This window comes from Panicum hallii, chromosome 2 (assembly GCF_002211085.1).
Source record: "Panicum hallii strain FIL2 chromosome 2, PHallii_v3.1, whole genome shotgun sequence".
NCBI lineage: Eukaryota > Viridiplantae > Streptophyta > Magnoliopsida > Poales > Poaceae > Panicum > Panicum hallii.
In genome coordinates, this window is record NC_038043.1 from 2,065,731 (window position 1) to 2,136,096 (window position 70,366).

General features: G+C 46.0%; 5 protein-coding genes and 1 pseudogene across 8 annotated transcripts; 3 read left to right on the forward strand and 3 right to left on the reverse strand.

Annotated features, from left to right (window-relative positions):
- Window positions 1–3,063: 3,063 nt before the first annotated feature.
- Window positions 3,064–14,867, reverse strand: LOC112882961 (Fanconi anemia group D2 protein homolog). 4 transcript variants are annotated; one of them, XR_003226734.1, is made up of 34 exons: window positions 14,044–14,867; window positions 13,666–13,920; window positions 13,356–13,568; window positions 13,122–13,253; window positions 12,256–12,385; window positions 12,140–12,186; window positions 11,962–12,063; window positions 11,740–11,853; window positions 11,058–11,200; window positions 10,866–10,960; window positions 10,668–10,749; window positions 10,516–10,567; window positions 10,366–10,446; window positions 9,605–9,700; window positions 9,414–9,517; window positions 8,523–8,985; window positions 8,355–8,390; window positions 8,065–8,272; window positions 7,808–7,941; window positions 7,525–7,711; window positions 7,206–7,438; window positions 6,765–6,857; window positions 6,533–6,625; window positions 6,421–6,453; window positions 6,187–6,312; window positions 6,039–6,099; window positions 5,843–5,898; window positions 5,690–5,746; window positions 5,482–5,602; window positions 5,144–5,333; window positions 3,952–4,111; window positions 3,741–3,879; window positions 3,530–3,650; window positions 3,064–3,325 (listed from the first exon to the last, which is right to left on the reverse strand). XR_003226734.1 is itself a non-coding variant. In XM_025948162.1 (30 exons), exons 1-30 carry the CDS (start codon window positions 14,776–14,778, stop codon window positions 5,155–5,157), a joined length of 4,461 nt encoding a protein of 1,486 aa, XP_025803947.1. In that variant the 5' UTR covers window positions 14,779–14,867; the 3' UTR covers window positions 4,943–5,154. The 4 variants fall into 4 exon arrangements, 1 of the variants encoding a protein (XP_025803947.1); XR_003226733.1 differs by lacking the exon at window positions 3,741–3,879 and having other exon boundaries at window positions 3,530–3,704; XR_003226735.1 differs by lacking the exons at window positions 3,741–3,879; window positions 3,952–4,111 and having other exon boundaries at window positions 3,530–3,704.
- On the forward strand, window positions 4,396–4,959 carry LOC112882962. The gene has a single exon (XM_025948163.1). The coding sequence runs from the start codon at window positions 4,509–4,511 to the stop codon at window positions 4,755–4,757; it is 249 nt and encodes an 82-aa protein (XP_025803948.1). The 5' UTR covers window positions 4,396–4,508; the 3' UTR covers window positions 4,758–4,959.
- A 241-nt stretch (window positions 14,868–15,108) lies between the features above and the next one.
- On the reverse strand, window positions 15,109–18,185 carry LOC112882531 (annotated as a pseudogene).
- Window positions 18,186–18,881: 696 nt separating this feature from the next.
- LOC112882800 (putative oxidoreductase TDA3) lies at window positions 18,882–20,394 on the forward strand. Its single transcript, XM_025947951.1, has 2 exons — window positions 18,882–19,766; window positions 19,873–20,394. The coding sequence occupies exons 1-2, from the start codon at window positions 18,989–18,991 to the stop codon at window positions 20,256–20,258; spliced, it is 1,164 nt and encodes a 387-aa protein (XP_025803736.1). The 5' UTR covers window positions 18,882–18,988; the 3' UTR covers window positions 20,259–20,394.
- A 416-nt stretch (window positions 20,395–20,810) lies between these two features.
- On the reverse strand, window positions 20,811–22,823 carry LOC112882802. The gene is made up of 4 exons (XM_025947952.1): window positions 22,466–22,823; window positions 22,185–22,363; window positions 21,488–21,596; window positions 20,811–21,398 (listed from the first exon to the last, which is right to left on the reverse strand). Exons 1-4 carry the CDS (start codon window positions 22,787–22,789, stop codon window positions 21,078–21,080), a joined length of 933 nt encoding a protein of 310 aa, XP_025803737.1. The 5' UTR covers window positions 22,790–22,823; the 3' UTR covers window positions 20,811–21,077.
- Window positions 22,824–43,131: 20,308 nt separating this feature from the next.
- Window positions 43,132–50,367, forward strand: LOC112883258 (protein ETHYLENE-INSENSITIVE 2). Its single transcript, XM_025948532.1, has 8 exons — window positions 43,132–43,319; window positions 44,101–44,758; window positions 45,231–45,317; window positions 45,484–45,597; window positions 45,695–45,907; window positions 46,508–46,687; window positions 46,797–49,445; window positions 49,577–50,367. The coding sequence occupies exons 2-8, from the start codon at window positions 44,498–44,500 to the stop codon at window positions 49,892–49,894; spliced, it is 3,822 nt and encodes a 1,273-aa protein (XP_025804317.1). The 5' UTR covers window positions 43,132–43,319; window positions 44,101–44,497; the 3' UTR covers window positions 49,895–50,367.
- The last annotated feature ends 19,999 nt before the right edge of the window (window positions 50,368–70,366 follow it).

A 70,366-nucleotide genomic window follows, 5' to 3' on the forward strand; every position in this document is an offset into this window, starting at 1 on the left:
TAAGTGGCTATAAAGGATCCGTGCAAAACCTGTAATAGTGGCATAAAACCGTTCCAATTTAGAAGGGTAGGTGTCAGTGCATGCACAACAATGTCACCGAGACAAAGGTGCAGTGTTCATCATCCTGTACATGCTTAGATCTGGAAAGAACGATACAAGCAGCAATGCCAGAGACGGTTGGGAGAAGACAAAGGTCAAAGGATGAACAGTAGCAAAAGAGCAAAGCCCTTTCTCCCGTAGGTGCGTTATAGTATTGTGTGCCTGTCGCCAAGCCATGCCAGTGGCCCGAGATTACCGGGGGAGAGGAGGGCCAGCACGGGTTCCGAGGCAGGGCGCCCATGCGACCTGCGCATGGCCCCCACGCTTGGGTTCCATGTGGAGGAGCAAGGCCAGGCTTCTAATTCTCTGAGGAGGTTTCTAGATCCAATTGCAATGATCCGCCGGCTAATATATATGACAATGGCCCTACCAATCCATGCTGGCCACAGAAAAGATACGCACATACTGTACTTTAAGCACACCGAATGATAGCAACGATGAAGTATATACAATATTAGTACTGTCGGCAATAATTGCTACTTCTGTACATGTAACGGCCATCAAAAAAATCTATATACGTCCAAATTTCATTATTCCACCCGTTCCGTTCCAAACTGCAGGTCGCTTCTAGAAAATATAGATATATAATTTTTAGCTTTAGCACACGTACTAATAAATCGCCTAATAATCCACTCACTGTACAGTCGATCGCCACTGGGATGGCTCCACTGAGATAGGAGAACCACGGAGACGTATCTGCGCATGCATCAGAATCCTGTATAACCTATCTATCTAGTAGCCAATCTGCACTGCACCTTTCCTGTTCAATTAGAAAAAAGGACATGCAGATGATGACACGTGCACGTCCACGTGTCCTCTCGAGCTCGATCGTGACCACCTCTCTTTTATCTGCAGCATTGTTGTTGCCTACTCATTTTGACCCATTTTGTAATTTCGTCCATCCATTTGCATGCATGGTTTTTATTATATATGTAATGTAGTAGTGGTGGCTTTAATTTGAGCACAACACATGCATGTGGATGCACGAGAATGCCAAAGCACAGCAGTGTTGGATTCTGTTCGGCAGGATGTATTGGAATCTGATTGCATGCATGGGATGCCATGCACCTGCACAAAACTCCGCCCACTGCACCACGGGCCCAGCATTTGCATAGCTAGGGGCGTTGACAATTTTGTTCCTGCCTAATTCCGGTAAAAGATGCCCCAGGATAATGGTAACAACAATTTTGTGCATTAGCTGGACGTACTTACTCTCAACCCAGCCCTTTTTATTTGTTTATTTTAATTATTTATCGGTAGACCATACTCATTAGCTTAGGCCTTAGAGGGTGTTTGGATGCAAGTGCTAATATCTAAAAGTGCTTAGTTTATTAGCATCAGTCTATCCAAACAGAAGTGCTAGTAATGGAGTGGGTTAAGCTTTAACTGTACCAAGACAAATAAAAGACTTTAGCAAACATACGAGTGCTAATTGATGCTAATAAAGTTTAGCACTCAACTTTACCTCATCACCCAACAGACCTTACCATGTGTGAAAAATTCTATACATAGAATTTCGTGATTGACGTGGTGTAGTTGCTTAGGTAAAAAAAAACTTTTTGCTACCTTTTTATCACCATCAGTTCATAGCTCAAATCGGCAGTGATAATTATTTTTACTCTTGTTGAAATCCAACGACCCTTTTAAACTGGTGGTTCATTTTTTTTTTCCTCCCTCGGTGGAGCCTAGACGTAATCACCTTCATTCGGCAATTTGACCCAAAGATAACACCACATATGGTCCTGAAACATTTGCAATATGTGCATTGCTTTCGAGACAACCAAGGTATATGTATGTGAATATACGAGTACGTGCGTACGTGTGGATCGTGTACAAATACACACAACGACACGCTGCTGTGTCACTGCTTACGTGGGAGAGGTAGGCCAAGCAAGAAACCGTGTGCGGCCTCCTCCCAAACCCGTGGGCTCCAGCTAGCATTCTTTTTTCTTCTCTGTATAGAATGCATGTAACGTTCCCTCCGACTTATTCAGCCACACGAAATTCACGACCGACCGGCCAGATGAAATTAAGAATATTCATCATCTCGATCGATCTCTCTGTACCTATATATGCACTGTCACCGGGAACGTGGTACGTGCCACGTTCCCATACCGGGAACATTGTTCCCGTATCGGAAACGCGGGTACATTTTTTCCAATAGTGTTAAAAATATTTTTAAATAACGTACCACGTTCCATGTTTCATGTTCCTCGATCCGCATCCGCAAACTTTTATGACTGCAAATATATGTAGTGTGCATGCATCCATGCATGGATTGTGGATTAATATTATTGCATGATTTCCTGAACGGCGCCTGAGCTGTACAGCCATGGGCAGTGTATCAGGTGCAAAGAATTATATAATTGTCAGGAATTTTTTGAGATGGATGGATGGATCCGTACGTGTTTGTCAACCGGATCGAGCTAGCTGGTCGAGACGCCCTCTCGCTCGCATCTGTAGGTATCTACTTGTAGCCATCTAAAATGTGCATGCATGCACGATGCAACGTACGTTGAGTATGTCCAAGCGCGAATTATTGTATATATTTATATATTACCCGAATATAGGATATTATTGATTTTTTAAAAAATTTCCACGAAAGGGCCTTCTTGTCCACTCTTGGAGCAACAAGAACATCATCTCATGCCACCAGCACGAGCGGAACTAAAGCTCATAATAAGGAAAGTTCTGCCGCCGCCTGACCTAATTTCTCGTTCGAATCAACAGTCTACATGATGCTTCCAGCTGACAGTGAGTGACCAAAATGTCTTTGTGTTTTTCAAATGGCCCGTTTTTATGCAGGTGGGAACGAACTCTGGAGCAAGCTAAGCTCCTGCATCATCAGTAGCACATTTTTTTGATAAGATCAGTGCAGCGCACAAGACATACCAGCACATGCCTCTTGGACCAATGGCAATGGGACATATATATATATAGAGAGAGAGAGAGAGGGGACCGGCCGGTATCAGATGCTGCTGTCTTAGTAGTGTCTACACAAACAAAAAAAAAACCATGTGGATATATGCATGCATGTATCCACGTGTGATCACACACAAAAAAGAATATGGAACACGCGATCAGAACACGAACTCCAACAATGCAAGTTCTGACCTGCTGGGTGTGGATGCTTATCAGCAAAGGTCAGACCGTCAGATCGAGCATGTACACTTGGTCAGAGCTGTAGTGTGCATGGCTGGTTACGTCATCAGCTGCGTCACAGGTACTAGAATGCAATAAGGTCAGCCGGTTACCAGTCGTCAAAGTTAAGCTGGGTACGGGTGCAGCAAATAATTGCACAAGTGGATGAGGTTTGTTGGGTGATTGAGTTTTTATTTGCCACATTGTATGGATCAATGATTCCACTAGGTTGAACAAGTAACTTCAGCAAATGGAAGTCTCAAAGGATGAATATGTAATGACTACTAACCGGAACAAGTTCATCAAGGAAGAAAGCCATTTGTGTTCTTCCACGTACGCTTCCATGTAACCTGGTAAGTCAACGAATCGCGTGTAGGAGTGCGCGTCATCCATCCACTCATCTGATGACCCTTGCAGCAGCACGCGGAAAATGTTTTCACCACAAGCGATCAATCTGCAGAGCTCTACTCAAAGAATAAACAAATGCAAAACTCAGTTACCAGCACTTTGAACTTCTATATGTACGGTACGGCGACCTGATAAGTCAATGCCTGATGTGTAGCTTCACATTGGTTTTGACTCGGACGACATCAAAAAAGTTAGAGACGGTCCATCGGGTGGATCCTTATCCTAATAACCCTGTACTTTTATACGTATCTGATGATGGTCTTTGCAGCAACAAACAAAGAGCAAGAAAAAGAAGTAAATTACCTGGGCCACTGGGCTGCAGCCCAACAGGTCATGTGGGCTGGACGCACGTGAAGACACATGGGCTATAAGAAGGTGACTTGTGGTCACGGCCCCAGAACCAGTCAAGGCCCACGGGCCAAGAATCGACTCATTGAGGACTCATGTGGCTTGGCATAATTTCCTGCATGTAAGAGACACCAAACTGAAGAGTGGTTGTGTTTGTGTATAGAGTGGACAGTGCAAGAACTAAGCGACAATCCTTTTCTTTGAGGAACTTCGATTTGGTTGTCGAGGACCCTGAAAAAGGACAACGGCGGTCCGCATTGGAGCTGCCGAGCCCCGGCCGGGCCGGACGCCCGAGTCCATCCAACCGGTGCTCCACGTTACCGGCTCACTGCCAGCTCGGGCCCACGGCAACGGCCCCTTTGTCCCTCTTCAACTGGCTGGCTGGCTGGCTGGCTCCGCACACACTCCACGCACCCCCAAACTCCACTCCAGATCCGCGTCCACAAGACCCATCAAACCGCCGAGCAAGAGAGAGCGAAAGAGGGGACAAAAATCCCATCGCGGCGCCGCGGATGGGGGCGGTGGTGACGGCGGTGATCGCCATCGCGGCGGTGGTGCTCGGCTGGATCACCATCGAGATGGCCTGCAAGCCCTGCCTCGAGACCGGCCGCCGCGCCATGGACCGTGCGCTCGACCCCAACAACGACCCGGACTCCCCCACCAACGCCACCACCACCGCCGGCGGCGGCGGAGCCTCCGCCACCGAGCCGCTCCTCGGCGACCTCTCCGCCTCCACCGCACCACCCGCCAAGGCCATCTGATCACCTACCTCATCCGGCGGGGCCAGCCCGGACCGGCAGACGCAGCAGTAGGCTTTGCTCCTTCGTGATCTTCTTTGCCCCCATGTATGTGTGTGTGCTTATGAGTTGTTCATGTGATTTTTGTTAAGATATGGTACCAAACTGCTATCTAGCTGTGTAAGCTGCTGTAGAAAAAAAAACCGAGAGAACATGGTTCATCTGAGTGCCTTGACTACTTACGTGATCCTGATTCAGGCTTCATTTCTCTATGCTACAATACAAATGACATTGCAACCTAGAGTCTGAAGGGGACTTCACCTTTCTACACCATATGCACAAGCTCGGTTATTTGGGACAAATTCAGGTTAGGTTAGTGGACAGCAAGAGGTATATGTACAGATTGGTACCTAGTATGCCGCTATTCTTCCTCCATTGGAACATCATTGCTCCCTTCCGCCGCATCCTCGTCCATGGTGTTGTCGTTCTCGTCAGCCGGAGTGTCCGAGTCAGTCTCCATCTGCTCATCTTCATCATCCACGCTTCCATACACCTGAGAGCTCACCACATGACCGTGCATGTCCTTGTGCTTCAGGTTGCCTGTCACAAAATGAAGGCATCAGAGGTTGACGTAGCTTTGTAGGTTGTAGCATACAAAATCACAGATCTGGATTGAGACATCGTTTGTTTCCAGCTTGCATTTTCCTGGATAACTAGGCAATATTTTGAACGAGGCTGCAGGATTTACCCATCCAGAATTTCTTCTCGGTGGAGCAGTTGTGTAGCAGCGCCTTAACTTGGAACAAGAACTTCTCCAAGGATCTCTTTGCAGGAGGTACTTTGCTTGTGATCATTGTCCGCTTGTAACCCTATGCAGGATTGAGGTACTGTTGTAAGCATGGAGCATAAAACTTATGATAGTTAACATGATGCACAAAATTATTTATCAGTTGTACCTTAGCCTCTGAACATATAGTTTGGATTGTTCTTGTCGCTTTCTGAAGTTCTTTTAGCTGTATTGGCATAATTTCATCAGTAACATTAAGCAGTCATTGTAATGCATCAATGATACCAACAAGGACCATAAGTAATAACCTATTGCTCCTTACCATTTTAAGTATAATGGCATTATGTTCCTTGAACTGTGTCTCTAGTAAGTTGAAGGCTGCAAACGGAAATGGTAAGTTGAACATTTTCTGTTGTTTAATGTCATGATGAAGATACACCAAAATTGGTGTTGCCAACACCATGTTTGCAGGTAAAGGCATATATACATAGTGAACTTATCAAGCCACAAATTCTCACCTTTCAGAAATGTGTCGATATACTTTCCCCCATGTTTAACTGCCATTGCGTGGATAGAAACCTGTTGTTTTACGAGTTGCGACTAGTGTAAGTAGTGTCTCTTTCATCTAGCAGCCCAATACATAAGCATTGTTATGGTGCAGCTAACCTTTTCATGGGTCTTGCACATTTGTATTAGATAAACAAATGCCTCCACTGATTTCTGAATTTCTTCCAAAATAGTATCAATTGATCCTCTTTCTGGTAATGCTCTAGTCTTAAGGGCCTGCTTGATCTAGACAATAGAATGGAAATTGCTCCAACATCAGGCAACACAGCAGATTTATATTTATGAACACAAAATAGGGCAAAGAGGAGCCCTTCTAGAGCATATGCTTCTTACTTTCTTGTTTAAAGTCCCAGTATTCTCCTCATGCTACATTAGTGACCAAAATATTAGAAGAAAAGATGAACATGGGATACTTCATAAAATGCATTAAATACCAGATACTTACTAGGACACGGTACCAAGTGGGGATAGTGGAAGAACACAATGTTGGAAAACCATTTGACGCTTCCTGGGTACCTTTTGTTTTGAGCGAAGGTGCCTTAAAATATGGAATAAGATGCCTATGAGGAGTCTTCTAAGGCAAAAGGCAGTGCTACTATTTAATTCATATGTACATCTATCTTCTAAATGAGATGTCTCTGAGAGCATCATTCAAGAAGCAGAGATGGGTTGCTCACCTGAGTCAACGCTTTGCAAAGCTCACAAAGCAGATCTGAAGTGGATTCACTATTTCTTAGGTATATTTGCAATATCTTCTGTATAAGATCACCCTGACAGACAAAACATGGGGCATATTAGGAGCTACAAGCTTGTCAATTCACATACTCCCTCTAATCATAAATATAAGTAGTTTTAGGTTTGTCCTTAGTCAAACTTGTTTAGCTTTCACCATCAATAGCTAAAATATAAATAGTTTGGCAACATAAGGTTGATGTCACAAAAGACTCATCATGAAAATCGATTTCAGACTGTATAATTTTCTCTACTTAAGTTAATACATGTTTACAGAAATTGATGGTCAAAGTTGCACCTTCTAGACCGTGTCAATATCCTGAAGTGCTTGTGTTTGTGATAGGAGGGAGTGGCACATTAAAAGCTAGAAAGAAACTTTAGCTTACTTTACTCTGCCATCCATTTTCAGCATGTTCACTAGGTTGATCCGCGGTTAGCAACTTATGAGCTGACTGGCCAAGACGCTTTCGCAGAAAGGGAATGATCGCCTTGGAGCATCCTATTTGTATCTTCTTCTGATTTGATTCCCCAGATTCGTCCAACAACACGACAACAGAATTTACAATTGATTGCATAGTTATTAACACATCAGAAGACAGAAGATATGAGAACGAGCACACTGTAGGAAGATTAAAGAACAAAAATTAGGCGAAAAGGTTGCATAATCTCCAAACACTGTGGGCACAAATCTAAATAGTTAATTACCTGGATCCATAATATCCTCAAACATTTTACATGCACCACAGTATAGATAATCAACATTGCTAGGAGCAAGGGATGGTTGGAACTCAGAAAGAATATCATCAAAATTTTCTGTTGGCTGCAAAGTCTGTAAAAGTTGCTTCAGACCTGACATGTTTGGTTGATTCAACAGATCAGGAATGGCCACTAACTGCAAAAGGCACCAGACATGTTAGCATTAGCAATTTTTTTAGCTCTAGATCTCTTCTCTTCTTGCCAATGAAAGAAAAGACATTCAAACAACAACCTTCCTGTAGCAGCCAAGAATCTCCTTACATACTGCAGTTGCAATTGATGATTTGGAGACCACCACATACGGAATGTCTGGGTTGCTAGCTGAAGATGAATGTGAACTCCAATTATCTGTGCAGCTCTCTGATTCTACAGAGTAGTGGTAGCTTATTATGTTATTGATCAAAAGCAAGGAGAGGTAGGATTATAAGTACAAAATTTAAACACTATAAAATGAATAAGAGGCAGAAATTAGGAAATAGGGATGTTTACCATCTCTGATCATTGAAACTGCTCCATCTAGATGCTTCCTTAAAACTGAGAATAGTGGCTGAATTTTGTCAAGGAATTCTTGTGTGTTGTCATGGCAATGAACATGTGAACATTTTGGATGAGAAGTACTAAGAAAAGGCTTGGTTGCAGGATTTAGATTATCTAATTTGTTGTGCAGATCCCGGAGAAGATACAGATATATAGGTAGCTGCAAAACAAAAAAAAGGCATATATTAATAATTTAACCATATTTTAGTAGATAAATTATTAGTAGGAATGAAGTACGGTACCTCAGTTTCAAGGGAAGAACAAGATGAATCTTGACACTGCAAAAAAGCGCATCAACTGTTTCAGTGAACATAAGATGGTAATGAAGACAGAAAGAAAGGTTTTCATTTTTTTTCTGACAGGGAGAGACGGCCGATCTACTGGTCAATTTAAACTGAAGAAATACATACCTCTGAATAGTTCAGCAACGACAAGCATCTTGTATGCAGAGTTCTGAATTTGAATCTTTGCATATCCAGCTGAACTGGTGCCGTCATTAAATCTACAAGCCCAAGCTCACCAGGATCATTAGCCTCCTGTTCAATATCCTTTGACATCATTCCACTTGACGAGGGTTGAGAAGAAGCTTTGTTTGTCGTTTGACTGACTGTTACTCCTGCTCTTTTGAAAGCATCCAGTATTGTAGGTTGATTGAGTTTATCATCAGGATTTCTTTTTTCTGAGGCTGCCTTGTCCTTGCAACCCTTTTGCCTTTTGTTGGAAGATGTGCCATCCATGCTCTCTTCTCCCATTTTCTTTGGAAGGTTGAATTTGCTGGTGCTAGTTGATCCAGAACAATCCCCAAGATATCGCAGCTCAGGAAGAGATAGAGGATAATTTTTGAGAAATGCATTCAGCAAGCCCTCAAGTAATCTGCATTGGTAAATTTTGTCATCGCAGTTGACTGTATGTGAATGCATATCAACATATCTCATGCCACGAAACCAGAGGGTACACTTTTTTACAATTATACATTAAACCCTCTAATATTCCGTTCAAGCAGCCAGCAGCCAGGTAAAGAAAAACAGTTGATAAAGAACATGTGGAATATACTAAGTTCTCATGTTTAATATTAAGCAACAGGATAACACTGATGGAAGTTCACGGCCCAGAAACATGAGTCATAAATAAGAAGGAACAGGGCCTATTTTCAGTCAGGGATGGTGATGCCTTAACAAGTAACGTCAATGAACATGGGACTTCAATTCTATCCCATTTATAGATGTTTTCTGGAATGAGTACAACTATGAATGTGTATTCCTTAACATATTCAAGCACAGTAACAGTGGGCGTACACTCACATCAGATTTCTCAGACGCTTCAGAAGTTTTACTGCTGTCTCATCCCTTGCTTTCTGTGAGAAATTATCAACCCTACTTGCAACCTGTGTGCTGAAAGCATTGAGCTGCATTGATGCCACTAGTTTTAGACAATAGCCATGGATATCAATATGTCATGCAATTTGAAAAAAGTAGCACACAAAACCACTCACCAACTCCCTGATCCAGTTAATTGCATAATACAGTGAATGGCATACTGCCTTTTTCTGCAATCCTGACAAGTTTCCCCATTTAGCTCCATCCAAATGCTGTCGATGGTATATATTAGAGGTTATTATTTTATTTAATCATTGAAAAAACTCTCAAAATGAATTTAAAATTTATGTACTGCATGAATGACGCATATTGGAAAGCAGTGAAAAAAGTTTTGTACAAGAGAGAACAGATCTGCAAACAGCCTTTAGATAAACACCTCGAGAAAGTAGCTACTTCTGCCATTCTTAGTGCCTGTTCGGGACTGCTCCAACTCCAAACTCCACCGTGGATTTTGTGGAGCAGTACTAAACACCCAACTCCACCATTTTCTAGAGCAGCGAACCCTCCTAGTTCAATTTTGGAGAGCAGGCAAAAAGGTGTTCCGTGGTTTGTTTTTTATTTTGCAGATCTGCTCCACCGTGGATTTTTTTTTTAAGCAGAGTGCAAAACTTGGAGTGGATCAGCCAGCAGTCGCAAACAGGGCCTTAAATGCTTGGCATTTGATAACGATAGTTACACGAAGATTTGGGACTTCCAGTCTCTTGGAAATATTAGCAAACTACCTTTTGAACTAAATCATTTGCGATTTGCCACTAGAAACCATTTAAGTGCAGAGCAAGTGACAGTTGGAAGGATTCTGCACCCAAGCAACTTAGAACCACAAAAAGAAAGTAGATATCGATATAATTTAAAAATTGTAAAGAGAAGTTTATATAACCTTGGTTGAGGGAAGGTGCAAAGGACAGCCAAGTAATGCATTTATTCCACCAAGCGAGCCTTCATTTACTAAACGTTCAATCTTTGATATAAAGCAAGAATGTAAGGTCAGCAAATAAGACATGTAAAATTACATAATTATTACACTTACTGTAGTTAAAAGTGAAAATTGGGATGGAAGGATCTGCAAGCAGGGTTGAGATCTGCAATATGCAAAAATAATATCAGTAAATTTAGCTAGTACAGGTTCTTCGAGACTAATTGGTTACCAAATAATGACCATTAATAGCTAAGATCTTTTACTTTTGTGGCATAGTGGAGGCTATAGGCATAATATTTACACATATTGGAGAGACATCTCCATCCAAGTTCATCCATAGTTCTCCTGTAAACAAGGAGTCAACAATTACACTTGCCCTTGCTTATTGTAAGTACTGAAATCTTATGATTAAAGGAAATGTAGGAGTCCTACAAAAAAAATTATAAAAACATTTAGCTAACCTTCTATGCCATCATACTGATGTTTCTCTGATAGTTTACCATTGTTTAGATCAGCAAGAAAAGGTGTGTCAAATTCTGCAACATAATCTCCTACCCTGAATGGGCCAGTTGGAAAAATGCTATTGCATGAGCACAACAGGCAGAAAATACATAGGAAGAAGTACCTAGCATACACTAGCATTTTATACCTACCACTCAAGAATTGCAGAGTGAAGAACTTTGCTCTCCAGTAAAGCAGCTAATTCATCATATAGAAAAATCAAGGGCAATGTCACAAATTTGCAGGAGTTAACAGACATCTTCAACAGTTCCAGGGCCTCCTCACAATTTGGTTGCTACCAAACCAAGCAAATAAAACAGCATTAGAATTTCATTTAATGAAAAAAAGAAGGTAGCTATCATGCTAAGAAGTTTTTGATGCAGGAAGTGAGGTTTCTTATCCCAAAAACCAGTTCAGGTGTATAGTCTATGCGTGCCTAATATTTCATCCTTCGTTTCAGCATGTGTATGACATGTAGGGTGCTATTTTGTCAGTTATTTTCATGATGCTCTGGGACCAACCTAATAACCAACTAATAATGGGTGGTTTGATTATTTCATTTATTTGTACAAAATTGTTATTTTCTAAAAATATTTTCCATATTATACGGTTTATCACTTTGATAGCTACCAATACAAGGTATTCAGGGTGCTTAAATAACTTCAGCAATAAATTTATTATGGTATTTGTGATCATATGATTATATGAATGCTGGCATTCACATGCACATTTGAAGACTGCCCATAAGCTCAGACAATAATATATGCACTTGGCTTGTTGTTTTGACACAAAAATTGCCATTTATCCTATAATTACATCATACCAAAAACAAACCTGATATGACGAACAGTTCACAGCAGCATTGACATCAACATGAGCAATAGTTGAAACTATCCTTAAAGCTCCAATTATTCCCATTCTCCTATACTTCATATCTGGATTGCTAACCTAAAAGGTAAGAAGCGGGAACAGGAAACAATTACACATTGTAGTTTTGCAATTGAAAGCCATATTTACTGGAAGAATGTGCCACCAATATAATAAACATGGTCATACCTGCTTTCTCACCACCATTAGAAGTTCATTAGCTACAGAAGAGCCACCTGAACCAGTGTTGAAACCGGCAGCGAGTGCCAGTTGACAGAAGATATCATAAACCTAAATTATGTCATTGATTATTATTCAGGGATTATATTTGGTAGGTTAGGAGAAAGAAATGAACTATATCACAAACCTTCCGAAGATTATCTTCATGAAAACTCTCCAAGTAATCCAATATTCCTATAGCGTAAAAGTTGGTGTGTCTGTTCAGCAAATGAAAAGCACTAAATACAAAGGAAAGTATATTACCGGTTATATGTGAAGATATAGGAATCAACTCTTCGGAGTTGTTGGATGTTAGAGAAATCATGATATCCAGAGAAGACAAAACTTCGTAGCTGACCCCAGAACCTATATGAGCGACCAATGAGCCTACAAGCTGCAAAAAATGGCATACTCATTAGTAAATGAAGAACAGATAAAATGGCACAGAATAGGACAGACAATTAGCAATCAAGTATAATCAATTCCATTCCATGTGCAAGAAAGTTGCATGGACTAAATCTCTTTGGCTTAACAGTTAACACGTAAGAAATCACCTCCAAATTCCATGGTTTTTGCCAACCACTTGAAGCAAAAAAAAAGGTACAACAAACTGAAAGCAGTACCAGGTTGCAACTAAAGAATCCCTCCCAAGGCTATGCTACCTGGACATAAAACATATCAAACAACTTACTTCACTGCTTCTATGGGACCTGAACATGACCCAGGTCATGAACACAAATTTCAGATGAAATTAAGTTCTTCAACTGTAAGTAGTTTTCCAAATTACTTCATCATCATCAATCTTAACACTCTTCTACCTAAAGTATTGTTAAGTACTACATTCCATCGAGCACGAAGACATGCTATGTGCTTAATAACATGTTTTTTTAATGTATTTTTCATACGATGGATCTGAACATAGGCATTCAATGAAAAGTGCTAATTCACAGTAAGTATATATATATCCACCTATTATGCATTTGTACTTGCACCACAACTTGTCTGAATTTTCTACAAAATTGAATGTTTCAGAAATCATAGAGTATATCGTGCCATCATCATATATAAGACATTCTCAATTTTTTAGCCAGTGATCATGACAGACAGAGGTATTGGCAGCCAAGGAGTACCTCTTGCCTGGAATACGTATCAGTGAATTCTTCAAACAGTGCTGTGAACAAATAGGATGCAAACTCTCTAGCTTTCTCTTCCTTGCAAGCCAACAAGTAATCGCTCACTGAGAGGAACGACATGAAATGTTCCTGATTCAAGTTAAACCATGTACCATTTAGACTCTGAACTAGCATGAATAGTCAATCATATGCTGCTATTGTACCATCATTGCAATAAAATGAAGAACTAACCTTGACCAGTTCAGTGTTCCCACGAATGCATTGATCAAACAGTGTCTCTCGTATGCACCCCCGCAAAATCTTGGACTTCAATATTTTTTCTGCACTTTTCTGCCGAGCACCACCATTGGCATAGATGAGCATGATAAGCCAAACATCAATCACTTTATGATCCTTTGGATGGTCAACTGTCTTCAGCTCCTTCAAGAAAGCCTCACAAAGCATCTGCATAGTTTATTCACAAAAATGCACAGCCAAGGTTAAGCTTCAACATACAGTGCAAAATAAATAAACTGAAGAATTGAAGATTCAAATAACTTACATTCTTAAACCGTAGGCCAGATCTCAGCGTATCAAGTATTGCCCCATCAGTGCTATTCGCCGATGCCTTCCCTTTCAGCTTCTTGCTTCGAGCAGCCCATGGATCCACAACACCAACAAACCTCAGCTGCTCGCGGATCTGCAATATTATCCTCCCAGCATTGGCTGGTGTAGCAGACAGCAGCAAGAACCTGAGCAAATGCGGCATCTGGTCTGGAGTAATTGTCCGGATGCACGATATCGCAACAGTCACCGCCTACAAAGTGTTCAACAAGATCATAAGAAAATTGTTCAGGCCACATCATCATATGATATGTACAAAACAAAAGTTCCCTGAAAGACATACAAAACAGAGCAGAAGAAAATGTTCTAGCATCACCTGCTCCTGCAACTCTTCGTTGAGGTTAAGATCCGACAGCACGTCGAGCACGGCGACGACAACCTCGGAGTCCTCCTGCAGGAGCTTTTCCAGCGCGACTACCACGGCGGCATGGCTCTGGTCCCCGACGATCTCCGGGAGCGAGCCGATGATCTCCTTCTTCAGCCTGGGCGGCGCCACGGAGAGCACCTCGACGAGCTTCTCGACGAAGGCGTCGGCATCGGCGAGGAAGTCCAGCCACCGGAACTGCGAGACGATGAGCCTCCCCACGTCGTCCTGCAGCGGCAATCCGTCGAGCGCCCCGCCGCCGCCGTCGTCGAAGTGCTCGGGCAGCTTCTCGAGGAGCAGCGCGAGGAGGCCCGGCTGGAGCGCGGGGACGGAGAGGAGCGCGCGCGCGAGGCTCGGGGCGTGCGGGGCCGCCGGGAGGAGCAGCTGGCGGAGCCGCGCGGGGGAGGCGGCCGCGAAGGCGGCGACGCCCGCGAGGAGGCGCGGGGCCGCGGAGGGGTCCGCGGAGAGCGCGCGCCCAAGGCAGGCCGCGAAGGCGTGCGGCGAGGGGAGCGGCGGGGCCTGGTGCGGCGGTACGAGGAGCGTGCAGCCCGCGTCCGCCAGCAGCGCCGCCGCCGCGTCGACGGCGGCGGAGGAGTCGGCGCCGGCGGCCCCCGGGGGCTCCGCGTCGGGCGGTGGGGGCGGGCGCTTGCGGGGGTTGGCGGGGCGGCTGCGCTGCAGGAACACCATGGCGCCGCCGATCGCCGCCGCGGGCGCGAGGTTGGCTTCCTCGAGAAGACAGCCGGGGAACGGGGAATTTGGGGTGGGTTTTGGGGGGAATGAAATTTTCCCGCCACGGGGGATGTGGGGTGGGTTTCAGCCGAGGATCACACGAACCTCTCTCCAGTCTCCACGTTGATTGCTGGCAGGTGGGGTTGCAAGGTCTAACCATCAAGTGGGCCCGTTATGTCGGTGGGAGACATTCCGACCGACCGACTTCTGAATGAAGCATTCAGAAGTCCGAACGACATCATCAGGTAAAAATTAGAGATGAGGTGGACCAAGCAAAGACCGCACGAGTGAAGAACAAATTAAAATTTACTTGACGCTCAGGTTCAGATGATCCTTCCAAACGTCTGATCCTCCAAAGATTCCGAGACAGATGCACAATTAATCATCCAGAGGCTGTTATCAAGTGCTAGGGATGTTAATATGTTATGCCTAACTTTCTTTTTCTTAAGTCAATTGATTTGGTCCATCCAAAATTCATTCAAGAACTAATCCCTGCTCCCGGGAGCTTGAAGCAAGGGCTTCCCCTTAGTTTCTTCATTTCTTCCTCCTTCAGGCACCCAAGAACAAGCTCGAGCCAAGCTTCACCAATGGAGGTGGCGCCACAGGCCAACCAACGGTCCCTTGCTCATGCTTCCTACATCACCAGTGAGCAGGGCTTCCCTCGCCACCCGGTCCGTTCACCTTCATGACCTGGGGATAACTCCATGGAACTCCAAAAGCTCGCCAGCTGCCTACTAGCTAGATCCGAGTAGAAAGGTTCGGCCTCTAGCTATGGCTGTCTCCCTCTCCCTTCGCCTTGTACGACGGGAAATTGCTCGGGTCGTAGTAGTGTGGAGCGATATCAATCAGCCTGCACATACGGTGCAAAAAGATCACCAGCCTGTCGCGTTCACAAGCGACCCTGCTCTGTTCAGCTAAACAGCTTACCATTCCCCGGGCACGTCAGTGACGGTGCGGATGAAACCCCCCTGGCGGTCAAGACGAACTCGTCGAAGATGACCCACTGCGGCCTATGGTCCATAGAGTTCGAGGGGTGAAGATGGACGATCTGGCGGAAGCAGAAAAGGGTTACAACGACAGGGCCGCGATGCATCACCCTGCACAGACAATCTCATAGCTTGGACAGCAAAACACAAACCTGGTTATTCTTTACGGTCATGTAATGTCCGTTTTGCTCCAGGTACGCGACTTGCATGAAATACCCTGCAACCAGTGCTTTACGGATGTTGGCATAGTACGTGCGACTGTTGAAGTCCTGGCTGCACATCTTGAGGCCCAATCTGGTCATGATGCCAACAAGCTGCTGCCTAACATTGTCGGCGTACTTAAGTGCTCCGGCATTGATGAAATAGTCAGTACACCACTGGGGATCTTCATCTGCATTGTCAACAAGAGGATGATTAGGCAGCGGAAAGACGCTGGTCAAATGCCCACTTAAAGTAGGAACTGAAGTGCGACCACAGTCGGTAAATCAAAACAACTAGGATGCATGGATTAAATGGGTCAGACTAATCCAAACCCCTAGCGTTCCTGCTGAAGAAAAGGGCTACACACTTACTGTTGTTCTTGTAGGCGTGGTAGACGTTCAGATGGGCCAGATGGTCCCCATCAATGTGGCCAAATCGAGCCTTCGCCTCCCCAGCAGCCTTTCGAGCCTCCCTGGGCTGGAGGAAGCAATTTGGTGCTAGAGAAAGAACATGGTGGTAACAAACAAAGTCCAGACTGGTTAGCAAATGCAAAGAGGCGAGATGATATCTATATCATTTGTTTTGACAGGGTAACCAAACAAACAGCAACTAGCTGCATCAGCCTACACTGTATGGTCATGTAGACCAAAAGCCTGGTGAATGGCAGTTGCTCAAGACAGCCCATCGAAAAGATGTAAAGAAGATGTTGTTAAGCGTACATGCAGTACTCTGCAAGCAAGCTCACATGCTAGAAACCTGACACTTTGCTTGCAGATGGTAACAATGCAAGCAAAATAGTACAAGATGATGCAGCTGTGGAAGCAATTTGGTTACGAGGTATTAATTGACACACCTGACAGCATGGCAGCAATTGTTGCAATCTCATTGGAACAGTTGCACTTTGCGCTGATGACAAGCATCTTTGACATCTGTGGGTCCAGTGGAAACTCGCTCATCATTTCACCCAAAGGTGTCAAGTTTCCTTCATCATCAAGTGCCCCCAAGAAGCTTAAAACTTCGAAGGCCCTCATTATTGTTTCCGGTGCTGGAGGATCCATAAAGTCAAAATGCACTAAATCATCAACTCCAAGCTTCTTCAAGGTAAGAACAGTATATGCCAGGTTTGATAGCATGCTTGCTGGGTAGGTCTGTGGTTGTAACTCCTCATTAAAACTCTTTTCTGTGTACAGCCTGAAACATTTCCCAGGTCTCGTTCTTCCCGCACGCCCAGCTCTCTGATGGGCACTTGCCTTGGAAATTGGTGAAAGCAAGAGGGACTCCACACTAATCCTTGGATTGTAAACTTTACGTTTGGTAAACCCTGGGTCTATCACATAAACTATACCATCAATGGTTAGGGATGTCTCAGCAATGTTTGTCGACACAATAATTTTCCTGCAAGGAGGACCTCCTCCTCTCGATGAAGCTGGACAAGGTTCAAAAACCTTCAGCTGCATTGCAAGGCAACAGCAGGGTGACTGCCCAAGTCTTCAGCCTCCAGTACAAATTGGGGGATCTGTTCCACATCATACAAATCAATTCTAGAGCAAATCAAGCATAAGCACGAGATACATAATCAGGCCCAGGAACTAATCCAGAATTACATAATCAGGCCCCGGCGCTGGCACCGGGAGGCCCCTCTACGGCCTTCCCTCTGGAAAAAAAAACTAATCCAGACACAATAGGCATAGCCTCACCGCGCCAGCTACGACTCCCACTCACAAAGAAACCTAATCGATGGACTAAACAACAAGTCGCAGCCTCCACAACATCCCTCTCCCAGTGCTAGCAACCAACCAATAACGATTGTGATTAAGAACGGAAATTTTTCCAAAAAAAAAGGCAAACCACCCAGCTACCTAAGCAACGCGTATGTGTGGAGGCGTAATAGCACAAATGTGTCGTACCTGGGTGGTGTTGCCGCATCCGGTTTCGCCGACGAGGATGAGGGTCTGGTTGTCGCGGAGGGCGCGGAGGAATTCGTCCTTCTGCTGCCACACGGGGAGCGCGCGGCGCTCCTCGAGGAGCTTGAGCTACCGCGCCGAGTAGGGCCGCCGGTTCCACCGGTTGACGGACGGCGGCGGGTTGGCCGCCGCGGCGGCGCCGTTGATGGAGGCGCGGCTGAGCTTGGCGGAGAGGGCGGACACGGAGGCCTCGTAGTCGTTGACCACGTCGAAGAGGCTCACTTTCCGCTTCCATTTCGTCCCCATGTAGCGGCGGAGGCGGCGTCCTATGGCGGTGGGAGTGGTGCGGCCTTCGCGGTTGCCGCCCGCCGCGAAGGAGGCAAAAGAGCGGAAAAGGTGGGGTAATGGGAGTGTCAGCTGAAAGCGTGAAAATGGCCTGTCTCCGGAAAAATTCTTAAAAGTTGAAGGTGATGAAAATTCTTAAAACTACCTGAGTAAAATTTCGAGAACAAATTCAATCACATTTGTGAGACTAATTGAAAGCGTAACTGTGCGAAAAATATTTTCTCTATAATGCGACGAACCACCGTACAGAGGCGGGGTGTTCCCTGCGAGTTCGTTTAGATCATGAGCAGTCAAGATTCAGATTGCCCCGAGTCAGTTCTCTCCTCCTGGGCGAATCAGTAGCGCACTTGCAATTCAGGAAGTGAGGAAGCGTTTCAGTCGCGTTACCAAATCAGAAACTCAGTGTGCTGCAGAAACAATTAAACTGCACAAATTAGAATACGAGTGCATTGTTACTGAAAAAGATGGCATTTTTTGTGCAAACTAGTGGTGGGCAGTCAGCAGCAGCCGCTGTAACCGTAATCCCATTGATCGAAGATGAACCCGGTATGGGCTTTGCGATTCAGTTATCAGTCTGAATTCAGTAGAGGAAGAGTAGAGCCAACGTGTGCCGCCACCCGCCTGAACCAGCTACACGCCTACATCGCGTGCACAGACGCAACTCTTTCCACAATCCACACACTTTCGCCTCCAGCCTTCCACGGCGCCCGCCCCCACCCCGCGCCGCCGCCCATGTCCGCCGCGCCGGCCGCCGCCGCCCCGCCCCGCCGCGTGGTCATCTGCGGCGGGGGCGTGGTGGGCGCGTGCACGGCCTACTTCCTCTCCACCCACGCCGTGTCGCCCACCGTCCCGACCCTCGTCGAGAGGTGCGCCCCGGCGTGCGCCGCCTCAGGGAAGGCCGGCGGCTTCCTGGCCCTCGACTGGTGCGACTCCACCCCGGGGCTCTCCGCGCTCGCGCGGGCCTCCTACGCGCTCCACCGCCGCCTCGCCGCCGACCTCGGCGGCGTCGACGCCTACGGCTACCGCCCCGTCCACACGCTCTCCGTCTGCGTCCCCTCCGTTCCCAAGCCCGCCTCGCCGCACCCGATGCTCCCGGCGTGGGTCGACCCGTCGGCCTCCGCGGCCCCGCCGCGGGAGCTCGGCACCCCGGACACCACCGCGCAGGTCCACCCGGGCCTCTTCACCAAGGCCGTCCTCGCCGCGTCCGGCGCCGAGGTCGTCATCGGCGAGGTGGAGCGCGTCGTGGTCCGGGACGGCCGCGCCGCCGGCGTCGCGGTGAAGGGGCGCGACGGCGTGGTGGACGCCGACGCCGTGGTGCTCGCGCTCGGCCCGTGGTCCGGGCGGCTCGAGGTGGTCAGCGAGGTGTTCGACGTGTCCGGGCTCAAGGCGCACAGCATCTTGCTGGGGCCGCGCGAGCCCGAGAACATCACGCCGCACTGCCTCTTCCTCAGCTACCAGCCGGAGCCCGGTGCCAAGATGCTCGACCCCGAGGTGTACCCACGGCCGACCGGTACACCATTGCCGCCACCTACCCCGCTGAATTCATGAAGAATTGCTGATCTGAATTGCGCGATTTGCTTACCTTGTTCTTGCTGTTCGTGTCTCTCTGAATTCAGGGGAGGTGTACATATGTGGAATGACCAAGGAAGAGAACCCGCCCGACGATCCCGCAACAATCACAGGTGAACCCAACTCAATTGCAATGCTGCACAAGATCGCCGGGAAGGTGTCCAGCCAGCTGAAGAAGGAAGAGGGTGCGGAGGTGGTCGCGGAGCAGGCGTGCTACCTGCCGTGCACCACCGACGGGATGCCGGTCATCGGGGAGATGCCGGGGGTGAAGGGGTGCTATGTGGCCACCGGGCACAGCTGCTGGGGCATCCTCAACGGTCCGGCCACCGGCGCGGCCCTGGCGGAGCTCATCCTCGATGGCAAGGCTAAGATCGTCGACCTTGCGCCGTTCAGTCCGGCAAGGTTTCTCAAGAGGAGCCGGCGTGGAGCCTGACTGTGTAAGGTGTTTAAGGTGAATTGTGATTTGTGAAGGTTGACTTGCAAATGAATAAGAACACTTTGTGATGAGAGTTGCAAAACATGTACGATGAAATAGTGAATAAAGAATGGATACTTGCTGTTCTGTACTTGCTGTTCTGTACTTGTTTTACGTCACAAATTAGTCTAATTTGAGGATGCTCATTTAGCTGATGTTGAGTTCAACGAGTTTTTGCATCTGCAACTATTCTACTCAACGGATGCAATGTTCATCTGTTGCCAAGTGATACTCTAAGCTTCAGCCACTGTTTTACTACCAAACTCATGCAAAGTCCAGTTCAGCCATACGCGTTCATGTCCAGCTGTTTCGTGAATTTCCATGCAATTTGCTATTACGCCTATTACTGTAACTTTCTAAAGGAAACCAGCATTCTGATTCTGGCTTATCTGTATGCTTCAGACACTGGAAAAACATGACTCCAAGCCTTTTTTTTTCCGATAATGCTAATATGTTGGCTAAGTGATGTATAGCAAATGACCTGCCATTCTTGTGGCACAATAAAGCATGAGAGGTGAAACAGTATGCACAAAACATTAGAGCTGCAAGCAGTGCAGACTTCGGATCACCCAAGTTAATCTCTGTATATGAGATTGTGATCACGTACAAGGTAACCAGCCTCTACAAAAAAATATGCCTCACTAATCTGACACAGCCAGTGGGCAACTCTAAGAATAAATAGATAATGCTGCTCTTTCTTAACTCTTGAAGAGTAAGCATGACTCCGAGTATGACAGTTTTTGGAAGCCTTAACCTTTCTAAACTATATAGGCGTTGCTAGTTGGAGTCCAAGTACAGGGTCACCTTCTTCACCGATGGGAATGAAGTTTGCAGCCTCCAGTCTTTCTGCTTCCTGTTCAATGGCCTTCCTTTCCCAGCTTCGGCTCTGTTCTCCTTGACATCTGCCAGCTTCCAGATGCAGTGCTCAGCTCGAGTGTCAACCGACTCGAGCAAGAAGATGCCATCCTTCAGTAGGTTCTGCTTCGAGACAAGGTTGTTATCACCTTCAACAAGGTATTGCACCCTCATAGCCATGTCCTTGAAGCGATCCAAATCCTCAGGCACCTTCAAAAGCCTCTCTGCACCCGGTGATGAGACCTGCAATGACCAAAGCAAACAAGTACTTTTTCTGTAAGTGTGAGCTGCAAATGCATCAATTGGGTTGCAAATTCGGTCAGGTAGCTTGCCTCAACTGCCAGGTCCAGAGGTATTTCGCCTCTTTCAATGATCTCATCCAATTTCTGCTTGTAGAGCCTATTGAAGCTCTCTATTTCCTCAATATCAGGGCACCCATACCTGTTAACATTCTCATAAGAAAAGGTAGAGAATTTGATGATCAGGATTGATGATAAAGACAATCTGGTGCTAGCTACAGATTTAAGAACGGCACAATACAGCAACGCATGACACAACAATCACAAATGAACAGAGATGCAATCACACTACCAGCTAATAACAGATAGACTGAAGCACGCAGAACATGCTATAATGCTAAGTTGCTAACAACTAACATTATCATGGTATCTCACAGCAACACGAAATGGCATCACGTATGAGGGAACAAGAACGCTTAAGGCATCAAATTGGGCACTGAATTCTCGGAGAACAACCCCCAACCTGTGAGTTGCTGACTAAGGATATAACTTCTGTGTTAGCCAACTGCGGTGGGTCACAGTGAACCCTCCATTCACACAAACTCCTCATTGCCTATGCACAAACTCTAAACTGGAGAGAACTAGCCACCAACTGCATTCGGTGACACTGAACCCAATCATGCAATTTATGAACCCCTCATGGGCAAGCACAACAATATCATGAGTATAAGCGAGACCAAGCAATGCATGTGGAACAACAGCTAAAGCCTAGAAGGAATGGGTCACGGACATGTTGGTGAGCTTGTCAAGGCGCACGTAGACGTATCCCTTGGGCGACACCTTGAAGGCGAACATTTCGACGTCATCCCCGAAGTGGCCCGCGAGGACCTCCTGGGCCGCGGCGAGGGCGCGCTCCCCCCACTTGACGTCCCGCAGCACGACCCCGCCGCCGTCCCCGCCGTCGCCGATCTGGAGGACAAGTCGATGCATGGTCAGAGACTCAGAGGCAGCCGCGCTCCGCAACCCGCTACAAACGGGGAGAGGATTTAGAAGGGCCGCGCATGGCCGTACCTCGGGGTCGTACCCGTCGTCCTCGCTGTCCTCCCACTCCACCGCCCACTCCCGCGCCTCCTCCTCCTCCTCCTCCTCGCCCTCGCGCCCGCCGACGCCGCCCCGCGCGGCCTCGCTCGCCAGGGATCGCGTCTGCGTCTGCGAAGCTGGGAAGAGGCGGCGGTAGAGCGGGGAGGGGGCGGAGGGAGAGGGAGCGGTGCCCCGGATGCTGGAGAAGGAGGCGGCGGAGGAGGAAGATGGGGAGGGGGACGAGGAGCGGCGGGGGCATTTCGCCGAGCACCTGGCGAGCAGCGCGCGGATCACCTGGGCGCGGGCGGCCGCCATGCTGGCTCGTTCGGGTCTGGCGGTGGGGCGCGCGTGGCTGGGTCCGTCTGGGTTCGGGCCCGTGTAGTCGTTCGTGTCTGGTTTTGTTTGCCGACGGTGGTGGGGCCCGTCAGCTGGTTGTTCGGGGCGTTTCCGGCTGGTGGTGTTGGGCCATTTTGGGCCCCACATAGATGTAGGCCCATAACTGGTCCTTGATCGTTTCTATTTTTCGCGAGGGGCTGTTTGCCAATTGTTTCACCTCTTGGTATTTGGTAAACCCCGCAAATCTCTTGCAGCTAAAATGAAAGAAGTAAATTAGTTTCCTGACCCTTGCAAAAGTTCAGCTTAGTTTCTTGGTTTTTTCGATTGAACTTTCTTATTTGATCTAAAAACAAATTCTATTTTGGTTCTTAGCCCTTCCGTTAGTTTGTAAGGACGGGTGATATTTTGGTCGTCTCTAAAAAATTCGAGGTATTCCTACAAATCATTTTTTAGTAGTGTGTGAGTTTACAGAGGTGGCTCGGTTGTTACAGTACCCGCGCCCCATTTGTAAGAACGGGTGATATTTTGGTCCGTCTCTAAAAAATTTGAGTTATTCCTACAAATCGTTTTTATAGTAGTGTGTGAGTTTACAGAGGCGGCTGAGGGGGTGAGTCTTCCCTTCAAATATATTTACAGAGGCGGCTTGGTTGTTACAGTACTCGCGTCCTATTTGTTAGAATTGATAATACCTTGATCCGTCTCTAAAAAATTTGAGGTATTTCTACAAATCGTTTTTGCAGTAGTGTGTGTATACGGGTGCAATTTGCAGCTCCGGTCATCGTCAGCCGGCCGATAACGATATGTACCGAATAATAATATCTCCTCTGGCCCAGCTGCCTGCCATATCCTGCAGGTTGGCCATGTAGGACGTCTTGACTCTTGTGTGCTCTTGGCCTTTATTCACTATCGTCACGGCAGCATATATGGCTGGTGTTTAGGATTAAGTTGACAGGGAAAAGTTACCAAAAGTCATTGTCATATGGAATGGAGGTCATGGCTAAAACGCTACACGTTCTAGGTGAAGAAGTGCATTATTCGCGCCCACTGTATACTCGAGATCACGGGTACTTCGACAAAGGCAGTTAGCACCGATTATGTGCAGTAATAAGCCAATCTATCTCGGAGAGTACTTGGCCACTGGCAGCCTCGCCTTGCAGTACTTGGCCACGGGTACTAGTCTAGAGGCACGGATGGATGGATAGATAGACACACTCCATATCACTGCATCCGATCCGTTGCATTATTGCACTGCAGTTGCAGCATGCAGCTTTGCAGGTTGCAGGGCGACGGTGACGACGTACGACCCTTTCGACGGCAGCTCGATGATACATCTCGCCGCGACGACGCAAATCAAGAAGTAAGCATGCACAAGATCGTACGGTGACCTTTGGATTATTAGTACGTATCTCGATGGCATGCGAGGCCAGGCGCATGGGCTCGTTTGCCTCGTTGGCAGGCATGGGATCGTGCGTCGTGCCCCACGCCGGCGCCGCCGTTCCTCTCACGTGGATCCATCCCTCCTCCTCTCCACTGGGCGGCCGCGGCCGGCCGGCCGGGCGGCGCGGCGGGTCGCGTGTGCATGCACCTAGCTAGCCAACGGCATGCATGCCGGCCGGAGTAGCCAATGATACCGATACGCTGCTGGTTAATTCGCTCGTTTCAAATAACATATTGCCATGCATTTTCTATCTATCTATGTTGTTATTTAATAATAATAATGTTCACCTCTGTTTCTCTGTAGCCAGCCGACCATGAACCTACTACTGCCAAGAGCCACGGAGAAATCCCCAATGGCACGTGGGCTCGATCCATACACCCAGCGTCTCAAATTACTGATCGTTTTGGATTTTCTAAGTACGTATATAATATATATTAAAATTATGTATCTTTTGTAAAATGATATACATATAATTTAATTTAATTTCTAAAGTACGGTGTGTTAGATTGATCTCCTAGCCTATCGGACCCTAACGGGCCGATGGGCCACCTCACCTATGCGCCCTGATCGGGGGCGCTCCAGCTCAACCCTAACTGGTGGGTCCCCGTCGCGCCGCGCTATAAAAAGAAGGTGGGGGCCAGCGGCTCGATGATAAGGATCACCGGCCGCCGCCACCCCATCGACAGTAAAACCCTAACCGATCTAGTCGAGCGCGGTCAGCGACGGGAAGCATCACCGCCGGCACCTTCGACGCCCTCTGCCTCGACCCGAACCCGTGCACGCGACCTCGACCTCGGCCACCGCGAGCGCGAACGCCTACTGCCGGACTGCCCCGAGCTCCCGCACTGCATCACCAATGGCGGGCACGTCGGCTTCTGCTTCCGCTCAAGGGCACGAAGGTATTGCCGTGCTTATTCTCTCTCTCTAACCCTCTGTATTATCTGATTAAGCCAATGCAAACAGAACTTTTCCTAATATAATCGCGCAGTAGCAGATCCTATAGCTAACAATGGTATCAGAGGTCCTAGCTATTTGCGTTGATTAGCATTGGAAAATGAAGTAGAAAAGAACCCCAGAAAAGATCCCAGAGAAAACCCAGTGCAAAACCCGCGAAACCCTAACCCTAACCCTAGATCTCACACAGAAAGGGGGCGACAATCCAAGGATCACTTACCTGGTCCACCTTGCGCCGCCCACCGTCGGCGTGCGCGGGACGCCGGTGCGCCGACCAGATCCCGCGAGGCCTTGGGCCTCGCGCGGACAGAAGCCGTGCGAGCACGCCGCAAGGCAGCTCGCCGTGCCACAGATCTGGGCACCACGGTGAAGCTCTGGGCACCACGGTGAAGCCCCTCGACGGCGGCGCACACACCTTGCGGTGGACGCGCGCGCCGGCAAGGGGGCTCGCCGTGGCGCCGCTCGGCCGGCCGTCGCTCTTGCTCTCGCTCGCTCGCTCGGGCTGAGGAAGACGAAGGCGCCGGGGGAAGAGAGGAACTGATCTAGGGTTTCGGGGGAGCGAGCGGCGAGGGGGGTTTTGATCGGCCGAGAACCACGCGCAGCCGTCGATCTTGATCAGACGGTTGCCGTTGAGCCGCGACGCATCGGGCTTCTTTTGGCCCAGGCGGGGAAGGGAAAGCGCGGCCCGGGCCCAGGTTTTCTCGCCCAAACGCGCGAGCGCCCGCGCGGCGGTGCGCGAGGGGAGGCGGGCCGGGCCTTAGCAGGCCGAGCGCGTGCGCGCGCGCAAGTGAGCCCGTTTTCATGCTGGGCCTCGCGGAAGGAGTGGGCCGGCTGGGCTGGTTTTCAAGGAATCCACAGTGTATCAGTTTTTTAATTTACAGAATTGAGTTTCCAATAGAATTTGAATGAATTTGATGCATTTCAAATTCAAATCTTGAATGAACTTTGATGCACTGTTTATAAAAGACAACTTTAGACATTTTTTTGATAGAATTACAGTTTTTCCGCTGCAAAGATTAAATAGATCCACTTTAATGTATATTTACCTTATTATTTAAATTTGAACCAACGGGATAATTTAAACTTTTTAAGGCAAATAGATATTTTTCTGAATTGTAATATTATTATCTTTTGACCAACGTTAACAAGTGATAATATTGCAATTTCTACTGCATTATCCTTAATAGATATTTTCCTGTATTATTTCTATTTATGCCCAACGGTATTCTAGATTTAATACAAAAGAGATTCTGCCTTATATTTTCAATAGATCATTGTCATGTATTAATTCTAATTCTGCCCAACGGTGTTTTAGTTTTAATACACAAGGATATTGCATATTTTAATTTATGACCAACGTCGTATTTATACATATGCAATAATTTATTTGACTTTAATTTAATGTTTTCACCACTCATGAATGTTTTTCAGGAGGAGTATCAATGATGTTTTCCATCAACGATATTCCCATATTAAAGGGAGACAATTACAATGAATGGTACAGAAAGCTGGACCTCTATTTCATCATGGGTGAATTGGATTGGGTCCTAGCTACACCGACTCCTACAGAGCCTGTGCTTCCTGAGAGAGAGGACACAGACACAGATGCTTCTTGGAAGCAAACAGAGCTTGCTTATAAGAAAGCAAGAGCAGATTATGAGAGACTTTATGCAAAATGGTTCCCTGCCAACAAGAAGTGTTTGGCAGTGGTAAAGAACACGATTGAGCCTGCAATTATGGGCTCAATCCCAGATTGTGCCACCGTTATAGAATATCTTGAAAAATTAAAGAACCAATACACTGGTTCTTCAAAGACTTATGCAACCCAGTTGATCAAACAACTGGTTTCAGAAAGATACACTGGCGGTGGCATTAGAGAACACATTCATCGCATGGTCAATCAGAACAACAAGCTAAATCATTGGACCTTGCCTTCAAGGAGGATCATATTGTCCATCTGGTTTTGCTTCGTTGCCAAAAGAATTTGACACTTTTGTTGTCAATTACAACACCCAACCACAAACTTGGGACATAGAAAAGACTATTGCGATGTGTGTTCAGGAGGAGGAAAGGATAAGGTCCACCACCGGCGGATCCTTAAACTATGTGAACAAGAAGAAGCATGCCAACTTTAAAGGCAATTTTTCATCTTCTTCTTCGTCCTCCTCTAAAGGTAAAAGCTCTCAACAACACAAACCTCAAGAAGGACAGATTCTAGTTGATAAGGACCAATGCCTCTATTGCAAGGAAAAGGGACACTATAAGAAGAACTGTCACAAATATCTAAAGATGATCATGGAGAAGAGAGGTGAGAACGTTATTTCATTTGTAAATGAATCCTTGTATATAGAATATTCAAAAACCACTTGGTAGATTGATTCAGGAGCAACTGTTCATGTTGCAAATTCGTTGCAGGGATTCCATTCGACGAGAACCACTCAAAGAAGCGAAAAGCAAGTTAGAGTGGCAAATGGAGCTCAGGCAGACGTTGAAGCAGTAGGAGACGTTCATTTGGAACTCGACACTGGCTTCAATATTGTTCTTAGAGATGTTTTATTTGTTCCTTCTTTACACAGAAATTTGATTAGTGTGTCTCGTCTGGACAAAGATGGTTATTCCTGTCTATTTGGAGATGGCAGGTGTTTGATTGAATGTAATGATACAGTTATTTCCATTGCATTCAGAAAGAATGATCTTTATTTGATATCGTTACGCGACAGTGTGAATTCCGTATGCGATAACAATGCGAATGTATTCTCGTCTACACTCGCGAATAGAAAACAAAAGAGAACTCAAAATGCGTCGTCGAAATTATGGCACTGTCGTTTAGGCCACATTTCGAGGGGGAGAATAGAGAGATTAATTAAAAATGAAATTCTTCCTCCATTAGAGTTCTCTGACTTAGAACAATGCATTGAGTGCATAAAAGGCAAATTCGTTAAGAAAATAAAGAAAAATGCTAAGAGGAGCACAGGTGTATTAGAAATAATTCACACAGATATCTGTGGTCCGTTTAATGTAAAGAGCGTGGATGGTTATGACTCGTTCATAACATTCACAGACGATTATTCCCGTTATGGATACATTTATCCAATTAAAGAAAGATCGGAGGCTTTGGATAAATTTAAAATATTCAAAGCCGAAGTAGAAAATCAACACGATTTAAAGATTAAAATCGTAAGATCCGATCGTGGAGGGGAATACTACGGTCGACATACCCAATATGGCCAAGTCCCAGGACCTTTTGCAAAGTTCCTGATGGAACAAGGCATAGTAGCCCAGTACTCGATGCCGGGCGAACCTCAGCAGAACGGAGTGGCTGAAAGACGCAATCGCACCCTAATGGATATGGTGCGAAGCATGATCAGTTACTCTACGTTGCCAGTGAGTTTATGGATGGAGGCCCTGAAAACCGCCATTCACATTCTCAACAGAGTTCCAAGTAAATCGGTGCCGAAAACGCCGTATGAAATGTGGACAGGAAGAGTACCCTCACTGAATCACCTGCGGGTGTAGGGGAGTTCTGCTGAGGCAAAAGTGTTTAACCCGACCATTGCAAAACTAGATTCCAAAACGGTGTCTTGCCATTTTATTGGCTATCCAGAAAGGTCAAAGGGTTTTCGTTTCTACTGCCCAGACAGATCCACGAAATTTGTAAAAACGAGACATGCAGTTTTCCTTGAGGATCAAATGATCTGGGGGAGCGGCACAGCAAGGAAGATTGATCTTGAGGAGAAGCGGGTGTATACACCCAATCCCTGATTCAGGAATCTTTCTTCCCGCTGCCCGCTGTGTCTGCACCGCCAGTGCAAGTCACTGCGCTGCCAACACGTGTAGTGGCTCCTTCTGTGGTAACGATGAATGAGGAAGCGGAGCCTATTCATCAGGCTCTTGACGAGCCCATTGCCGCACAAGAAGAGGAGCAACAGCAGCCCCAAATAGACGAGGCACCGCAGGCTCAGGCTCACGGGAGACCTCAAAGAACAAGGAAGCGCGCTATTTCTAACGACTATGAAGTCTATAATAGTGAAGAAATTCAAATGGAGGATGATCCCACTTCATTTGAAGAAGCCATGAGAAGTGAACATTCATCGAAATGGCTTGATACCATGGAAGATGAAATAAATCGATGAGTACAAACAAAGTATGGGACTTAGAGGAAATTCTTAAAGAAGCCAAAACAGTAGGCTGCAAACGGGTCTACAAAACCAAATATGACTCCCAAGGGAATATAGATAAATTTAAAGCACGACTCGTGGCAAAAGAATATACACAAAGAGAGAGAATTGATTACAACGAGACTTTTTTCCCAGTCTCTTGTAAAGATTCTTTCAGAATCATAATGGCTCTTGTAGCTCATTATGATCTAGAATTACATTAGATGGATGTGAAGACAGCATTCCTGAACGGGGATCTAGATGAAATCGTCTACATGGCACAGCCGAAAGATTTTGTCGTGGAAGGTAAAGAAAAATTGGGATGCCGTCTGAGGAAATCGATTTATGGGCTAAAGCAAGCTTCAAGACAGTGGTACTTGAAGTTCGATAAGACAATAAAAGAATTTGGGTTTAAAGAAAATATCGAGGACAATTGCGTTTACACAAAGTTCAAGAATGGGAAGTACGTCTTCCTAATCTTGTATGTGGATGATATTCTACTGGCAAGTAGTGATGTCAGTCTGCTACTAGAAACGAAAAAGTTTTTATCCTCGCATTTCGAGATGAAAGATCTTGGTGAAGCAAGATTCGTTCTAGGAATCGAGATTCATCGAGACTGATTGAAAAGGGTATTAGGACTGTCGCAAAAGACATATATAGAAAAGGTTCTGAAGAAATTCAACATGCATAAATGCAGTGCTCACCTGCACCTATAGTTAAGGGCGACAGATATGGGGAATTTCAATGTCCCAAGACTCAGCATGAGATGGATCAAATGAAAACGGTACCATATGTTTCTGCTGTGGGAAGCTTACAGTATGCACAAGTGTGCACACGCCCTGATATAGCTTACGTTACCGGGTTGCTTGGCAGATTCCAGAGTAATCCAGGACAAGAACACTGAAAATTGGTAAAGAAGGTTCTGCGCTATTTGTAAGGAACAAAAGGCCTCATGTTAACGTACAGGAAAACAGAATCTCTGCGTATCGTAGGATACTCAGATTCCGATTACGCAGGAGATGACAAAAAATCCACGTCAGGATATGTGTTCACCCTAGCCGGGGGAGCAATATCGTGGAAAAGTTGCAAACAAACCGTCACTACATCGTCCACAATGTATGCCGAGTTTGTTGCGTGTTATGAGGCTACAGAGCAGGTGAACTGGCTAAAGAAGTTCGTACCCGGTCTGAGAATGGTTGATGATATATCTAAACCATTACAGTTGTACTGCGATAACGAGCCCGCAGTAATGTATGCTCACAACAACAAGACAAGTGGTGCTGCCAAACACATAGATATAAAGTATTATGTTGTGAAAGATAAAGTCCGAGATCAGATTATAAATCTCGAGCATATAAGCACAGTGAAAATGCTTGCGGATCCGCTAACGAAGGCTTACCACCCAGCGTGTTCAAGGAACACGTAGCCGGCGTGGGGCTAAGGGATAGCCTGTGATCTTCGGACTACAAGGGCCCAAAAGGTTAAAGAATCCGTTTCTGAATGGAAGCGTGAATTGTAGCTGATAAATCCATCGACAGATGATCGTGACGATGAGGCATGCTCTATACACAAATCTATGACAAAACGTGAAAAAGGTAAAAAGTAAAAGAAAGGTACAGGGTGAGATCAAGGGGGAGACTGTTAGATTGATCTCCTAGCCTATCGGACCCTAACGGGCCGATGGGCCACCTCACCTATGCGCCCTGATCGGGGGCGCTCCAGCTCAACCCCAGCTGGTGGGCCCCCGTGGCGCCGCGCTATAAAAAGAAGGTGGGGGCCAGCGGCTTGAGGATGAGGATCACCGGCCGCCGCCACCCCACCGACAGTAAAACCCTAACCGATCTAGTCGAGCGCGGTCAGCGACGGGAAGCATCACCGCCGGCACCTTCGACGCCCTCTGCCTCGACCCGAACCCGTGCACGCGACCTCGACCTTGGCCACCGCAAGCGCGAACGCCTACGGCCGGACTGCCCCGAGCTCCCGCACTGCATCACCAATGGCGGGCACGTCGGCTTCTGCTTCCGCTCAAGGGCACGAAGGTATTGCCGTGCTTCTTCTCTCTCTCTAACCCTCTGTATTATCTGATTAAGCCAATGCAAACAGAACTTTTCCTAATCTAATCGCGCACTAGCAGATCCTATAGCTAACACGGTGCAAATCCTTCGTGAGTTCCGCTTTACCTTCGTCCGTCGTCACGTCATCACGTGACACCGTCGATCACTCTGTTGTGCAGAGGAGCGTAGGAAAATTGGGAATTCTGACCGTGTCCGTATCAGTTTACGCCTAAGGCCCTGTTTGGGGGCCGCTTATCAACAGCTTCTACGGCCCGAGAAAGCGCTTCTGCGACAAACGCGTCGCTTCTCCCGCGCGGCCCGAGAAAGCGCGTCTCGCTTTCTTCGTAAAAAACAAAAGGAGCGAAAAGCGGCCCGACCCCCGCTTTTCACCGCTTCTCCCGTCTCCGCCTCGTGCTCTCCGGTCTCCTCGTCCTCTCCGCCCCTTCCCGTCGCCCCTGTGGCCGCCGTCCCCGAGATCCGGCGCCCCAAGCTCCGGCCCCCGTGCTCCGCCACCCGACGGCTCCGCGAAGGGAAGAGCTCCCGGAGCTCACGGTGCCCCGACCCGAGCTCGCGAGTCCCCGCCTTCCCCGACCCGAGCTCGCGCCCGCCGCCGCCGGCCGCCATCCCGGACCCAAGCTCGCGATTCCTCACCGTCCCCGACCCAAGCTCGCGAGTCCCCGACCCGTGCTCGCGCCCGCCGCCGCCGGCCACCGTCTCTGACCTGAGCTCACGAGTCCCCGCCGTCCCTGACCCGAGCTCGCGCCTACAGCCCCGAGCCCAGACGCCGACGCGTGAGCCCCCTGCCAAACACCCCGCTTCTCTGCAGCGCCTCTGGAAGGCCACTGCTCTGGGCAGCTGGTGAGAAGCCGCTGGAGCAACAAGCTCCAGCGGTGCCAAACGGGGCCAAGTCTCCTCCACTCCAGCTATAAATCCTATTGACATGACCACCCAGTCCTCATGCGCCACAGTGATACAACAGCATCCGCGGCAAGATCAGCACATGTCGCTTTCACCCATGCATGATGCTCCTTCCTCCGTGTCTTTTCTCACGCACACGGATGCAAGGTAAACAAAGCGGTGCAAGATTTTGTTCGTCGGAATGGCACACGAATTGCACACGGAATCCTATTGATACGAACACCCATTGCTACCACAGCAAACTCGTCTCGAACATAGATAAGTCTAAATCTTTATCGAAATTGCAAAATTTCAGTGATACAAACGTTACTTTGTGGTCTACGATAAGTCAATTTTATAAAATTCCACAGGGGTCACTTTTTCCTATTCAAATTCTCTGAGATGAGACATGTAATTTTGCAGCCATGAAAAAACCTAGCAAGATCCCATATTCAGATGACAAAATTCTCAAGGTTTTACATTCGCCACGAAATCTGCATCGGCAGTCAACGGTTTCGGGGCCACCAAGGTACCTTAACGCCTTGGTTGCACGATGTAATCCATACTGACATCTTCTAAACTGTCCATACTAATTTCCTATATGCCATTCCTGCCACAACCAACTCGTCTCGGAACACGGGTGGGTCCAAACATCTTTGTCGGAATTGTAAAATTTCAGCGATACAAACGCTGCTTTGTGTCTTATGATAAGTGAATTTTATAAAAAATTCACAGGGAGCCACCTTTTTCAATTCAGATTTTCTAGGGTGAGGCCTGTAATTCTGCAGTCATGAAAAAACATAGCATGATCCTTTGTCCGGATGGCAAAGTTCTCAAAGTTTTACATTCGCCATGAAATCTGCATCGGCAGTCCACAGTGTCGGGGCCACCAAGTTACCTTAACGCCTTGATTGCGCGATAAAATCCATGCTGACATCTTCTAAACTATCCACACTAACTTCCTATGTGCCATTCCTGCCGCAACCAACTCATCCCGGAACACGGGTGGGTCCAGACATCTTCGTCAAAATTATAAGATTTCAGCGATACAAACGCTGCTTTGTATCTTATGATAAGTGAATTTTATAAAAATCTACAAGGGCCAACCTTTCTCAATTCAGGTTCTCTAGGGTGAGGCCTGTAATTCTACAGCCGTGAAAAGAAATCTAGCATGATCCCATGTCTAGATGGCAAAGTTTTCAAAGTTTTACATTCACCATGAAATCTGCATTGGCAGTCCACGGTGTTGGGGCAACCAATGTACCTTAACGCCTTGGTTGCGCGATGTAATCCATACTGGTATTTTCTAAGCTGTCCACGCTAACTTCCTATGTGCCATTCCTACCACAACCAACTCGTCTCGGAACACGGATGTGTCCAGACATCATCGCTGGAATTGCAAGATTTAAACGATACAACGCTACTTTGTGGCCTATGATAAGTAAATTTTATAAAAATCCAAATGGGGCCACTTTTTCCAATTCAGGTTCTGTAGGGTGAGGCATGTAATTCTGAAGTCGTGAAAAAAACTCTAGTATGATTCCATGTCCAGATGGCAAAGTTCTCAAGGTTTACATTCACCACGAAATTTGCATCAGCAGTTCACTGTGCCAGAGCCACCAAGGTACCTTAACGCCTTGGTTGCGTGATGTAATCCATATTGACATCTTCTAAACTGTCCATGCTAACTTCCAATATACAATTCCTGCCGCAACCAACTCCTCTCGGAACACGGGTGAGTCAAGACATGTTTGTTGGAATTGCAAGATTTCGGCGATATAAACGCTGCTTTGTGGCCTATGATAAGAGAATTGTATAAAAATCCATAAGGGCCCACCTTTTCTAATTCAGATTCTATAGGGTGAGGCTTGTAATTCTGCAGCAGTGAAAAAAAATAGCATGATCCCATGTCCAGATGGTAAAGTTCTCAAGGTTTTACATTCGCCACAAAATCTGCATCGGCAGTCCATGGTGTTGGGGCCACCAAGGTACTTAACGACTTTGTTGCACAATGTAATCCATACTGACATCTTCTAAACTGTCCATGCTAATTTCCTATGTGCCCATTCCTGCCACAACCATCTCGTTTCGGAACACGGATGGATCCAGACATCTTCATCGAAATTGCAAGACTTCAGCGATACAAACGCTGCTTTTGTGGCTTATGATAAGTGAGATTTATAAAAATCCACAGAAGCCTACCTTTTCCAATTCAGGTTCTCTAGGGGGAGACCTATAATTCTGCAGCCGTAAAAAAAACTAGCATGATCCTATGTCCAATTCAAGGTTTTACACTCGACGCGAAATCTGTATGGGTAGTCCATGGTGTTGGGGCCACCAAGGTGCCTTAATGTCTTAGTTGCACGATGCAATGCGTTCACCAGCTATTAATATTGTTTTCAAGTAAAAAATAATATAAATGCGGGTCATTCTCCAGTTATAAATATTATTTTCAAGCAATAATTTTTTGATCCATCAATCGGAATCCCAATTGAAACCCGGATATTCAATACCTCGTGCGGCCAAGGCACATCCTATACATAAAATAAAAGAGCATAAAGTTGGTGATCTCATGTAGGTCTAGGTAAAATTTATATTGCCCGTATCAACGTATGGACACTATGCTAGTATAATTGAAAACAGAGCGAATAGGATTGTAGCTGGATGGATTGCTCGTTCGCTGACATGGCGATGCTAGCAACCTCGCTCTCTCTTAATCTTCTTCTTCTCTTTTGGCTTCGCGCTGCAGATTTGGATGGTTCAGGAAACCGAGCTGAGCAAGCACGCAAACTCGATTGACTTCCCCTTTCATCTTTCTTATCCCTGCTGCCGGGTTACTCAAAGCAGGCGCGCGCCCGGCCAGTTTCTTTTGATGTGGATTAGTGGTCCTCGTAGCACGACGTTCCTTTCGTTCTCAACCGCAACTCTCTCTCTTCATTTGCGTGCTGATTAGTGAATGCTGATGCTGAAAGAAAAACGCACACAAGCCGTGACTTGCACTGCCATGCATGCAGTGCATTGCACTGTGTACTGTCCGGTCTCAGGCCATCAGGCATGCGGCTTCGTTCGCGCTTCCATTTCAGGCCAGGATAATACCCAGCCCAAACTAGCTACACCCTAATTGCATCCGTTCATGCATGCAGCTAAACCCCCCCCCCCCCCCAACCCTAATTGCTGCTCCCTCGTAAATTTGCAACAAAATTAGATTTTATTCGGTTACATATGGATTTATTCCGGACTAGAAATGATAGGTACAATAAAAGATTTATCACTTATTATAGGTACAATAAGAGATTGGAATTTATTCCGGACCGGAAACTAATTATAATAAAATAGACTTATAATATAAGAGATCGGGAATTAATTCCAGAGTCAGCTCCCTGATGGTGACATACAAAAGCAATTAGCATGCAAGGCACGGCAGCAGCTGCGTGCCTAGATTATTTCCCGTATCTTAAAACGGCCCATCACCACGATCACATCTTATCTTAATTAATACAGTACTCTATATTAAGACACCGATGTATAACAACTAGTTAATTAAGGCCCATGATTCATGGGCGCTAATAGCTTGCATGTGGGTGATCATCACGCGCGTCGATAGATGATGATGGATATATATGGACACAAAAATAAGTAGTCGTCGTTGTCAACTGCCAGCCAAGAGAAACTAACCCTGCTACAGAAACAAGCTTTCATCCTTTCGGTCAGTACCGGCTAACTTTAGATCCGGTACTAAAATTGCCCCAGAGATATTATAGTACCGGGTCTAAATTTGGAAACTTTCGAAACTATTTTAGTACTGGGCCAAGACACCGGTCGGTACTAAATATCGCATTTTAGCATCTGTTTTGGCCCGGTACTAAAATGGTGTGGCTGTTTAGTACCGGTCAATGACACCACCCGGTACTAAAATATAACATTTAGTAGCGGCTGGTGTCTTGCCCCGGTACTAAATGGTCCTCCTCCACAGATTACTTAAAATGCATCTCCCACCCAATTACATGTAATATATATATATATATATATATATATATATATATATATATATATATGAGATGGTAAGAAATCTACGCGCGAGGTCGGAAATCGTGGATTCGAATCCTCACGGCCGTAGAGGTTCGCTTTTTCTAGGCAGTACTAAACATATACACTCCATTTAGTAACCGTGCCTTTTCCCGCGCGCAGTGTCACGGACGGTTGGCAATCCATCGGACGTTGCTGCTGGATGAGAAGCAATGCAAGTGCATGATGTGAACGCGACGCGCGCGACGCCATCGATGTGATGCATTGTCTTGTCCCCGTGTGTGTGTGTATATCTGCTGCGTTCCTTTGACTGTACTACTCGCTTTAGCTTGCTTGCTGTGTGTACATACAGTAGCGAGCTAGCTAGAAACGGCCGGGCGCGCGGCTACAACTTGAGATCGACAAGAGCCACACAATAACGCATTGCATTGGCCCCCTCTCGTCTACTTGCATTGGGTACATACAGCAGGTATACGGGCAGTGTCACATCGATCTCACGTTGCAACTTGCGAGAGCGGTGTTGCTGGCCACACGTTTAGAGTCCCGTCGCACGGCAGGCGTTAACCTGCATGAAAGTTAATTTGCAGCAAGGAGACATTATGCTCTCTCGTCAGTTACATAGCTCCAGCCAATGACTACATTACAAAGTACTGCAATCACCTTTATTTTTGTTTTAAAACGAACTGGCAGGAGAGCTGTCTATCGTTGTATTAATATATTAATTAGAGAGGAAAAAATGCCGGACGTGCCATAGTTCGAATCCTACGATCATCTTTAGAGGTCTTTACCAAAAGATAGATACAAAGTACGAGCAAACTCTATCCCGCCCTCTGTAACCACTGTTTATATAGCTCAAGTCTAGTTATTATAGCTTTCTTTACATGTCAATACATGAAACTGATCATGGTATCCGTCCTGCTATTTTACACAGCTAGCCGCGCGCGTAGCATAGTCCCTTTCCGGTCCTGCTCCTAGTGGGCATGTTGCTTTCTCTCGCCTTCTTCACATTTCAATTTATTTCTCTCGTGACAACAGCCGTCTTTTTCTGCGATTCACGAACCAAAATAAAATAACCTATCCAGGTTTTTTTTCCTCTTTTTGCTCCGATCCGGCCCACTTATTTCGGTGCACCAGTTGAAAAATCTGGCTGGACACACTTGCATGCTGACCTGGCGGCTGTCCATGTTGCCAATGTAGCTACATTCTGAACACCTCTGAGGAGAGCATATATGTTCAAGCTTTTTTTTTTGGGGTAAAGATCTAAACTGGCACTGTTGCTATTTATTCCAAGTGCATTTATATTTCCATTGACCTACTCTTTCAAAGATTTGTTCTTATCTACTAATGCAATGAGGCGCAGGTCTTGACTTCACCACGTACTTCCTCCATCCTAAAATATAAATATAAATTATTTTGTCCTAAGTTAAACTGGTCTAAGTTTTACCAAATTTATTAAAAAGATAGAGCAATAATATTTTAAATGTCAAATAAGAATAATTAGATCTATTATAAAATATATTTTCATAATTTACTTATTTAATGTGTTAGATGTTAATATTCTTCTCTATAAATTTGGTCAAACTTAAACTATTTGACTTAGGATAAACCAAAATATCTTATATTTTAGGATAGAGGGACTATATACTTAACTTTCATGTACCATTCTAACATCATATTAGTTGACTATTAATGGAAAATGTGCACATCAAATCATCCATAAGCTATATGCTCAGGTCCCGTAAGTTACACTGGAAATTGATAGGAGTCAATAGTTCAATTAGCTGAGGAATAGTCAACCAAAAAAACATGTGAGTCTCAATTCTCAAATGAATGAATTGGAGTTTTATTTAATATTATGCGAGTTACATATATATTTGAAAAGGTATGTCAAGTGTCATTCTATTATTCTTAGTTAATTGTATAGCCACATATTTTATTGCATATTATTTCTACAGATCCATGTTTTTCCTTTGCTCTCAAGGTTGTAAAGATCGGGTTCCTCTTAAGGAAAGGAGAAGGAAGAAAAACAAATGCTTGTACAATGTAAGGTCTGGCACCGTCCACGCATCTACATCACATGCATAGTTTCTCGTACTATTACTAACTTATATAAGTAACCAGCTCTCTCCAGTATAAACATATATACATGCAGTAGACGTTGCTTAGGTATAGGAGACTTCCATATATGCATTATGTTGTGTGTGATGCAAGAACAAACAAAAGCAACAATATTATTTTTGTGTAACCTAGCTTTTTCTTTATCATCATGATGTGTACATGGGGATTAACATAAGCAATGCCACCAGCTAACTAGTCAACTCTAGCTTGTATAGGGATGAGTGGATTCAAGGATAAAAGATTAGCAAATGGTTCAATAGTTTACATGAGATATATGAGGCAGGATAAACGGGAAGGCAAGTTGTCTCCACCCCTTTAATTTTTTGCTTTTGTTAATCTTGTGTGGTCTCATATGTTGGCAGGGCCCATCATTTTTTCTTATATATATATATATATATTATCTGATATATACGCAAGAGGTGATGATCTGTCTGTTGCGATTTAACTTGATGACATGGACATGTGTGTGTCCTGAATATTCAAAAGAGTGTGACAGAGGAAAAAAAGGGCCGGTGATAGTTGCTGTTGATCAGTAAGCTAAGGTTTGCTACGAAATTCGATAATATAAAACTGATCGCTATTGGTACTAGATCCAATGATTGAATTACAGGTGCCTGATTCACGAAGATTCTTTAGATCTCCATTTTTTTAGAACTTAATAATGCTCTCCAATAATGTATTCGCTCAACTTTCAGTAGTCTTTCAAATTTTGTAGCCAAATAATGATGATCACTGCACCAAAACAGCTCAATTTCGTCGGCCACATTTATTTTCATCGGTCCATGGCAAGCCGACCAAACAAACTATATATTTTTCGTCGGCTGTGCTGGCCGACGAAAATATGGTGTGTATTTTTGTCGGCTGTCTTGGCCGACGAAAAAATATATTTTCATCGGTTGCCGACGAAAATACGTTTATTTTTGTCGATTTTATTCCGTCGGCTGTCCGACCGACGAATATATATATTTTCGACGGCTTTCTGGCTATTTTCGATGGTTTCTGATCGACAAAATTAAGCTATTTTCTTGTAGTGGATGCAAGTTTCTCTTACAACATTACAGCTATTCCAAAAGAAAACTAGCAAAGAATCGGCACTATTTTGGTCATGCACACTAGTACTGAAACACACATCCATCTTCCACATTTGCCTCGGTAGAGTTTAGACTCCGGACTAATGCTTTGATTAGTCCCGAGTCTAAAGTTTATGGACGCCAGAGGACTTTTAGTTCCGGTCATTAACACCGATCGGGATCCCGATCGGTGTTAATAACCGGGACTAGATCCCGATCGGTGTTAATAACCGGGACTAAAAGTCCTCTGTCTTTAGTTCCGATTGGGAACACCAATCCGGATTAAAGATCTTTCACGGGTTAGTTAAAAAAAAAGCATTCCATTTAAAATCACATATGTTGTGTAGATGGGATGATAAAGAAGCTATGTGTGAGGTAAGAGATCTTGTGTTTAAGTTCCGTAGACCGCAGAATTTTTTTAGTCTTACGGATCCTTTGGTCCCGGTTGTAATAACCAGGAGTAAAGGCTTTAGGACCTTTAGATCTGGATTCGTAGTCCCAGTTGCTGGTTGCCAATCGGGATTAAAGCTTTTTTTCTTGTAGTAGTGGCACTTTAGTGTTGGCTCATTGAAGGACAAAAGATCGTATTTTGCTTCAAGTGATCACGCCTCGCATATAAGGGAGGCACTTGACGCTAACACTTTGTGTATATATGATGCCGAACTTGTTGGCCTCACCTGGCTGCTACAAAAAACATCATGTCCTTGTCGACCAACGACTTATGTCATCAGAACTAACCTACCTTGCCACCTCACCATTTAGTTTGGCCATATACATGCATGCATCTAGCCACATAAATTGCATGCATGTTGGCCCAAAAGCTAAAAGCAAAATATTTAAACATACAGTACACATGTATATATTGCAAGGAAAAGGCCATCTGGAAAGATCAACTAATGCATTTGCCGCAGGAGACACATTTTTCTTATCAAGATCTAGAATTTAAAAGAATGGTTGGTTCTAATTAACTCACTCCCATGACAACTGACAACGCAATATATACTACTCATATCTCGTGAGAATATATTTAGTCACTATATATGCCTGTTTTTGATAACTGATTGAAAATATATATTTTTATGCACAAGTACGTACACTTACATCTATGGATATTTTGATTTGCAGAGGGTTCAACACAATGATACAAGACGAGTTTCCCGTCACTTTATATGTTTGGCAACAGAGCTATACCCTAAAAGGTGGTTCGGTTTATGTGGTGCACTGTATCTCTGTGTACTATCCCTACCACATCAATTATCAACTGCTTCTGTTGCAAATCACCATGCCTCCCATGCTCCATAGCCAAGCCTCTTCTCTCTCCCCCATGGCCATAAACTAAAAGCATCACACAGAACTTAAGGACAGTGCATCACAGATGGTGAGATCTTGTTGGAGGGATAAACAAAGCTGCAGAGTGATACAGGTGGCGATTAGAAAAATGGGAGTGAGGGCGCCCGTATGGATGGAGGGCATGTGCACAGTACAGAGGCCAGAGAGAGAGAGAGAGATGGGGGCAGCGCGCGCACGGCTCCCGCTGGCCGTCCATTAGGCGCCGATCGGACGTGCGCGCGAGCCCATCCGCGCCGGCCGCGTGGACGGCCGCCTCCCTCTCGCAACTGCTACAAGTGTACGAACCCGGTCTATACACCAATCATCATCGGCCTCGATCCGGCGTTGACCTGAAATATGGTTTCAGGATTTGGAGGTTTGGAGATAGCTTGCTTGGCAGCCATGATTGATTGGTTAAGGGTGTGTTCGTTTCCTAAGGTCTAAAGTTTAGACCCGTCACGTTAAAAAGAATCTTATCATTTAGAAATATTAAATAAAGTTTAATTACAAAACTAATTGCAGAACCACAGGGCTAATTCGCGAGACGGATCTAATGAGGTATTGATTAGCGGGCGATTACTGTAGCATCACTGTAGCAAATTATGGATTAATTAGGCTCATTAAATTTATCTCGCGAATTAGCACCCATCTGTGCAAAAAATTTTATAATTAGACTTTATTTAATATTTCTAAATGATAAGATTCTCTTTGATGTGAAGGGTCTAAAGTTTAGAGGGTGGGAAACGAACCCACCCTAAGTTAAGGGATTGATCTTTATACTTTATCCTAAGTCAACTCGACTTTTATACCGTTGCATGTGGATTTACTCAGATCCTATGTTTCCCCAATCTCATGCAGTTTCTTGCTTCCATCGCACACTGATTGGGCCTCTAGTGCGTCTTGTACATGTCTCCCCATCTCCATGCTACCTTATAGTCAAGCTTCTTGTCGTTATAGTTTGTATAATTGGCTATGTAGCAGATAGCATAACTACCCCAAGCTAATATCGTTACATTTGTATTGCGTAGTCCATTTTATTTAAATGCAACAGCGGCATTCATTTGAAAATTTACTAATAAGCAAGGTGATTGATTCAGCTTCTCTAAACAAATGTCAAGTAACACATTTTTGCCAAAAAATAAGTTGTGAGACCAAATCAGCCACGATTAAACAAGAAAGTTTTACTCGCAAAAAGTTTACCTACAAATAAATGAATTGGAGATGCCAAAGAGTAAAATGATGTAATGTTTAACATGTGTGGTTAGCAGTTACGACGCCAAAGACAAGCTTGGTGCTACCTTTTTGGCACAGTTTCACCTCCGAGAATTCTTTGCAATGGATATTCTTGCTAGCTCCAAGTTTCTATGGAGTTGGAGCTAGGTCTAATATTGAGACTACTTATTTGAACTCTTTGATTTGAATTTAGACTAAAAATATATCTTAACCTACTTTGTTTTAATTTATAAACTTCATAATGAGCTTGGAGATAGGAGCTTGAGTTATGCCAGGGACGGTCCAACTTTTCTCAATAAGTGACAGTCACACTTTTTTGCAAGACAAACAATTGAGATCAAATCAGCCTTGATTAGTCATGAAAGTTTTACCCAAGAAAAATTGCCTATATTAAATGAAGTGAGATGCCAAATAATAAGTTAACGTAGCATTAAACATGTGTATTTAGACTGGTGGAGACAAGCCCGTTACCTGGTCTGAAGTCAAAAGAACTAATGATAAATTTTATGTAAAAGTAATGAAATATTAGAAAGCTACAAAAAGGTTAGACATGTATTAGCAGTTTAGCACGGGGTCTAGTAGAAACCTATCTTGATCACGAACCAAGTAACCAAAAGTGGCAAGCATTACTGTCAACACAATCAAAAGGATGCCACCTTGACACTTTCATGTTATCCGGAACAGTGAAAAGCAACCAGCACTATGCTGCAATCATGTTGCGATTTTATTATACTTAATTATTTGCATAATCTTTTCTGCAATTTTCAAACTATTTCATCAATACCCATGTTTAGATTAACCAAGCCTTTTACTGTATCTTCCACCTTTATCCTCCTTTTTTATATTTCTAAATTTGAACAGGCAAATTCAAATGAATAAATGACAAAACCACCCAAAAAAGAGGAAGCATACATTTTCTCAAATGAGGGCTAGTCCATAGACCCAGTCTTGTCACCCGTGAAAGCAGGAGACACTGCACAGTAAGCGCAGAATCTTCCCAAAAAAATATAAATAAAAAATCACGAAGAAGCCAAGACGGAAGGAAAAAAAAAGGAAAAAAAACACAGAAGAAAAAGAGCTGAGAGCAAGCTGAAAGCTGAAGGCCTCAGCAACTGCTCGTTCTCGTTCCTCTCTTCTTCCTCAGATAAGGAGGCCCCAGGCCAGGGAAAAAGCTGCGATTTTTTTTCCTTAATCAGTCCGAGCGCCTCAGCCGCCTACCAGGAGCAGCAGGAGGTATGATTCTCGCATTGCTCGCCCCCCGCGTTTCTCCGCGATTTTTGCTGTTTTTTCGAGCTCCTCTTGCGAGTTTTCTCCGGTTGGAATCGAAGGGCTGCGGCCGAACGCGAGTACTAGCAAGTCCCTTCGATTGCTAGGAGATTTCTGAGTGGATCCCGCTGGGCTGCTTCGTCCTCGCCGCCGATTCGCGGGAGGAAGCAGGTCCTTTGGAAACGATCTCACTGGTTTTTTTTTTGGCCACGCTCCCCCCCCCCCCCCCCCAACCACCACCAAAGATCAGAATCAGATCCCTAGACGAGCTGTGCCGCCCTCCCTCATTTCTGTAAATCTTCTGCCTTTTTGGTGATGTTTTGACTTGCGAGTGCTTGCTGTTTGCTGCGGCTGCTTCTCTCTCATCTCCTTGTTTTGGAGCTTTCTGGGATTTCGTCAATTTGTGAGATGAGCTCGTGAAGCTTATGGCTGTGGAAGAACAGGAACGGATCAATTTTGCGCTTGGGCTGGGGAAAGTCTACGAAAAGAGTTTTGGCTTAAAGATGGAAGCTTTTGGGGGTTTCTCCGATGCGAAATAAATGCATTTTTGTATGTAATTGATTGATTTGGTTGGCGCTGGGCTATAAGTGTTCTTGATTTGCCGGTTTTATGCTCCGGTTGCTTCTGCAGCTGCAATTCCCCCCTTTTCTTTTCCCCTTCGAATTTGGTCCCCTATAAAAGTTTGTTCTTTTGGCGTGAAGGGTTTCGGTTTTTTGTTGCTGATTGGGTTGTTTTGATCTATCTGCAGGTGGACAGGCTAGGTTTAATTGCTTCCTTGGGCACAAAGATCCACTATCTTGGTAAAAATCCAATCTTTATTTGTACTGTTTTCTTCCTGGGAAAACCTCCTTCGTGGGGTGGATAAACTGCCCGGTCAGAAGGAGTACGCACCACCTTTTCCGGAAAAGGAAACTGGGAACTACTGTCAGTCTCTGCCACGATCCTTGTCAAGAACCATGGTTGTTCAATTGCCATGAAGCTGCATGAACTGGATACACCTGAATGCTGTGATTCCTATGCAGATGATTAGATCAGTGGTGTCAGTTATTGGGGGTTCGATCAGATGTATATGAATAATAGCAGGATTGTTTGAGAGACCAGAGTTTGCTTCTCTCTGCGCAGGAAGGCATTCTTTTTGCTGTGCCATGGATGTCACGTATGTTCAGCAGGGTGTGGGATCTATGGATGCCAGAGGCGGTGTGCCTAATCTTTTCCATGCCCTTGGACCAGCACTCCTGATATCAATGGGGTACATTGATCTCGGGAAGTGGGTGGCAGCAGTGGAAGCTGGTTCTCGGTTCGGATTCGATCTTGTGCTGCTGGCTCTCATTTTCAACTTCACTGCAATTGTATGCCAGTACCTTGCTGCTTGCATTGGCATGGTCACTGGGAAGAATCTTGCAGAGGTATAGGTTTACCTGTTTGTTCCTTGGTTTTGCTGACGTTCTGTTGAGATGTAGTTCAGTCGACATTTGTTTCCATTTCACAATGCTCATCGTGGTTTCATATCCAACTGAAGCTGAAGGAACTGAGAACAGTAGAGCGTAGGGACACTTAGTAAATGCAGTTTGTTGGTAAAGAAAATGGGTCAACGGGATACTAAATGAAAGAATGCTTTTCTCTTTATAATGCAATTTTAGCACTGGATGTCGGAGCCTTTTTCCTTGTTTTTTTTTTTTGGGGGGGGGATGATGGAAAATGAACTTTCAACTCATCTTAGGGTTCTTTCTGTAGCTTCCACTTTAACAATGGATAGAAAAAATAAATATAAAGCTTTCCTTGTAAATTTCCTTGCTGTGTCAGAGCTTTTTTTTTTTACTTGCTCATGATATTGCTTTGAAGTTGCTAACTTTTCCATGCTTTTGACATGAAACAAAGATATGCCACCAAGAATACAACAAGCCAACATGTATCTTCTTGGGTGTTCAAGCTGGATTGTCATTGCTGACATCAGAGCTGACTATGGTATCTACACACTTCCTTGGATGTCTCCCTCGTCTTGGATGTTTAATCTGTGAATTCCCAGCCTTTTAGGCATTGTTACATGCATTCTACATTGGCAAAAATATTTAGCAAGTAGTTTGGAGTTTTGGACCTGCTATATTCTGATGGCTATATCTGGAATTTTCAGATATTTGGCATTGCACTTGGATTCAACCTCCTCTTTGAATATGATGATCTCATCACAGGAATATGCTTTGCAACAGTTGTACCTAATCTGCTGCCATATGCTATATCCCACCTGGTAAAATTACTACTTCAACAAGGATACTTGCACAAAAATTGTAATATGCTGATGAGACTATATGTTGCTGGTTACTCATCCTTTATGTCTACTCTAGGGAAAGAAGATGGCAGGGACAGTAAATGCCTGCATAGCAGGATTTGCACTTCTTTGTTATGTGTTTGGCCTATTGGTTAGCCAACCACAAATTCCTATCACGGCAAACGTAATATTTCCCAAGCTGAGTGGTGAAAGTGCTTACTCTCTGATGGCCCTTCTTGGCGCAAACATAATGGCGCACAACTTTTACATTCATTCATCAGTTGTTCAGGTATATTTTTGATTAGTGCACTTGGGCTTATAATTTAGTAGACATGGGCTTTTCAGAATTGGTTGAAACCTAACAGTGACACATATTTCGATTTCAGTTTGTTGTTTATATGAGTTTGGAAACAACTAAGTGTTAGGCTGTTAGCAAGGAGTTTACTATTTTAATTATTAGACTTCTGCTCATTCCACTTTAATATTGGATACAACTCGTAAACTATATCTATGTACTCTACCAATTTGATGAATTGTGGCCACACTGCATCCAAATGAAGAATGAAACCAGATGCGAACACATGTTTCACTTGTTTCCATAATTTCATATAGTTGCTCACTATGGGATGCACAATTTGTTCATCTGTACACATTTTCCTCAACTTTTAGCAAGTTTTGATAATTCGTGGAATTTTGAGTCTTGTTTTAGGCTTGGTAGCATATTACCCAACATCGAAATAGTTGCATTTGTAACTTCTTACATTTTGCTCAGTGAATAATATTGACAAGTGCATGGAATGAAAGTAGCAGCAATTTGCACACTTGTGGTATTTGCTCAATCATCTTCACTTTCTATTTGTATTTTTAACCAAGAACATTGTATTTGCAGGGTCAGAAAAGATCGTCTGCAGTTGGTCTTGGTGCCTTATTTCATGACAATCTTTTTTCGATCTTATTCATTTTTACTGGGATCTTTCTGGTGAATTATGTTCTAATGAACTCCGCAGCAGCTGAATCCACTAATACTCTTCTCCTCACTTTTCAAGATGTTGTGGAGCTAATGAACCAGGTTAGAGCCTGCATTTCCTACTTGTGTACCTGTGCTAAGTTTCTGCTGAAAATCTTATTTAGAAGCAATCCTCCTGTGCTTTAGAGCTGAACTTTTGATTATTTTGCAGATATTTGTAAACCCTTTGGCACCAACAATATTTTTAGTGGTTCTTCTCTTCTCCAGCCACATCATCTCATTGACATCTGCTATTGGTAGCCAAGTGATTTCGCAGCATTTGTTTGGTCTAGACATTCCACTGTCAGGGCATCATCTCTTACTGAAGGGTTTTGCCATAGTTCCTACTGTGTACTGGGCAAAAGTTGCAGGTGCTGAAGGGATATACCAATTGTTAATTATATGCCAGATTATTCAGGCCATGCTCCTTCCATCATCAGTCATCCCACTTTTTCGTGTTGCTTCATCAAGAGCAATAATGGGTACCCATAGAGTGTCTTTGCATCTGGAGATACTGGCTTTTCTTGCATTTCTCCTTATTCTATTTTCAAATATCATATTTGTGGCAGAAATGCTGTTTGGTGACAGTGGCTGGATGAACAATCTGAAAGGATATACTGGAAGCCCTGTGGTGCTCCCACATACAGTTTTCATTCTAGTCGCATGTATATCTGTTGCTTTTTCGCTGTACCTGGCTGTTACACCATTAAAATCTGGAAGTAATGAAGCTGAATCGCAGGAATGGTCTGTACATTCTCAGAGAGAGCTCTTGAGTACTTCTCAAGGAAGGGAAGAGGATAAAGTGGACAATGTTATGTATGAGGAAGATCAGAGATCAGATGTTGATCCTTCTCCCAGGGATCTGGTGGACAACCATTCACAAACAGGCATGGAATATATTGATACCTCTGACACTGCTGTTGAATCTGATCATGACTCTCAACAGTCTACTGCCTATGCATCCACTGTTCCAGAAACCTGTCCATCCCCATCATACACTCCTGAGGAGTCAAAATCTGTGGTTGCAGTCAACTGGCCGGAGCCTTTGGAGAAGGTTTCCGCCTCTACTGTGATAGAGGAAAGTACAATAGAAAGTGTGGACTCTAGAAGCACGACCGAAAGGGATGTTTTAGTAGAAACAGATGTTCTTACGGACAAGGATAAGGAATACCTAAATGTTATGGAGTGTGAGAAGTCAGTTGTTGGTAGCACCCCTTCTTTTGTGTCTGACGATGGCCCTCCATCCCTTACCTTCAGCAGGGGGAAAGGTTCAGATGCAGGCAATGGCAATGGGAGTCTCTCGAGGTTATCTGGTCTGGGTCGTGCAGCAAGGAGGCAGCTAGCAGCGATACTTGATGAGTTCTGGGGGCATCTCTTTGATTACCATGGTAAGCTCACTCAAGAAGCTAGCACTAAAAAGTTTGATATCTTACTTGGGCTAAGCCTTAGAACACCTAGCTCAGCTGCAAGAACAGATAAACAAGCTATTGAAATCCCCAAGAGCCCAGTGGTGAGAGACACAATGCGAGGGTCAGCTTTCTTGTCAAACTCAGTGGACCTGATGCCCCCTAAGAATGAGATGTCGAACTTGGAACTTACATATGGGCTTCAGAGGGGCACAAGCATGGGATCATCAACCTGGTCTCAGGGTATGCAGCTACCAAATACACAGCTGCAGAGCTCAAGCAACAGCCTACTTGAGCAAAGCGCAAGACTGAACTCGAATTTTGGTGCGCCATCTTACTCAGACAACAATCAGTTCTACCAGCCTGCAACAATTCATGGGTATCAGCTTACGTCTTACTTGAAACAGATGAATGCTGGCCGAAATCCTTACTCTAGCACGCCACTGGACCCTCAGCGGCTTCCAAAATCATCCACGCCTGCTGCGCCAACCTATGTTGATTCCATGATGCATTCTCGTAACCAGAATCTTCTTGCTTCACTGGGTGCTACTCCTTCACAGATTGCAGCGACATCCCGCATAGGTTCAATGATGGCAGAAAGATCGTATTATGATCCTTCCGTTGTTGATGGGAGTGAAAGTGCTGGCTCATCTGCTTACTCAAAGAAGTACCACAGCTCACCTGATATATCTGCAATAATTGCTGCAAGCAGAACTGCACTGTTGAATGAAGCAAAGTTGGGTGGTGCCATTGGACCCCAACCGTACCTTAGCAGGCTGGCATCAGAAAGATCACAATACGCAAACTCAATAGCCCGTCCTGCAGCTCCCCTAGCGTTCGATGAGCTTTCACCTCCTAAACTCCAAAGTGAGATCTTCTCAGCGCAGTCCAGTATGAGCCCTAGTGCTAGATCCCTATGGGCTAAGCAGCCATTTGAGCAATTGTTTGGCATGTCAAGTGCAGAGCTCAGTAGAGGTGACTTTAATCTTTCTGGCAGATCAGGTGGCATGGCCAAGGATGATTTTTCTTATAAGGAGTCTGAGATGAAGCTTCTTCAGTCCCTCAGGTTCTGCATTATGAAGCTCCTGAAGCTAGAGGGGTCAGGGTGGCTGTTTAAGCAAAGTGGTGGCTGTGATGAAGATCTAATTGATCACGTTGCTGCAGCAGAGAGGCTATTGCTGCAAGGAACTACTGAGAATCAACTGCTTCATGGTGATCTTCAGCAACCATCTTCTGATCAGGCGGACATTCAGTACATGCGCACATTGCCCAACTGTGGAGAGGACTGCGTTTGGCGCGCTTCCCTTGTTGTTAGTTTTGGTGTTTGGTGCATACGCCGAGTGCTAGTTATGTCTCTAGTGGAAAGCAGGCCTGAACTTTGGGGCAAGTATACTTATGTACTTAACCGTCTTCAGGTGAGTTTGTTTTAGTCCCGAACTAATTTAACTTTATGCTCATTTTGGGTTCATAACATGTGAGCTATTAATACGTAGTTCATAATTGCAACAATTCATTTTTGCATTTCTTTTCTCTTAATCTGATGCAGGGAATCCTAGACCCTGCTTTCTCCAAGCCTCGGAGTGCTCTGACCATATGTGCCTGCCTTCAGAAAGACATCAGAGTGCTCAACGGTCCGCCGCACAGTGGACTATCAGCAATGGGTCCCATTCCCATGCCTATCCGGGGCACCTTCACAACTGCAGCAGTGGTCCTGGAGATGATCAAGGATGTGGAGACAGCAGTATCAGGCCGCAAGGGCAGGAGTGGCACAGCAGCTGGAGATGTTGCCTTCCCCAAGGGGAAGGAGAACTTGGCTTCTGTACTCAAGCGGTACAAACGGAGGCTTGCCAGCAAGGGACAATAAGGCATTGGTCGACAGCGATTGCAATTTTAGGGAGTTTGACCATTGTTCTCCAGGGACATGCCATCGGCCTCCTGGAGTCCTGGATTTTTTCGTTGCACAACGTTTGCAGGGACAGGTTGCCTGATGACCAATCCCTTCCAGCAAGTTCTTTTTGTTATTTTTTTTCCTGGCATGTGATGTTGTATAAGGGTAACTACGTATGTGCACAAAAGGACCCCCAAAATGTACAAGGAAAGGAAATGTAGTCTGCTGATGCAGCATTGTAAATTCCACTCTCTGCAGGTTAACCCTTTTTGGGGCCTTCAAATGTTAGTGCCCTCTGTTATGCCCCCTGCAGAGAGGTTGCAAATACTGAACCAACTCACAAATTTGCAGCTGTCACGGAATCATTTTGTAATCTCCTACATTTTGTTCAGAATTATTCCTTGTTTGCCCATTGTGTGATCTGCCATGAAAACGGAATCATTTTGTAATCTCCTACATTTTGTTCAGAATTATTCCTTGTTGCCCATTGTGTGATTTGCCATGAAAACCTGCCTTTTCCCCTTGAAATTCAGTGCTCATCTTCTTTCAGCCCCTATATGTTATAAGATGATTGCAAATAGTGGCAGATGTACTCAACTGAATTTGTAAAAGCAGTTTATACCCTGAGCTTTATGCAGGCTATGAATTAATTTGAAGTTGGGCTCTAGGCATTTTCTTATAGAAGAGGTATCTGCGAGGAAGAGGAGCATTACACTCCCACTGGTCCTCTGATCTGAGGAACCAAAACTGTCAGATACTGTTGCTGATTCGAGAAACTGAAACTGTCAGATACTGTTGCTGATTCGAGAAACTGAAACTGTCAGTACTGTTAATAACCTGAGAAACTGAAACTGGCGATATGGACAGACTGTACTCTGTAGCGGCACTTCTGAAGAGGTTCCTGCAGCTAGCACCGACGACTTGGTACAAGGATGCTGCAGCAGAACTAGCGGCATTATGTAGCGGCAAAGAATGGGATACTGAAGCTCTAGTGGTTCCTTTGCTGAATTTGGAGTCGTCCCAGAGTTCACTGCAATCCGTGTTGCCCTGCTGCCGGTCTTCTGTTTGTACGGAAGATGCGAATGAAACTACAAAGGCAGCAAACGCCATGGCACTCCCGGAGACCATGCGGTTGACTGCACCGATCCATATCTCAGACAGCAAGGTGTTTTGCTAGCTAGTAACATCTTATTCTATTCCCTAATGCTTCTCAACCCTACATTGTTGTTATCAACAGATATGCTAGATTTCACAGCATTTCCAGACCAACCCAGACATAGTAATGTTTGGGAATGTAGACTGTCATCATCCTTGATCCAAATATATAGCTTCCTTGAAGCGATAGTGGATACCCAAGTTTGCGGCGTTGTTATTTCTGTCATGCCTTCTCTGCTGTGGATTCAGTAGCCTCTTTGTATGACCCAGGGGAGGATCAGAAGAAACGCAAATGGGAACAACTACTTCTGAAGTGTGTCGCAGTTGCTGCCAATACTGAAGATGAGTTAGTGCCATTACTACCAGTACAACATGAGGAAGGAAATTAAGATGGTAATGTGAAGCCATAGAACTAGAGCTGATGCAGCATTGCAAAGTCTACTCTCTGCAGGTAGGATCCTTCAAGTGTCATCGCCCTGCAGAGAGGTTGCAAATACTGAACAACTCACGAATTTGCAGTTGTCACGAACTCATTATGCAAATATCTACATTTCGTTTGGGATCGTACTACAAATCTTGTGTCTGAAAATTCATGTCAGCATGGTCTTGTCTCTCGTGTCCCCCCCTTCCTGTTCCTGCCTCCGTGCGCGTCTCCGTCGCGAGCGACGGCGGAGCTCGACCGCCCGGCCCCGGTCTGCTCTGCTCGCTCGGCTGTCAATGTCCCCAATCCACCCAGTCGGCAGCCCACGGCCCCACGCTACAACGCAAGAGCAGGAGCTATCCCGGGTTAGATGCCTCGCCGACCTCCGTCTCCGGGCATTCAGCTCCCTAAACCCTGAGCGGACCCTGAGCGGCGCGCGCGGCATTCCGTCTCCGCCGCCGCGCCGGCAGCGTCTCCGGAGGAGTTTGGACCCTGAGCGGCGCGCGCGGGGAGCAGGAGGAATGGCTAGGCGCAGGCGAGCAAATCTTGACGAAGTCTCTCGCAGGACGCATGGCGGCAGGGGGCCAGCAGAGGTCGTCGGTGGCAGCGCCAGCCTCCGTCTGCTGCTCCGGCGCCGCCCGGGATATTTGCAAAACGCCCCTGATTCGATCCGGTTTAGGGGTTCTTTTGTAAAATACCAGATCAGATATTTGTAAAAAGCTCCCACTTTGGATAATTGCGATCCTATATAGGGTTCTTTTGAAAAATTCCGGATTGAATATTTTGAAAAGGCCCCTTGATTCCGGCGGCTCGACGCCCGCCGGTCCACCAGCGTCTGCCGCCGCCGCCCTCCTCATGTAGTATTCCGGTCGCAAGAGCAGAGATCCATCCTTCGATACCCGCGCGCAGATCGCCGTGCCGAGCGAGAAGCCGGGCGCGGTGGCGTCATCGATCTCCTCCCGGAACACGGCGGTGCCATGGTGGCTGCTAGCTCCGCCATGGAAGGTGAAAAAGAGCTCGAATTTCTCTGTTCCTCTACGGTGACTCGGATTCGGCTCGCTCGAATCCCTCTTGCTCTTGTTGCCGGAGTTGATACCGCCCACTATGCCACACGTGGGCTCTCCAGATCGATCCATGGCCACGTTCCTATCTCTAAAAGGGGAGCAGTGTACAGCTTCTGAGCAGCAGAGGTAACTGAATGCTCGCTGCTTCTTGTGGCTACAGCACGAAAGCTCGCCGTGCAGAACCATGGACACAGATACCTGAATGCGGCTGCCGTTGCAGTCTCCAGATCAGCGCCTGGAAGCTACTACACTACAAGAATCCTGCTAGATTCCCCGGCAGAGAGGTTGTAAAATAGTACTGAACAACTCACGAATTTGCAGTTGTCACGAACTCATTTTGCAAATATCTACGTTTCTTTCAGGATTGTTCTGTTTTCTTATTGTAAAAGGCAGTAAGTCGCCCCCTCCCCAAGAGCAGTTCTTTCCCATGGAGTTCGCTGTTCATCTCTCTCCCGTGTCTAACTTGTTGGAATATTTGAACCTAACCCATATAAATCCAAATAATTTCTATAAAATCTCAAAGATCCATTAGTGCATCGGTGCATGGCAACAATTTAGTCCCACCTTTCTAGTGGAGGTGGAGGGAACCTAACTTAAATAGTTGGATGCTCTCCATGCTCTTACAAGTGTGGGTGAGAGGAAGAAGGAAGAACACGCGCGCTCGCTCGTCTTGCCTCGCCTCGCCGGGCTCGGGCTTCGGGCGAAGGGCGTGGGCGCGCGACGTGCGCGTGAATGGTCCGCCAAAATCCGGGTCCAACTCTTGCGGAAGATTTGTTTTCTGTTACGTCCGTAAAGAGCCGATTGTTCCCCATGATAGGCTCTCAGGTAAAAAGCCGATATGTTCTCCGGTCTCGGGCGAAGGGCGCGCAACGTGCGCGTGAAAGGTCCCGAAATTGGCTGAAAGCCGATTGTTCTCTGGCGGCTTCCTTTTTTGCCACTTTGAACCTGTTACGGATATCACGCGCGGAATTTTGGGAACTCGTAACCGACTAGATTTTTGGGACGCTAAAAACCTAGCGGTTCTCCTTATAAATACGCGCGGGTGGCTGCACAGAAGGGAATAACCTAAGAACGCACAACGCGCCTCACGCCTTAGCCTGCCTGCTACGCCGCTGCGTACGCTACTTCATCCCATTCGTCAGCGTGCACCGGCGATCGGGAGAGCAGGTTCCCGGAACCTCGTCCTCAGCAATTCTGCACTGGGAGAGGGCGAATAAGGTTCTTGGGAAGCGCTCTGCGTGACTGCTCGAACGCTTCCACATCGCCGTCCTCCACGTCCTCGTCACCACGGCTTGTCTACCTCCTAGTCAGTGGGGCACGACTCGGCGTCGTCAAGCGCGCGGAGGTGCTGATCGTCGCCGTCGTCTTCTTTGCCTGGTTATTCCAGTCGGACAAGAAATGTACGGTTTTCTGTCTCTAACTATGCCTTTCATACCTAGTATAATCTGGTTAGGGTTGATCTTGCTGCTGCAATATTTTATCTTAAATTACATTATGAGCATGTTTAGATCTATTCATTTTCTGTACGCAATTTTCGTCATGGTCATGATTTATCTTCGGATTAATTTAAAACTGAAACTCCTATTTTTTCTATCAATTCAAAAACCTTATAATAGGAATTTCAGTTTCATAGCTGGGTTTGTTGATGCTCTGAGACCCGAGAAGTTCTTTGGCGAGCACTTTAAGAGATGGCAAACGAGAGTGATTCTGTGTCTCTCTGCCATGAACGTGTTGTGGGTATCCAAGGGCAAACCTAAGGGGCCTCTTACCCCTAAGCAGGAGAAGGCCTTTACTGAGGCCAACATATTTTTTGTGGGCGCTGTGATCAGTACACTTGTAGATCGTCTACAGGATGTGTACCTCCATCACACAGACGCTAAAAAATTGTGGGACGCTCTGGAGGCCGACTATGGCGGCACAGATACTGGCGCTGAGCTGTACATCATAGAGCAGTACCATGACTATAAGATGACCGATGGAAAATCTGTAGTTGAGCAGGCTCATGAGATACAGTGCATGGCCAAGGAGCTTGAGCACCTCAAGATCAACCTACCCGATAAGTTTGTGGCTGGTGGCATCATTGCCAAATTGCCTTCTTCATGGAGGGATTTCGCCACTACTCTCAAACACAAGAGGATGGAGATATCAGTGTCTGATCTGATAGCATCCCTTGGTGTTGAGGAAAAAGCTCGGGCCAAGGACGGGCGATCTAAGGCTGCTGAGGGCCAGACTAGCGCCAACATGGTGCAAAAGTCTCATGGCAAAGGCAAGGGCAAGGGAAAAAAGACCAAGCCGCAGCCTACCACTACTTTCAAGAAAAAGAAGTTCAAGGAAGGTCAAGAGTGTTTTATGTGTGGATCTACTGATAATTGGGCAAAGAAGTGCCCACACCGCAAAGTAAGGAAGCCTTCACCTGAGCAGAAGACTGTGAACATGGTCACCATGGCTGGAGTGGAAACCAGTGGGTATAATTCTTTACCTTCGGTTTTTTCAGTATTTCAATCTACTAGTTGGTGGCTTAATACTGGTGCAAATATTCATGTGTGTTCTGATGTTATCTTGTTTTCTTCTTACCAGACCGCTCGGGATTCTACCATGATGATGGGAAATTGGTCGCATGCTACTGTTCGTAGTGTTGGCACGGTCGATCTGAAACTTACTTCGGAAAAGATCGTGCAGCTGAAGAACGTGCAGCATGTCCCTACTATCGGCAAGAATCTAGTTAGTGGATCCTTTTTGTGTAGGGATGGTTTTAAAGTAGTGATTGAGTCCAATAAATTTGTTGTGTCTAAGTGTGGACAATTTATCGGTAAAGGCTATGAGTGCGAAGGCTTGTTCCGTTTTTCAGTTTTAGATTATTGTAATAAGTCCGTGAACTTAATTTCTGATGGTATAAATAAGAGCGATGCTTCTGTTTGGCACTCGCGTTTATGTCATCTGAATTTTGGCTCTATGTTTCGACTTTCCACCATGAGTTTAATTCCAAATTTTTCCATAGTCAAAGGTTCTAAGTGCCATAGTTGTGTGCAATCTAAGCAATCTCGAAAACCTCACAAGATGGTAGAGGAGAGACATTTGGCACCTTTAGAACTCGTCCATTCAGATATCTGTGAGATGAATGGCGTGTTAACAGAAGGTGGAAAAAGATATTTCATGTCCTTGATTGACGATGCAACTAGATTTTACTATATGTACTTGTTGAAAACGAAAGATGAGGCTCTTAACTGTTTTAAAATCTATAAGACAGAAGTAGAAATCCAACTTGAGAAAAAGATCAAACGACTTAGGTCCGATCGAGGAGGTGAATATTTCTCTAACGATTTTGACTTATTCTGTGCGGAACACGGAATTATTCATGAGGGGATGCCTCCCTATTCACCCCAATCAAACGGGGTTGCCGAAAGGAAGAATCGCACATTGTCTGACTTGGTTAACGCCATGTTAGACACCGCTGGATTATCTAAGGCATGATGGGGGGAGGCAGTATTGACTGCATGTTATGTTCTGAATAGAGTTCCCATGAAGAATAAGGAAAAGACTCTTTACAAAGAGTGGATTGGGAGAAAACCTTCACTCTCTTACTTGCGCACATGGGGTTGTTTGCCCAAAGTGAATGTGCCAATCAACAAGAAGCGCAAGTTGGAACCTAAAACTATGGATTGTATCTTTTTAGATTATGCACATCATAGCATTGCTTATAAATTTCCAGTAGTTAAATCTGAGGTGCCTGATATGCATGTAAATTCACTGCTTGAGTCTCGTGATGCTACTTTCTATGAAAGACTCGCATGTTATATCTTCATTACCTCTGAATGAAACAGTGAATACAACTCCTGAATCTGTTGAATTTTCTGAGCATGATGAACACACACTTAAATCAAATCATGAGAAGATTTACAGTGATGCTCCTAGGAGGAGTAAGAGGCAAAAGACTGCAAAGTCTTTTGGTGATGATTTCACTGTTTATCTCATAGATCATTCTCCCAAAACAATCACTGAGGCATTCTCATCTCCTGATGCGGATGATTGGAAAGAAGCTGTCCGTAGCGAGATGGACTCCATTCTCTCCAATGGAACTTGGGAGCTGGTCGAAAGACCGTATGGTTGCAAACCTGTGGATTGCAAGTGGGTGTTCAAGAAAGAAGCTTAAGTCTGATGGTACTATTGACAAGTACAAGGCTCGTCTTGTGGCTAAGGGTTACACCCAAAAAGAAGGTGAAGATTTCTTTGATACTTACTTACCTATTTTGAGATTGACCACTATTCGTGATCTACTCTCCCTGGCTGCATTGCATGGTCTTCTCATTCATCAGATGGATGTTAAGATAGCTTTCCTCAACGGAGAGCTGGAATAGGAAATCTATATGACACAGCCTGGTTTTGTAGTAGAGGGTCATGAGGATAAGGTGTGCAAGTTGTATAAATCTTTGTATGGCCTGAAGCAAGCACCTAAGTAATGGCATGAGAAATTCAACTCGACACTCATATCAGCAGGCTTTAGTGTCAATGAGGCTGATTGATGCGTGTATTACCGCTATGGTGTGGGTTAAGGAATTATATTGTGTTTGTATATCGATGATATACTGATCTTTGGCACTAGTCTTGATGTAATCAACGAGATCAAGATATTCTTGTGTTTAAACTTTGATATGAAAGATCTTGGTGAGGCTGATGTTATTCTCAACATCAAGCTGATCAAGGGAGAGAATGGGATTACTCTTTCGCAATCCCATTATGTGGAGAAAATGTTGAATCGGTTTGGCTATAAGGATAGCAAATCTAGTTCAACTCCCTATGATCCAAGCTTGATCCTTCGAAAGAAAAAAATTAGCAGAGACCAATTGAGATATTCACAGATGATTGGTTCACTCATGTATCTTGCGAGTGCAACGAGGCCTGACATCTCTTTTGCTGTTAGCAAGTTGAGCCGGTTCACTAGTAATCCGGGAGATGATCATTGGCGTGCGCTTGAGCACGTAATGCACTATTTGGTGGATACTATGGAATACGGGATTCACTATTCCGGTTTTCCTACGGTACTGGAAGGATACAGTGATGCTAATTGGATATCGGATCTAGATGAGCTGTATGCCACTAGTGGATACGTTTTCACTCTTGGCGGTGTTGCTGTTTCATGGATATCATGCAAACAGACGATCCTGACGAGATCTACTATGGAGGCAGATCTCACAGCACTAGATACAACTACAGTGGAAGCCGATTGGCTTTGTGAGCTCTTGATGGACTTGCCTATTGTCGAGAAACCATTGTCGGCAATAATGATGAACTGTGACAATCAAACGGTGATTGCCAAAGTAGACAGTTCAAAGGACAATATGAAGTATTCAAGACATATCAAGAGACGGTTAAAATCAGTCAGAAAAATGGGAAACTCCGGAGTTATCACTGTGGGTTATGTCCACACCGAGAAAAATCTGGCTGATCCGTTCATCAAGGGGCTGTCATGTAATGTGATAGATAATGCATCCAAAGAGATGGGTTTGAAACCTGTATAAGCTATTCTCTAGTGGTAACCCAACCTATATGATCGGAGATTCCGTGAATTAGGATCTGGGAAGAACAAGCTAGAGGTTAGCATGAGAGTAACCTTTTATACTCACTCGAGAAGGATGCAATACTCTTGATTACTGCATGGCAGGTTGGCATTAGCCTTAATGTATTATGTTGGCTTTAATTAGTAAAGACGTTATCCTGCAGAACGTTCTTAAAAGAATACATGTATGTGAGCCCGACTGTTGGACGGTCGCAGTCTGTGAGATTCGGGTGATCACTATTAAGCTCATGAAGAGACTAGGGAGTACGACCTATATGCTCCAACCGCGAAGTAGCCTACTGGAGGTCAAGTATCAGTTTGACTCTAAGTAAAACTCATTTGCACAAAACTTACAATTCAAGACTTAGTCCATTGTTCAAGTTGTAAATGAGTGTAACTTGCTGTTCTAGATGGAAGTTCAACTTAACAGTCTCCATTGAAATACTGGTATATCAAACAACAGTGGGTTGAGGTAAAATCATAATGAGACTTTGAGATCTGGTGGGGGATTGTTAGAATATTTGGGCCTAGCCCATGTAAATCCAAATAATTCCTATAAAATCTCAAAAGCCCATTAGTGCATAGGTGCATGGCAACAAGTTAGTCTCACCTTGCTAGTGGAGGTGGAGAGAAGGTAACTTAAATAATTGGATGCTCTCCATACTCTTGTAAGTGTGGGTGAGAGGAAGAAGGAAGAACACGCGCACTCGCTCGCCTCGCCTCGCCGGGCTCGGGCTTCGGGCGAAGGGCATGGGCGCGCGACGTGCGCGTGAATGGTCCGCCAAAATCCGGGTCCAACTCTTGCGGGAAATCTGCTTTATTTTGCATATTTTTTTCTGTTACGTCCGTAAAGAGCCGATTGTTCCCCATGATCGGCTCTCAGGTAAAGAGCCGATATGTTCTCCGGTATCGGGTGAAGGGCGCGCAACGTGCGCGTGAAAGGTCCCGAAATCGGCTGAAAGCCGATTGTTCTCCGGCGGCTTCCTTTTTTGCCACTTTGAATCTGTTATGGATATCACGCGCGGAATTTTGGGAACTCGTAACCGACTAGATTTTTAGGACGCCAAAAACCCTAGTGGTTCTCCTTGTAAATACGCGCGGGTGCCTGCACAGAAGGGAATAACCTAAGAACGCACAACGCTCCTCACGCCTCAGCCTGCCTGCTGCGCCGCCGCGTACGCTACTTCATCCCGTTCGTCGGCGTGCACCGGCGATCGGGGGAGCAGGTCTTCGGAACCTCATCCTCAACGATCCTGCACTGGGAGAGGGTGAATAAGGTTTTTGGGAAGCGCTCTACGCGACTGCTCGAACGCTTCCACATCGCCGTCCTCTACGTCCTCGTCACCACGGCTCATCTACCTCCTCGTCAGTGGGGCGCGATTCGGTGTCGTCAAGCGCGCGGAGGTGCTGATCATCACCGTCGTCTTCTTTGCCTGGTTATTCCAGTCGGACAAGAAACGTACGGTTTTCTGTCCCTAACTATGCCTTTCATACCTAATATGATCTGGTTAGGGTTGATCTTGCTGCTGCAATATTTTATCTTAAATTACATTATGAGCATGTTTAGATCTATTCATTTTCTATACGCAATTTTCATCATGATCATGATTTATCTTCGTATTAATTTAAAACTGAAACTCCTAATTTTTGTATCATAACTTCTGAGTAGAAAACGGCTTATCCCTTTCTCACAAGAATTCCAGTTTTCCTCTGTTACGAGAAACTGAACCTGAAGCATCAAACAACAATTTGTTGTCTGTACTCTCAGCGTGGTTGAAGAAGCAGAGCTGGGCGCCTCATTGCTGCTCTTCTCCTGCGGAGTGACTTAGCTGTGTTCTTGTAGTTGCACGGAATGGGATAAAAGGTCTTCTGCTCATGATGAGCAGCTCCATCCTGTACTCTCTACTATTCCTATGAAGACAAGGTAACTAGTGGAACGATAATTCATGTCACAATACTTCATGTCACAAGAGGTACAGATGCTCTGCAAGCCAACATCACATTTGCCGACGCTTCCCAATCCTATGTAATACTAGTTGCTATCCACATCACTTGCGTCCATCCTCATGCAAACCTTGCAGCACTTCCAGCATGACTACCATCCTTTTGCTCCAACTAGATAGCTCTTGCTCTGCTGTGGATACAGCTTCTTATATGCTCCAGAGGAGGATGGGAACACACACACACACACACACACACACACACACACACACACACACACACACACAACTTGCTGTGCAGAAGAGCAGGTCTGTCGCATTTGTGGTCAGAACTGAAGATGAGTTATTGGCATTACTGCTGGTAGGGGTGGTAACGAGCTACCTTGTCTAATTAAAGCCCACTTTGATAACAGGCTGGTGTAAAGGTTGAAGAGCTAAATATGAAGCTTGATGAGAGTTAGAAGAATGTCGATGTCTTGATGAGACTTAGAATAGATTCTAAAATCCTAGACCATGCTTATGAGTTGGATAGCAAGTTCAACTTGCCCAAACCATAATAATTGTTCTAATCATAGGAACGGACCAGCTTCTAGTTTTCCCCTTGCTTGTCTACTGATGCAGCAGGTACCTTGAACTGCTCCTTTTTATTTAGATGATAGAGAGGACGAACATCATCCTTATTCTGAAAGCAGGCAAGCAGAACTTAATACCTCCATCTCCGCTCACGGCTTCGATTTCCACCTTCTACTTGCCTTCCTAAAAAAAATAGGTGAACAGGATGGCTATGAACATGTGGTCTACATCTAGGAGGCACAGGCGTTCCCAGTGGTGACATTCTATTCCCTAATGCTTCCCAATCCTACAAGGCTGTTATCAAATGTCAATGGAACTGAAGAGCATTTCCAAACCAACCCAAACACAGATAGTAAGAACACTTCAATAGGTTCGGTTGGGTATGTATGGCTATAATCCTCGATCCAACTAGATAGCTTCCTCAAAGAGATAGTGTCTACCCAAGTTCGTGCTGTTGTTAGCTCTCTCGGTAGTGCCTCCTGATCTTTAATATGCCCCAGAGGAGGTGAGAAGACACACAAATGAGTAAGAACTTCTTGTGAGGTGTGACGCATTTACGGTCAATACTAAAGATTAGTAATTGCCATTTTTTCTTTGAAATCCCAGAACTAGGGCATCTAAGATTTTCTTTGAAGCATACATGATCAATATTGATGCTTTTTATTTGCTAATTACTTGTACTATTGGTGGAAGAATGATCAAATTTTTATTAAACCGTTTAAATGATTTGATTCTACGGAGCTTGAAAAATGTTAGGGTTGTCAGCTAGTTTCAGATAAGCCTAGCACGTTTTACGTTTTCAGTTCTGCATGTTTGCATGTTTGCTTTAACACGTTCCTGCACGCCACGAGCTCCGATCGTTGTGGACGCCGTGCGCACGTTCTAGGGGACGCGTTCATGCGCCGGGTCGTGGGGATGGACACGAACGGTAGGCGGCGCAAGAATCGCTCCAACTGCATGTAACTCAGCTATGAATAAAGAGTGAAAAACCCCGGAAAAGCTGCAGCTTCATCGCAGCGCAAATCTCTCACGTCTTGCTCGTTCCAGTTCGTTCACCAGAGTTCACGCGCGTTCCTGATCGCGTTCTCGCTCCGTCGCTATCGCCTCGTCTGCTATCGCACACCGCCGGCCACCGTAGCAAGCTAGTGCAAGTCACCGGAGCTATCAATTGGCATCAGAGCCGTGTTCGCATCCAGGAGATGTCCGCGCCGCCCGAGAGAACCTCTGCGTCGCCGGTGCGCCGACGACACGCTCGGTCACCGGTGCGCAGGAACCGACGGCCACAAGGAGGAAGGGAGATCGTGGTGGAGCGCATCGTCGAGCGGACGGCCGTCTCCGGTCCGACCAACTACCCCACGCTCACGCGAACCAACTACAACGATTGGTCCCTGCTCATGAAGATCAAGATGCAGGCGCGCAATCTGTGGGAGGCAGTTGATCCCGGCGACGTCGAGGTCCAGCTCGACCGCATGGCACTCGACGCCATATGCAGTGCCGTCCCAACCGAGATGATCTCCACTCTGGCGACCAAGGCAACGGCAAGGGAGGCGTGGGAGTGCGTGAAGACCATGCGTATCGGCGACGAACGCATTCGCAAGTCAACTGCCCAGAAGCTGCGGCGCGAGTACGAGCTGCTCGCGCTCCGCGACGGCGAGGTGATCGAAGACTTCGCCATGCGCCTCACCGCCCTCGTCAACCAACTGGCGACCCTCGGCGACCCGGAGCCCGAAGACAAGGTCGTGCAAAAGTATCTTCGCGTTGCACGGCCACGGTACAAGCAGTTGGTACTCGCCATCGAGACGCTGCTCGACGTCACCACGCTCACGGTGGAGGAGATAACCGGACGCCTGAAGGCCGCAGAGGAAGAAGATGAGGAGCCTGGCCAGAAGCCATTATCCGTCGGTGGTAAGCTTTACTACACTGAGGACCAATGGCTTGACAGGTACAGGAAGAAGGAACAAGAGTCCAACCGCGGTAGTGCCGGTTCAAGTAACCGAGGGAAGCGCCGCGGTGGTGGAAAGGGACGCGGGAACGGCGCCGGCAGACCCAACACCATTGATGGCGCTGGCAGTTCCAAGCCCCGCAACGACGACAAGTGCAAGTACTGTGGGAAGGGAGGCCATTGGACGAAGGAGTGCAGGAGCAGACTGCGCGATGAAGCCCGAGCACAGGCAAACGTGGCACAGGATGATGAACCTACGCTGCTCCTGATCCATGGTGGTCAGGCACTCGCCGTCACGTCCTCGGCTTCGTCCCCGTCATCCAACGCCATGAAGGCCGCATCTGCAACGCCTACGTCCACTCCTGAGGTGGATGCTCGTGCTGCTGTGCCGGTTCTACATCAACAACACCGGAACAGCAGCGCCCCGGCGACCAAGCCGATCCATCTTGTCGAAGCCAAGGTGTTCGCCACGTTCGCGGACAAGAGTGACGACCCCGGGCGCTGGATCCTCGACACTGGCGCCTCCAACCATATGACGGGTGTTCGTGGCGCGTTCGTGGACCTCGACACGGGGATCACCGGAACCGTTCGCTTCGGGGATGGCTCGGTGATCAACATTGAAGGGTGTGGAACGATCCTGTTCCAGTGCAAGAACGGCGAGCACAGGGCGCTCGCGAACACCTACTTCATACCGCGCCTCAACGCCAACATCATAAGTGTTGGGCAGCTCGACGAGAACGGCTTCAAGATCCAGATCGAGGATGGTGTGATGAGGGTGCACGACGAAGATCGGCGCCTGCTGGCCAAGATCCACCGCAGCGCCGGGAGACTTTACGTGCTCGACATCAACCTTGCACGTCCTGTCTGCCTAGCCGCGCACGCCGGGGAGGACGCTTGGCGTTGGCACGCCAGGTTCGGCCATATCAATTTTGGGGCGCTGAGGAAGATGGCGCGTGAAGGTCTGGTCCGTGGCATGCCGCTGATCTCGCAGGTCGAACAAGTATGTGAAGCCTGCTTGGCCGGGAAACATCGTCGAGCACCTTTTCCCCGGCAAGTGATGGCGCGCACCACTCGGCCACTGGAGCTCCTCCATGGCGACCTATGCGGCCCCATCACCCCTGCGACACCAAGCGGTAACCGATACATACTCCTCCTCGTGGATGATTATTCACGCTACATGTGGCTCACCTTGTTGCCAAGTAAGGATGGGGCTGCACTGGCTATTCGTCGTGTTCAAGCCGCCGCCGAGCGCAAGAGCGGGCACCAACTTGTAGCGCTGCGCACGGACTGGGGTGGCGAGTTCACATCGGCAAACCTGACGGCATACTGCGCCGACCTCGGCATCCATCGTCAACACTCGGCTCCGTACACCCCCCAACAGAATGGGGTTGTCGAGCACCGGAATCAAACCGTGCTCGCCACGGCCAGGAGCATGATGAAGGCAAAGAAGCTCCCCGGCAAGTTCTGGGGGGAGGCGGTCACAAATGCTGTTTATGTGTTGAACAGGGCCACGACGAAGGGAAATGATGGGGGCAAAACACCTTATCAGCTCTGGACGGGGTGCACTCCGGCAGTGCACCATCTCAGGGCGTTTGGGTGTGTCGCCCACGTCAAGGTGACGGCGCCTCATCTCAAGAAGCTGGACGACCGCAGCAAGCCGATGATCTTCGTCGGCTACGAACCAAGCTCAAAGGCGTACAGGGTCTATGATCCTAGCACAAGGCGAGTGCATGTGTCTCGTGATGTGATCTTCGATGAAGGGGCACAGTGGAGCTGGGAAGGTGAAGAAGCGCGGGAAGATGGGGAGTTCACCGTTGAATCTGCTGTGGCTCAGCAACCTGAAGACCATGACGTCTCCCCACATCAAGCTACACCGCCAAGGGAGCACACGTCGAGTACGGCAGCTCACCCACCTTCGGTTACAGGAAGCTCTACTCCGGCCTCACCAGCAGGAACGGCCGGGGGAGAACCTTCAGCGTCGACACCACTGGCCACGCGGTTTGTGACGCCTCCACCATCATGGGAGGAGCAGCTCGATGCAGATCACGACGATGAGGTACCTGTTCGCTACCGTATGGTCGAAGATGTTCTAGGTGAACCGGGATCAAATCCTGGGCTGGCGTCTAGGACCCTAAGTGAAGACCTTCTACTTGCTGAAGATGTTGAACCGTCCACATATGAACAAGCCCAAGCGCATGAGTGTTGGAGGTTGGCAATGTTGGATGAGCTCACGTCCATAGAGGCAAATGGCACTTGGGAATTAGTAGACCCCCCACAGATGCAACGGCCAATTGGTCTCAAGTGGGTATACAAGACCAAGAGGGATGCCAGTGGAGTGATCACCAAACACAAGGCCCGATTAGTGGCCAAAGGCTATGTTCAGAAGCAGGGAGTGGATTTTGAAGAGGTTTTTGCACCCGTTGCACGCCTGGAATCAGTTCGGCTTGTGCTAGCTTTGGCAGCCAGTGAAGGATGGACTGTGCACCACATGGATGTCAAATCCGCCTTCCTCAATGGCGAGCTCCAGGAGGAGGTTTATGTCACGCAGCCACCTGGTTTTGCTGAACCAGGCCAGCAAGGAAAAGTACTCCGGTTGATCAAGGCTCTCTATGGCTTACGGCAAGCACCTCGAGCGTGGTACTCCAAGCTGGACGCCTCACTGAACAAGATGGGTTTCCAGAGAAGTGCCTCGGAGCACGCCGTGTACATGCGAGGAGAGGGAAGAAACCGGCTCATTGTCGGTGTTTATGTTGATGATCTTGTCATCACGGGTGGCAACGCCACTGAACTCAAGCAGTTCAAGGATGAGATGAAGAGGACGTTCCAGATGAGTGATTTGGGTTTGCTCAGTTACTACTTGGGTTTGGAAGTGAATCAAATTCCAGGGGGTATCACCGTCAGCCAAGGTGCGTATGCACTGAAGATTCTAGAGGCAGCCGGGCTGGACAGGAGCAATGCAAGCCATACACCCATGGAAACTCGACTCAAGCTCAGCAAGAACAGCACAGCACCAGCAGTAGACGCCACCGAGTACAGGAAGATAGTAGGGGCACTTCGTTATCTGGTGAACACCAGACCCGACCTGGCGTTCTCCTGTTGGGTATGTGAGCAGATTCATGGAGCGGCCAACAACTGAACATATGGTTGCTGTCAAACGCATTCTGAGGTACATTGCAGGCACAGTAACTTTTGGATGCTACTACAGACAAGGAAGAGAAGGAGCTGATCTGGTTGGCTTCAGTGACAGTGATCTTGCCGGCGACATTGATACAAGGAAGAGCACCACTGGAGTTCTTTTCTTCCTCGGGAGCAACCTGGTCACCTGGCAGTCTCAAAAGCAAAAGGTAGTTGCATTGTCAAGCTGTGAAGCGGAGTACATTGCTGCAACTACAGCTGCATGCCAGGGAGTGTGGCTTGCACGCCTTCTTGCTGAGCTCAAGGGAAGGAAGGCAGATGCAGTCACCATCAAGATCGACAACCAATCAGCAATACAGTTGAGCAAAAACCCTGTTTTCCACGACAGAAGCAAGCATATAGATACAAGATATCACTTTATAAGGGAGTGTGTTGAGGAGAACAGGGTGAACGTCGAATCAGTGAGCACCAAAGACCAGCTTGCCGATGTCCTGACAAAGGCACTTGGGCGGGATCGCTTTGGTGAACTGAGGCTCCGGCTTGGGATGATCGACGTCAAGCAGCCGTGCAAGGCTTAGGGGGAGAATTGTTAGCTAGTTTCAGATAAGCCTAGCACGTTTTACGTTTTCAGTTCTGCATGTTTGCATGTTTGCTTTAACACGTTCCTGCACGCCACGAGCTCCGATCGTTGTGGACGCCGTGCGCACGTTCTAGGGGACGCGTTCATGCGCCGGGTCGTGGGGATGGACACGAACGGTAGGCGGCGCAAGAATCGCTCCAACTGCATGTAACTCAGCTATGAATAAAGAGTGAAAAACCCCGGAAAAGCTGCAGCTTCATCGCAGCGCAAATCTCTCGCGTCTTGCTCGTTCCAGTTCGTTCACCAGAGTTCACGCGCGTTCCTGATCGCGTTCTCGCTCCGTCGCTATCGCCTCGTCTGCTATCGCACACCGCCGGCCACCGTAGCAAGTTAGTGCAAGTCACCGGAGCTATCAAGGGTATGCAGCAAAATCGGAGCCCAAGTTTAAGTGGATTTTTTTGAGAACGTATAGGAGCGCTGCGTAGCTTTGCATTAAGAGAATGAATGAATTAAGTTCAATGTAACATGAGTTTTTCACTGGAAAGTTGAGGGCTATACAAACTTGTACTGTTACGCTACTGAAATAATCAAACAACCGATGGTTAAAGCATCGGTTCTGGTAAGGACAATTGCAAGCTACATGATCTCTTAGGTGGAGCGCACCAGAGTGTGAGTTGTGACCTGGTTAAAAGTCATCATGTTCCTCTCTCCTTCTAGAGATACCTGGTTCGTCTAGAATGAAAAGTGAGTTGAAATGTGCAGATAGATTACACAAAGGAAATCGTGCGACTAATTGCTACTGCTTTGTAATTTCTCCCTACAGAACAACAGCTAAGTGGATAACACAAGCAATCGCGGAAGACTGAACAACTCAGAAATTTGCTGCTATGTAATTCTCCCTACAGAGACATTCCAAAGACTGAACAACACACAAATTTGCCTGTTGAACGGCCTCCTTCGCTGATGGATGGACACAGACCCACTCAGCAGCAAGGATTCAATTCGCTTGCAAGATCCTGCATGTTTGCTCACTGGTCTCACTCGTGCATTCTACATGCTTCCCTGGAAAAAGTGACTGATGAACACAGAACATCAGGCAGCACTAGTTGGCTGGGGGCATATGTGCTTTGCAAGCTAGCATTCCGTTCCTCAATGCCTCCCAATCCCATGTCTTTTGCTATCTACAGGCATGTGTCACTTCCACAGCAAACCACATCCAAATAAGGTAGCAAGAACACAGTAGGCTCCTGATATGTATGACTATATATTGCCAAAGCTGATCCAACTATCTACTAGCATTCTAGCTTTGTCAAGAGATAATAGCTACCTGACTCTGCATCTTTCTTCTCTCTTGTCAATATATTCATTCTCTGCTGTAAATTCACCGGCCTTTTATAGACTACCTATAGTAAGTGTAGAAGAGTAGTAGGTGCGTCACATTTGCGGTCAATATAGGAAATATGGTTATCGCCATTTTCCATCTGCACCAGGACATTTGCAGAGAAAGAACCCACAACTATTCAACAAACAAACAGACCTAATATACCTAATATAAACTTCTGAATGTTTGTAGCCACTTTTCAAAAAAAATGTTTGTAGCCAAGTGTTATCATTAGATCATACTTGGAAACATGAAGAAATGAAATAACAAGTGACATGATCCTTGAAATATCAACCAACACACAAATGAGTGATAAATTTGCGCGGAAGAGTAGCTGCGTTGCATATGCGACAATTATTTCCATTTACCACTGGTACCTGTAAATTAGAAGAGAAGAAGGATAGACATCCACATATAACAAGCAAACAGACAGACATTTTTTTGGAAAACCAGAAAAAAGACAAACCACATGCAAATCTCATCTCTCCGTTCAGTTACACATTCACCATGCATGCTTCCGAGCTCATAATTAAACAGAATTGAAACCTTCGATATGGTTACAAGCAAACTGTGCATGGAATGTATGTACATCTCCAGATTCTGCTCATAATTAAAAGCAAACAGAGTATGTCGATTAGATCATACTGCTCGTGACTTGTAAGCAGCTTATGTTGGCAAGGGTCACGTCGGCCGGCCCTACAGAAGAGCAAGTGCATTGTAGACGTGCTCTGCTTCCCATCACACTCGTGTTAAGAACACAGCCTATTTTTGTCCACTCAGGAATAACATGAGCGTGGGCAACAAGAGGACACTCAATGTCATATAGTACTATAGTGTACTAGAACTGCTGATTTGTATTAGGTTATTTTTTTGATGAAATTGTATTAGGTTATTCCAGGGAATTAAACGGTCTAATTAGAACAAAATGATGTGCTGTACAATCTCTGTTTGTAAAAGGATCGAGCACCCATTTCTTCCAGGTAAGTAGTATAAACAGAACAAGAAGTCAGAGACATGGTCTGCTCATGGCTCCGACTTGCGCTTTCTACTCGCCTTTCTAAACTAAGACCGGCACTTGTTGCATGCTGCTTCAGAAGGATTGAAGCGCAGATGCCTTGCAAGCCAACATTCTGTTCCCTAATGCTTCCCAATCCTATACTGTTGCCATCAAAGTTGAGCCAACCAGATAGCTTCCTCAAAATCAAAGAGATGCTTCCAGTTTGCAATGTTCTTGTCGCTCTTTGTCATCCTTTAAGTGATCTGCTCTGGACTCAGCCTCTTATTTGCCCGTGAGAAGGATTATAATAAAGCCGCGAGGCTCTGTTAAGCCTCATGCATGGGTTAAAGTAGGCAACAGCTTTTTATTAAATTATGCCAATCAGGATTCAAACATGATCTCCGGCGTTAATACTAGTAGGTACACCGAAAAGTCTAAGCTGACAGGGCAAAAAGGTTGTTAATAAACTATACATCAACAATTTTGTTAATTAAGGAGATTAAAAGCTACAGTTTAAGCAAACATCAATAGATAAGATTATGAGAACAATGCCAGGTTAGAAGAGGTTACTTTTGATTACTTATGCCGGTGTACACTTTCCATTATTATCTTTGTGATCAACCTTTAAGCTGAGAACTCTGTAAAAACTTAACCGTGTGTGCACGGAGAGGCCGGATACTAATCTATTTTTTTTAAAAAAAGTTACAAGGGCAGTTTTCTCCAGAAAGAAAAAGCACTGTCAAGAAGCGGAGAAAAAGGAAATGCACTACTCCAATGATGGATCATCTGTTGGAATTAGAGCCAAATTACGGTTCATTTTAATCCGAAATATCAGATAAATCATGATAATTGGGATAACAGAAATAGGAGCATGGTATATTGTGCTTGCAACGAAGACAACAACCATAAATAAGAAGTTAAGGATGTACCCAGAAGTGAGGCGGGTGCCGAAGGCATCGGATGCGTTGTTACTCGGATCAGTCGATATTCTGATCGAGCCTAATTCGATGTAGCCCATTTACCAATATCCCCAACCATGATAGCCATCAGTTACTAGTCATTTGTGGCCAGCCATCAACCATCGGTTACTAATCACTCAGCGTCAGTTACTAGTCATCAAAGAAGATTGAAAGTGGCAAAACACGCCCAAGCCTAGCCCACCACGTCGCGCTCGGCTCGGCGAGGCGGGCGGGCGCGCGCGCTTGGCACCCTGCTATCCCTTCTTATTTTTCTTACCAGGTGTGAACAGACTCTACCTTATAAGTTGGTTAGGGATCCTCTCAACTCCCAAAGTGGTTTAACTACCAGTGTAACTGCCACCATTTTTTATGGGCCTTGGAATTATATGATTAATTGGCTTAATAGGCCCTTGGACTAATCAATCCAACAATCCCCACCAAATTGCAAGGCATAGATATGCATTTTGAAATACCGGTGTTTCGATGGAGATCTGTTTAAGGTTGAACATCCACCTAGAACATAAGTTACGCTTGTCCACAACTGAACAATGGACTATGCCTTGACCAGTTTTGTGTGAACAACTTTCACTTAAGCCCTTATAGACTGCGAATGTATCCCCTTTGTTTGGAGCATATAAGTCGTACTCCTATACCTTTCATGAATCTCTAGAGATTACCCGATCTTATAGACCGTGACTCTTAACTTTCAAGCTGGTTTCACCACAAGTATAAATACCACCATTTTCT

Coding starts and splice junctions, on each gene's coding strand:
- LOC112883258 (XM_025948532.1), top strand. CDS start 44,498: ATGGATGTCACGTATGTTCAGCAGGGTGTGGGATCTATGGATGCCAGA. Junction 44,759..45,230: donor CTGGGAAGAATCTTGCAGAG/GTATAGGTTTAC, acceptor CATGAAACAAAG/ATATGCCACCAAGAATACAA. Junction 49,446..49,576: donor ATGTACTTAACCGTCTTCAG/GTGAGTTTGTTT, acceptor AATCTGATGCAG/GGAATCCTAGACCCTGCTTT.
- LOC112882800 (XM_025947951.1), top strand. CDS start 18,989: ATGTCCGCCGCGCCGGCCGCCGCCGCCCCGCCCCGCCGCGTGGTCATC. Junction 19,767..19,872: donor GGTGTACCCACGGCCGACCG/GTACACCATTGC, acceptor CTCTGAATTCAG/GGGAGGTGTACATATGTGGA.
- LOC112882802 (XM_025947952.1), bottom strand. CDS start 22,789: ATGGCGGCCGCCCGCGCCCAGGTGATCCGCGCGCTGCTCGCCAGGTGC. Junction 22,364..22,465: donor ACGACGGGTACGACCCCGAG/GTACGGCCATGC, acceptor CTTGTCCTCCAG/ATCGGCGACGGCGGGGACGG. Junction 21,399..21,487: donor CTCTGGACCTGGCAGTTGAG/GCAAGCTACCTG, acceptor TGGTCATTGCAG/GTCTCATCACCGGGTGCAGA.
- LOC112882962 (XM_025948163.1), top strand. CDS start 4,509: ATGGGGGCGGTGGTGACGGCGGTGATCGCCATCGCGGCGGTGGTGCTC.
- LOC112882961 (XM_025948162.1), bottom strand. CDS start 14,778: ATGGTGTTCCTGCAGCGCAGCCGCCCCGCCAACCCCCGCAAGCGCCCG. Junction 9,518..9,604: donor TTAACTGGATCAGGGAGTTG/GTGAGTGGTTTT, acceptor GCATCAATGCAG/CTCAATGCTTTCAGCACACA. Junction 5,334..5,481: donor CGAGAAGAAATTCTGGATGG/GTAAATCCTGCA, acceptor ATTTTGTGACAG/GCAACCTGAAGCACAAGGAC.